The 72,089-nt window shown below is 37.9% G+C and overlaps 3 protein-coding genes across 4 annotated transcripts; 1 reads left to right on the top strand and 2 right to left on the bottom strand.

Annotated features, from left to right (window-relative positions):
- Positions 1–1,774: 1,774 nt before the first annotated feature.
- LOC113048469 (mucolipin-1-like) lies at positions 1,775–15,755 on the bottom strand. Its single transcript, XM_026210293.1, has 13 exons — positions 15,549–15,755; positions 14,482–14,732; positions 13,672–13,839; positions 13,287–13,443; positions 11,952–12,033; positions 11,592–11,688; positions 11,094–11,193; positions 10,899–11,005; positions 9,538–9,687; positions 9,321–9,422; positions 8,345–8,467; positions 5,461–5,667; positions 1,775–4,394 (listed from the first exon to the last, which is right to left on the bottom strand). The coding sequence occupies exons 1-13, from the start codon at positions 15,589–15,591 to the stop codon at positions 4,263–4,265; spliced, it is 1,719 nt and encodes a 572-aa protein (XP_026066078.1). The 5' UTR covers positions 15,592–15,755; the 3' UTR covers positions 1,775–4,262.
- A 12,875-nt stretch (positions 15,756–28,630) lies between these two features.
- LOC113048475 (ubinuclein-2-like) lies at positions 28,631–40,660 on the top strand. Of its 2 annotated transcripts, none has more exons than XM_026210317.1 (15): positions 28,631–29,208; positions 30,215–30,331; positions 30,451–30,552; positions 31,689–31,820; positions 32,251–32,345; positions 32,568–33,006; positions 33,436–33,506; positions 33,586–33,822; positions 34,786–34,896; positions 35,041–35,184; positions 35,259–35,309; positions 36,903–37,959; positions 38,874–39,069; positions 39,972–40,040; positions 40,141–40,660. In XM_026210317.1, exons 1-15 carry the CDS (start codon positions 28,939–28,941, stop codon positions 40,185–40,187), a joined length of 3,138 nt encoding a protein of 1,045 aa, XP_026066102.1. In that variant the 5' UTR covers positions 28,631–28,938; the 3' UTR covers positions 40,188–40,660. The 2 variants fall into 2 exon arrangements, with proteins under 2 accessions (XP_026066102.1, XP_026066092.1); XM_026210307.1 differs by having other exon boundaries at positions 28,632–29,208; positions 32,248–32,345.
- A 3,133-nt stretch (positions 40,661–43,793) lies between these two features.
- On the bottom strand, positions 43,794–47,470 carry LOC113048482 (telomerase RNA component interacting RNase-like). Its single transcript, XM_026210330.1, has 3 exons — positions 46,736–47,470; positions 46,509–46,586; positions 43,794–45,157 (listed from the first exon to the last, which is right to left on the bottom strand). Exons 1-3 carry the CDS (start codon positions 47,021–47,023, stop codon positions 45,050–45,052), a joined length of 474 nt encoding a protein of 157 aa, XP_026066115.1. The 5' UTR covers positions 47,024–47,470; the 3' UTR covers positions 43,794–45,049.
- Between the last annotated feature and the right edge of the window lie 24,619 nt (positions 47,471–72,089).

Genomic DNA, 72,089 nt, shown 5'->3' on the forward strand with positions numbered 1-72,089 from the left:
ACTTTCTCTCGTAATGCAGGCGCTTCTTGTGCTCTCAGGTCGGCAGATTCAACTCCTGGAAGTATAAAATAGACAAAAGTTATTAATGCATTCCCAGTCAAACCACTTTCACTCTTTTTAGGACCAAGCACAGTGTGAATACTGAGAAAACTGGATTGCTTGTTTTTTTCACTCTTCTCACTTTTTGGTCCATGTTTGTCATGATCCTTCACCTGCCTTTAAAAGCCTCCTCGATATCGCTCTTCATATCATGAGCACAGTAAAACGCCTGCGACACAACGGCGTACACATGAAATATTCAGGCCTCAGGTGGCAGACTGACAGGTGCGAGGTTCACCTTTAACACAAGCTCTCTTGTGTCCCTCGGGCTGAAGTCTTCAGTCTATCGGTCCATCTGATGGTCGATTGTGCTTCCTGTGGCTCCATCCTGCACTGAATAATACATGTGAGCGTTAAGAGAACCGGACGGACACATCTGATCACATCTCTAATGTCACTGAAGGTGAGCTCATCTGCTCAAATGTCAAATACTGTTGTTCTTGTGTTGATGTTGTGAAGGTTTCTTCCCAGTTGGGATTTGTCTTTAGTTTTTGTTTCTATTTGAAATGTAGATGTGTGTTCCTGGCACTTGTATTGTGACTGAAGAGTAGAGGCATTCGAATGGTCGCCAGCTTTCATTTATCAATGTCATTTTGATTGTGTCTGTTTTCTTCAGTAGTCTGGCTCTAGATTCACAACCCCTCCTCCAAATGTAGTCTCTTTTCTCTCTCCAGACATTAGTGAATCAAGCGCAGCGGAGACACATCTCATGATGTTCACTGAGCCATCTACAGGACAATCAGAGTCCGTGCACGCACTTTAACTAGAGATCAGTGAGTCTCAACCAGGTCCAGGGGTAAAACATCAAAAAATCTGACCTTTTCTCAGAATTGCATGTTTAAATCTTACAATTGCATTTATTTTCTCAAGAGATGCAAACTCATTGAGGTGTGTGGGGGGTCTCAGGATTGCAAGATGTAAACTCAGAATTGCTAGAAAAAAAGTCAAAATTGGGAGATGCAATTTTAAAAAATAAGAGGGAAAAACTCAGAGAAAAAAGTCATCAGAATTACGAGATGTAAATTTGTAAATGAGAAGGAAAAAGTAAGATTTGTGAGATCTGAACTCTGAAAAAAATAACTAAATCAGGACTGTGCATTTAAACTCAGGATTATAAAACATAAAGAGTCAGAAAAGCAAGATGTAAAAGAGATGCTATAGCTCTTGAAATTGCATTTATTTAAAAGAAATCAAAAGAATTTTTAAAATAAATTAAGCCGACTTGTCTTATTTTAATTTAAACACGTCAACAACTGTTTTCTGTCTTTGAAAAAACCTTTGGAATCTTTGGAACCCTGCATTAATGAGGAAGTCTTTAAATACAATTGGAAATACTTTTTTCTAGCTAAGTCAATCTCTGAAACATGCATTACACTGTTCCTCAAAATTGTGAAAATTTAATCAGAATGCTATTTTTTAGTTACCATCATGTCGTTTCATATATCCTTCATTCTTCAGAGGAATGCAAAAGGAGAAATTCTGAAGCATGCTCTGCATTTTCTTAATTATCACCAATATTGTATTACTATTTTTGTTTAGATAATTATTGTTTGATGTTAATATACCATTGCATTTCAAGAAATAAAACAATCCTAATAGATGAAGAATAAAGGGCTCAGAAAAATCTTCAGTGATTCAGTCGAGAAAACAGAGAGAGGATGTTTGATGATGACATTCATGGATTTTATTTGTGACTTTAAGAGCTGAGATTTGAGTTAAAATGTGAGAGCATATATATATATCAACCAGTTTAACGGAAAGCAACTCTGTCTTGTACACAAAACGACAGATACACATTCAGAATAATCACTGCAAATAATTTACAAACTTAAACAATGTGCAAAACGATGCCTTGTAAAAAAATAAAATAAAACAAATATTCCCTTTGGTAAAAATAAATAAAAATAATGCCACTTATGACACAAATGAACAAACCAAATGCATCTCAGCTTACAGTTAGACACAAATTAAAATATTAAGATAAAACAGTCAAGTACTTTAAATCCCACACCTCTTTAAAACATCCCCAAAATCCCCAGCAGTATGACACTACACCAGAAAGGCATTCTGGGAAGAAACAGTTACATCAGAGTAAAACCAGCACAAAACACCAAATCTAATCAGATTGTCTCTGTTCCTGAGCACTAGATGAAGTCACGCATGAACAGATCTGATATTAAACTGAAAGTCCACCACTAACATCATAAATATAGTACAGAGAAAGCTCAGAAATAACATCCAGTAATCAGCTGGTGTCTGGTCCCTCACGGTGAAGGTTTAGAAATAACTAGTAATGATTAATAGACAGATATCAGCTCGCTGTGGACCAAAAACACACAGAAGACACTCAAAGCATCTCTGAAACTCCCTGATGGACTGAGTCCTGTGTCAATATGCAGAGAAAATCTCTCAAGACACTCGAGGCTTCTCAAACATCACTGTGTGTGTGTGTGTGTGTGTGTGTGTGTGTGTGTGTGTGTGTGTGTGTGAGTGTGTGTGTGTGTGTGTATGTGTGAGACGGCTCTGAAAGGAGCAAATGCACCAGGGACAAGTACGATACACCGTCCACATTAATATTAATGTCCAAATAAACCTGCAAGCTATGCTTCATGTTAAAAACACCCCCCCCACACACACACACACACTCTCACACAAAAAAACACTCACACACTCACACACTCACACCCACACACACACACATCTGTGTGACGCTCCTCTGCCATCAAAGCACTAATATCCTAACATGGATTTGAAACCTAAGCGATATATAATATACTGTAGACACAGAATATTCTCTAAAAATGAGATAAAAGAATACAATTATAAAATACACAGTATGAATGCATATGAATGGAATAAAAATATTCAGGCGAATCTCATGAATTCAGTCAAGAAAATGTGCAGGTCTTATTTCAGAATTAATGAAAAACAAGAAATATTTTTGCATATGAGAAAACAAAACCTATTTTTGTTGCAGTATTTTTATAATAAATTAGAATTAATATTTGTTCAATTGTGACATTATTTTGAACACATTTTCTCTCAAATTATTTGTATGTCGGGGAATTATTTTACTTCAGTCTGAATCTTAAATCTAAGCAGATTAAAAATGAAAAATAACTTTAACTGTAATAAAGAAATATCAATTACAATTCAAATATTTAATTGTCATGAAAATAATCTCACAAAGCAAAACATTTTAAGGCTCCTCCTTACTTTTCTTCAAGCAAAATATTATTAATTTTTTTGCCTTCAATTTTAGGGTTAAATGTTGCATGAAAATGTGCAAATCATATATCAACCTAAAATAAATCAGATACAAATTATATTGTTTTGCATATAAGACCACAAAACCTGTTCTGTTTTATATTTATATTTCATGTATTTGCTGAATCAGCGTTTAAAATGTATGCAGATTTAAACTGAAAAAGTAGCTATTACTGTACTACAGTAACACAAACTAGATGATAACCACAAAAGAAAATCAAAAACCTTTTTAACTGTCATGAAAATAATCTCACAAAGCAAAACATCATAATGCTGCTAAAACAGGATTCATTTTCTTTTAAGCAATTATTTATTTATTTATTTGGGATGAAATGTGACCTGGACATTTTGTTGTGAGATTCACTAAAGCCCCTGAAATATAATGCTGGAAAAGTGTGTTTTCATCTGTGTTTGTGTGCTGTAACTCACTAAACTCACTAAAAGAACATGTGCAGGTCATATTTCATCCTAAAATAAGATGCTAAACATCATGATGTTAATAAAAAAGGCTTTGTTTTCTTTAAGCAAAATATAATTTCTCAATTTTGAGGTGAAATATCACCTGCACATTTGGTTTTGAGATTCACCTGAAACGTAATGTTTTTCTGTAATTTTGTGTGCTGTAACTCCTCCACGCCTCTAGAGGGAGCAGTTCCCTTTAGTTGGTCTAGTGTATCAAGTCCTGATCACTAAGCCAAGATGCTCATGAATATGCAAAACACATTCAGCTCAGTAATTATAAGGTGTTTAAAAGCTGCATGCTGAGATCGGCTCTATCAGTGCAGCTGCAACAGCTTTACCTGCAAACAAACACATAAAGAAGTGCAAGTCCCTTCCTCTCCCTTGTGCCTGAGATACAACGCTTTACCCAGAATCCCCTTCACAAACCCAGTCTCTCAGTTAAAGCAGCAGAAGAGCGAGCAGGTCGACGGCTCTGGGCTGTGGAAGTTTCCAGAGGTGGGTGTGTCAGTGCATTCGGCGATGAACCGGTGCAGTTCAGACACCTGCGGGACGTCCTGGGTTTGTTGCTAAATACAAAACACACACACACACATACATACAGAGAGAAAACCATGATGTTTACTAATCTGATGGGTTGTAAACGTTTAGTGTTTTTGCGAGACATGCTGTCTAAAATTCACACAGAAGCCTGTTTCCGCCATGAAAACAAAAACAAAAAAACAAGGTAATTGTGACTTTATTTCGCAATTCTGAGATATCTGAATTGTGAGATAAAGTAACAATTACCTTTTTAATTTTTTTTATTTTGCGGCGGAAACAGGTATTCAGTAGTATTCACAGGTACAAAGTATTCTGAGTTTACATTTCAGTTTCTCTCACAATATTGACTTTTTTGCTCAGAACTATTTCAGAGTTCTAAAAATCTGGAAATTTTACTATGGAATAAAAATGAAACAAAGTAACTACAAGAACTGTTTTCTTACAATTGCATGTTTATGTCTCACTATTCAGAGTCTTCTCAGAAAGTTTGTATCGCGCAATTGTGAGTTTATTTCTGGCAACAACAACAAAAAAGTCAGAATTGCTGAATATAAACAATCCTAACTTCACAACTCACAGTTTATATCTTGCTATTCTGATTTTTTTTAACATTTCAAAATCTGACTTCTTTCCTAGAATTCTGAGTTTAAATCTCGCAATTCTGACTTTTTTTTTTTTTTTTTTTGCAAAATTTGATTTAACATGTCATGATTCTTTTTCACTGAATTCAGTTTACATCTAAGTTATTAAAAAAAGGTAATTGCAACTTTTTATCTCACAGTTCAGACTTTTTTCTTGCAATTGTGAATTTATATCTCCCAATGTTTATATTTTCTCTCGCTCTCAGAGTTTGTATCTTGAATATACAGTTTTTCTCTCAAAAGTGCGATAAAAGTCAGAATCTATTAATAGTTTATCTATTATTTAAATGACTATTTAAGTTAAGTTTCATTTCAGGTTAAATAAAACTTTAATTTAACAAACAAAACAGAAATTTTCAATATTCACTATTGTTTTTATTTGATCTCAGCTCAAAATAAAGTATTTATTTTTATTTTTGAGTCAGCGATGACAGCACTGCTCTGGACTCACAGTGATGCTGTCGTAGGCTCCGGTGATGAGTGCGATGAAGAGCGACAGAACCATGTAGATGAAGAGCGAGATGAAGCTGTAGAGATAGAGCTGACTGAACACCCACACCAGCGTCCCGCTCTGCTCCACCTCCGAGAACGTGGCAAACATGTCGTCTCCATTAATAAGAGAAAACAGACACTCCGAAACCGTAGAGAGAGAGCGGAACTGAGAGAGAGACAGAGATCACAAGACATGGACATGTCAGCACATGGCTCGTAAAGAAACCCTTTGGACTGTAGCCTGGTAATTTGAGATCCATGCTGACAAAATGAGTGTGAATGCACACAGGCAAATTTTGAGCTACAGGCAAAAAAAGTGAAAAGAGCCCACCTCTCTTTATCTCCTCGTGGTACCATTGGTACTCAAAATCTAAATATACTCAAAATACACTAAAGTATATCATACTTTAGCGTGGTAATATACTGAGGTATATCATACTTTAGCGTGGTAATATACTGAAGTATTTCACACTTTAGTGTGGTCATATACTGAGGTATATCATACTTTAGCGTGGTAATATAGTGAAGTGAAGTGAAGTGACATTCAGCCAAGTATGGTGACCCATACTCAGAATTTGTCCTCTGCATTTAACCCATCCGAAATGCACACACACAGAGCAGTGAACACACACACACACACACACACACACACACACACACACACACACACAGCAGTGGGCAGCCATTTATGCTGCGGCGCCCGGGGAGCAGTTGGGGGTTCGATGCCTTGCTCAAGGGCACCTAAGTCGTGGTATTGAAGGTGGAGAGAGAACTGTACATGCACTCCCCCCACCCACAATTCCATCCGGCCCGAGACTAGAACCCACAACCCTTCGATTGGGAGTCCAACCCTCTAACCATTAGGCCACGACTTCCCCATAAATATACTGAAGTATATCAAACTTTAGCGTGGTAATGTACTGAAGTATTTCACACTTTAGCGTGGTCATATACTGAGGTATATCATACTTTAGCGTGGTAATATACTGAAGTAAATCATACTTTAGCGTGGTAATATACTGAGGTATATCATACTTTAGCGTGGTAATATACTGAAGTATATCACACTTTAGCGTGGTAATATACTGAAGTATTTCACACTTTAGCGTGGTCATATACTGAGGTATATCATACTTTAGCGTGGTAATATACTGAAGTATATCACACTTTAGCGTGGTAATATACTGAAGTATTTCACACTTTAGCGTGGTAATATACTGAAGTATATCACACTTTAGCGTGGTCATATACTGAAGTATTTCACACTTTAGCGTGGTCATATACTGAGGTATATCATACTTTAGCGTGGTAATATACTGAAGTAAATAATACTTTAGCGTGGTAATATACTGAAGTATATCACACTTTAGCGTGGTAATATACTGAAGTATTTCACACTTTAGCGTGGTCATATACTGAGGTATATCATACTTTAGCGTGGTAATATACTGAAGTATATCATACTCTAGCGTGGTAATATACTGAAGTATATCACACTTTAGCGTGGTAATATACTGAAGTATATCACACTTTAGCGTGGTAATATACTGAAGTATTTCACACTTTAGCGTGGTCATATACTGAGGTATATCATACTTTAGCGTGGTAATATACTGAAGTAAATAATACTTTAGCGTGGTAATGTACTGAAGTATATCATACTTTAGCGTGGTAATATACTGAAGTATATCACACTTTAGCGTGGTAATATACTGAAGTATTTCACACTTTAGCGTGGTCATATACTGAGGTATATCATACTTTAGCGTGGTAATATACTGAAGTAAATAATACTTTAGCGTGGTAATATACTGAAGTATATCACACTTTAGCGTGGTAATATACTGAAGTATTTCACACTTTAGCGTGGTAATATACTGAAGTATATCACACTTTAGCGTGGTAATATACTGAAGTATATCATACTCTAGCGTGGTAATATACTGAAGTATATCACACTTTAGCGTGGTAATATACTGAAGTATATCACACTTTAGCGTGGTAATATACTGAAGTATATCATACTCTAGCGTGGTAATATACTGAAGTAAATCATACTTTAGCGTGGTAATATACTGAGGTATATCATACTTTAGCGTGGTAATATACTGAAGTAAATCATACTTTAGCGTGAAGTATATCACACTTTAGCGTGGTAATATACTGAAGTATATCACACTTTAGCGTGGTAATATACTGAAGTATATCATACTTTAGCGTGGTAATATACTGAAGTATATCATACTTTAGCGTGGTAATATACTGAAGTATATCATACTTTAGCGTGGTAATATACTGAAGTATATCATACTTTAGCGTGGTAATATACTGAAGTATATCACACTTTAGCTTGGTAATATACTGAAGTATTTCACACTTTAGCGTGGTAATATACTGAAGTATATCACACTTTAGCGTGGTAATATACTGAAGTATATCACACTTTAGCGTGGTAATATACTGAAGTATTTCACACTTTAGCGTGGTAATATACTGAAGTATATCACACTTTAGCGTGGTAATATACTGAAGTATATTATACTTTAGCGTGGTAATATACTGAAGTATATCATACTCTAGCGTGGTAATATACTGAAGTAAATCATACTTTAGCGTGGTAATATACTGAAGTATATCATACTCTAGCGTGGTAATATACTGAAGTATATCACACTTTAGCGTGGTAATATACTGAAGTATATCATACTTTAGCGTGGTAATATACTGAAGTATATCATACTCTAGCGTGGTAATATATTGAAGTATATCATACTTTAGCTTGGTAATATATTGAAGTAAATCATACTTTAGCGTGGTAATATACTGACGTATATATATCATACTTTAGCGTGGTAGGGTCCCAGTACAATCCAGCCGCAGAAACAGTAGCCCATGTAAATGGCAGCAGCACAGCAGCAGAACCGGATCACGTTTGGAAACGCAGCTCGTAGAGTCACAATCAGAATCTGAGATCAAAACAGATGATTCACATCATAGTCTTTGTAATATTCACAGTCATATTTGTTAAAAAAAAAAACTAAAGAAAGAGGAAATATGAATCTCACAAAGTCTGTCTGTATTTCCAGACAAAATCAGAAGAAAAATGGAAGAATTGACTAATTCATTCATTCATTCAAAAAAAGTGTTTAGGGGGTTTTTACATTGCCAATTAAATTACATAAATTCCCCCATTTAAATAGTAAAGTTTTTTATTTAAATAACAAACATGATTAAATAAATAAATAGTTTTTAAAGTTTGTTGACTACAATAGCAGGTAACATCACAGTTATATTTGTGCTGAATTTGATTTATCCTATTTGAATATAAATAATAATAATACAGCAGAAAAATTACTATATTTCAGTAAAGTCATCAACAAGAACTACAAAAACAGATTACAGAAACTAGAATGCTTTGTTTTTACACTGTAAGGGTAAAATTGCTGATTTATTATAGTTAACTAAAACTAAAACATTTCTCATTTTTATTTAGTTCATTTAGTACTAAACTAACTGATTAACTAAATCGAAACTGAAATAAAAAGCAAATAAAAATGTCAAAACACACACAATATAATTACTAAAACTATAAAAGACAATATGATAACAAAAACTATAATATCTCAGTGATACTAAAATAACACTGATTTAAATTCACCTGTTACTACAATTTAAATCTTTACATGTGTATTTTCTTTATACAAAATGTGTAAAATATCTTCCTCTCAGTTTTGGGGTGAAATGTGACAGCTGAAATGGAATGAAATGTTCACACAAAATAAACAACCAATTTGAGAGGAATAACCAATTCTGGCTCACGTTGTATTTCTGAAAGAAGCTGAAGTATCGTATCACGCCGACCCACACCAGCAGAGTGGAGGTTCCCATCAAAATACTGCAGACGTCATACGACGACAGGTTCTGCAGCACCAACACAAGCACCAATCAGCTCACAGCATTTCTCAAGCACAGCAAGAGCTTCAGCACTCCAGGGTACGTGTGTGTGTGTGTGTTTGTGTGTGTGTGTGTGCGTCACCTTGGTCTCGATGGCGATCTTGATGAAGGAGGCGATGATGGTGAGAATGTCGCTGATGATGAGCAGCAGATACCAGCCGTTGATGAACTCCAGACGCTCGCCCAAGCTCAGCGACCGGCCCAAAGACCGACGGAAATAACACACAAACTCCTGCCAACACAGACGAAAATCACCTATGAAATCCCAATTTTCCCCAAATTCTGTTTTATTCTTTTCCAAATTCCATTTTAATTTCACTTGATTATATATTTTTCTGGTCTCCATTTTAACAGTAAAAATAACAGTCATCAAAAAGCAAATAATGAAATAATGAAACTTGTACACTAAAAAAATATTAATAGTTTATTTATAGGGCATTTTATTTTTCCCAAATTCCGTTATTTCTTTTTAATTTTCTGGACGTTTTAATGGTTAAATTCAATTTTAGTAATATAAAAATCATGTCTTATTATTTACCAAAATCATGAAACTTCTACAATTTAACAAGTCACTTAAATAAATAAATAAATAAAAACAGAAACAAAAAAATATTTACAGCTCTGTGAAATATGGATTATTCCATTTTATTTGTTGTCTTTTTTTTAATCAAATTTTATAATAAAAATTTCTAATCAATTTAAGTTATGTAAAGTTTTTTTTTTTTGTAAGTTTTTTTTTTACATTATTATTATTATTATTTTCTTTTATCTTTTACATTATCTTTTAAAGTAATAGAGCACTATGAAATGTACCCCCCCCCCCATTTAATTAATCTCTGTTAATTTGTTAAAATGAGAATAAAATGTGTAAATTAGAATTATTACATAAAAAATTAAGTTTTCAAAATAATTGTATTATTTTTTCTATTATAAGTATTATTGCATTACTAATGCTAAACACTTAGTATTAGTGTTACATTGAGATGTACATTCTACTGTATAGTAGGAGTAATACATTTCTGGCAGACACTGGTCGATATCTCTATTAAGTGTACAACCCTACTTTTGATTTATTCATTTAAAAATTCCCAAATTCTGTAACATTTCTTAAGATGATGCTAACCCTGAAACAACATACCGTACTAACAAATATTGCTACAAGTGTGACTGCATCATATAATAATTGCTGTTAATAATGTTCATCGTCAGGTTGACTACGTCTTGTATTAATTTTTCAGAAGATTTCTGCCATATGCACATTAACTGACAGTCACCACTGATAAGCTACTACTAAATATTGTAGAAACGTAATCTGTAAAGTTGCTTTGCAATGATTTGTATCATAAATTAAATTGAATTGATCATTCCAAGTTACACAGTAAACATATGTTACACATGTTTGGATTCCATCCGTGTTTTCTGCATTGTATTAATGACACTTACGTGCTGCAGGATGATTCCTCTGAGGATGGAGCGTCCACACAACACCAGAGACAGAGCGCAGACCACCGCCACCATCACATCGAACGCCACGCGCGCGTAACTGTCCGCTGGACACACACACACACACACACAGAGAGACGGGTTCAGCTTCAGCAGGACAGCAGACACACACATGAGTGTCCGGTGTCGTCTCACCGTGTCCTGAAACATTGGGGTCTCTGCACTCTTTAATAGACGCCTCGTTGAGCAAACTCAGCTTCACTTTACCACTGTGAGCCTTATTATCAAACAGGATCTGAAACACAGGTGCCACATTCCTGGAAATCTACATTTATTTGATTAAAACCAACACACAGAATAAAAAATTGAGTACAAAAAAAAAAACAACAACACACAACTGTTTTCAGCCTTGATAACAATCAGAAGTTATTCACTGACACTGAAAACTGGAGGAATGATCAAAGGAATAAATAACATTTTAATAAATATTTACACAGAAACATTTATTTTAGATTTGAATAATATCTCACAGTTGGACAAATAAATGCAGCCTTGTTGAGAAGAAGAGACTTCTTCCAAAATCATTCCAAATCGTAAAGATTCCAAACTTATGAATGACAATATAATATCATTTCCTGAAATGTTATTGGATTCTGTAAACTGAGTTTAGCGTGCAGTGAAATCTGTGCGTACAGTAATGGAGAAGGTGTAGCAGTCGGGAATCTCATTATTGATAATCGTCTGGATGTTTATCGCCTTCAGCTGGAACTGGATAGTCACATTAATCAACCTGAGGAGAGACAGAAAGACGAGAAAGAGAGGAACTCCAGCAACAGTCAGGCAAAAAGATCAGGGATTGAGAACAGTGTTACAGTGTGTTACTGAGAGAAAGTTACTAAAGGCAAAACATTAAGCGAAACCTTCTTTTTAGGGATGATTTCAAGTTAAAAACAACGGATTAAAAGTACTTATCATATTACATATGTAAGCAGTAGTGTTTAGTATGTCCTTGTTTACTGTAGATTGTTATATTAACATGTGTTTGTGTCTCACTTTTGGAAGTTGAGGGTGAAGTTCCTGTCGTGGTTCTGTGATGGACTCGTGGAGTCTGGTGGTGGATCTACTCCGATGCAGTCTAAACCAACACACACAAACAGAAACGACTCAAACGGACAGCAGCTTTGTGTTGCCAGGCAACAGTGGAATCAGAACAGAGGATCCATGGAGTTTAGAATCTTTGGAACATCAGTTTCAGTTTGTTGAACAGAAAAAAACAACAACTCCTGCTGCCTCTCCAGGTAACATCTGCTCTGAACCCTAGTGAGACGACTTCTTAGGGAGCATCTGTGGGAATCACTGCTAATCAACACTATTCCAGCATATTTATTCTGCTCTCTTAGATGGACTGGCTTGATTATAGTTATTACAGATGATTATGAGGCAGCATCACATGTATCCTTTGTGGAGAAGACTCCCGGGATCCAGTTTAATTGAATCGAGGAGGTGCACTAGTCTAGAGAAATGGTGATAAAAAGACATGCTAATGTTGGCATGAAATGGAAGTTGTGACCAACTTTACTATTGTATTGTTACGTATTTCAAAGCAAAACGACTGTCCTCCACCACTGCATACAGGAATGGAGCACTGCAGAAATGATTTTACTTAGCATTTTCGTAGTATTTTTGTTGTGTTTTCCATTATAGTTATCTAAAAAGTCTTGAAAGAAGATACATTTACTATAGCAGCAAAATGAAATTTTTCAGAAAACAAAAACTTATTATAAATAAGTTATAATAAAGAAATTCTAAATATTAATAACAATTTTCAAATAATACATATTTATTTCTTGTTTTAGGCATATGTATCAATTTTGATCAATTTTAAAGACTTAATATGTTATAAAAAATTAAGTGTTTATGCTTAAAAACAAAAAACATTGGTAAGAAAAATATTACTAATTATTATAATAAATAAAATATTACATAATAAAATAAAGGGGGGAAATGTTCCTTTTGAATTAAGGTTATTTTTCTTACTCCACTGTGACAGATTTTTTTTTTAAGATATATTTGTCAAGACAAAAATACTAAGCGAATCATTATTTGCAGTGAGCTAGATCTGAATGCAAATGTAATGCAATACGTTTTTGCCGACTTTAAAAAATAAACCTATATTCCATCCAATAATGAAATGCATCAACCAAAATGCTTCAGTATAATTTATAATGTGCTATTTTCCCAATATCTGTGTCTTGCATATTTATATGCTCAGAGTTTTGTGTTGTTATCCTGATAACATGCTAATGTCAAACTAAAGCTGTGTAAACCGAAGACAGCATGACAGAGCTATAGATTCTAGTGATATACAGAAAAGGATTTCCTGCCCACCAGTGACAACATGAGGGTCGATGTCAAACGTGTCATTAACCGGGTCGATAGTGCCCTTCCTGTAGTAGCGCTGGCACAGATAGAGGGCGCTGTCGTTCAGAGCCGAACCTCGAACATACGCATACCTGCCGACCGACGTCTGCGGCAGAGCCAGATACTGACAGATAGACAGAGAGAGAGAGAGAGAGAGAGAGACGGGTGAACTACTTCTGCAGTCTACACACCACTGGCTAGACTCCTTACAAATTATAGTCCATTACTGATTACAAAAAACATGTCAGTAATTGTATCTTGAAATGTAGTCTATTAGATAAAGCATATTAGGTAATGTATTCAGACTACTTTTTACCCAGCTCATAAGAAAATCTCTTCTGCGGGTCAGTACCTGCTCTATGGCGTACTGGATGTGATCATAGACGTCTCTCTGTGTGTGGATGCACAGCGGCTCCTCCGAATCATCCACATAGTCTCTGACGAACAGATGCTTGAAGGAGTCTGTGTTCTCCTCCTTAAACTCCACCACCATCTGATTACTGAGCCCGAACAACACCAGCTGACACAGACAGAGACACACAGAGCCATTAATTCATGCACAGGCCTGTGAGAAAACATTTATTGTGTGCATTTAAAGATGCAGGTGTTTATCTATTACACTGAGTGATACTGCAGTCGTCTTGGAGCAGCAAGTTCTCAGTTACCGATATCATTTTAGAAAAGCTGCAACAATAGTAATTTTTCTACATACAGTAAAACATAGTGTTAAAAATGTCAGTAAATGTTTCTGAAATAGGGGTCGACCGATAATCGGCCTGGCCGATATTATAGTTTTTACGGTTATCGGTATCTGTCAGTTTCAAAACCGATTAAATGATACAATTATTTAAAAGCATTTAAAGAACGTTTCTGTCAGAGCCGTTGTTATTTTTGAATATAACTTTCATTTTTACATATATCGGTTCTAAATATCAGTTATCGGTCTGCTTGATCTGTAGTAATCGGTATAGTCTCTGAAAAACACATATCGGTTGACATCTACACTGAAAGACTCTTTTACTGTTTGAAAGCAATCATATATTATCATATCAGGGTTTTACAGTAATAAAGCATGGCTTTAGAGGAGCATGTCACTTTGGATGTGTGCTAAATGAGGAATAATGTAATAAAAATCATGGCTGATCTCAGTGGTTTAATGCACCTGTACAGTGACTATGATGATCTTGAGCAGCTGAAGGGCCAGTTTGAAGGGTTTGCGGCCTTTAGCGTGGTATTTATCACACGGGCTCATGAAGAAGTACTTCAGCTTCCTCCTCAGGGCCTCCTCCTCTTCCTCGGCCCGCAGACGTGAGCCTGACACACTCATGTCCAGTTTGGGAGGGCCGGCGTGACCCCCGCCGTTCAGATCACCGGAGCCGTATCCCACCACAGGGGACAGCAGACGCTCCGTCTCTGAAGAGACACACACAGATGAACAAGGAGGGTCAATTAGTGGTTAAAAATCTGGGCTGGAGGTTTGAATACTATCATTTACAACCTGAAAAATCACAATGGTGACTCGTTTTTGCCCTATTAACAGTTAACACATGTACTCTTACTACGGTATTTTGATATAATTAAAAATGTATACTGTCAAACAATTAATCACAATTAATCATATCCAGAATAAAAGTTTTTTTTACATAATAGATGTGTGTGTACTGTTTATATTTATTGTGTAAATAATTCACATATTTAAATCCATATTTAAATTTATATATATTTATATTCATATATAATTTACATTGTATATAAATATTAATATTTGATATATAAACCAAAACATTTTTTTCTTAAATATATGCATGCATGTGTGTTTTTACAGTGTATATACACAATAAACACTTTACACACACATATATTATGTAAACAACATTTTTTGTTTTGGATGCGATTAATCGTTTGTCAGCACTACAAATATTTATAGGATGAGTGATGCATCTAGAATAATAAATTATATTTTTAATTAAAGGATTTACATGGATATTTACTTTCTATCAGCATTAACTATATTATTACGCATTATTATTATAATAAACATGTGATACTATTACTGAATAGGTTTATTTAATGTTAAATGTTCGGATTATGTTTGGACAATCATGATAGTTACATAGGATTAACCGGATAATTAAACCTCAAACATAAATATTTAAAAACACACATCAGTTTCAGTCATTTTATTGAGATGTAAAGAAAATAAGGCAGATTAATAATATAATATCAAACCTGTGTCCCCTTGAGGTGGAGCTCTGGTGAAAGAGCTCGCCATATTAATACCATCAATAAGCAAAAGCAGATATTGGTAGATATATCATAACAATATGATCGATGTGTTTATGAAATAATAACGGACGCGGATGAGGCGCATCGCTGCAGCACAAGCAGAACACAACACTGACGTCACGCGCTCTGAGCACAGGCGCTGTCAAAATAAAAGTCCCGCAGCGATAGGCGTGAGGTCTTCGCAAGCACACTGCGTGCATCACACTGTTTGCATAGCCTATGGAAAATATTTTAAACAGGGTTACATGTCATCTGCAACCTACTAGCCTACATTTCCAGATTAACTTTCCCAACACTGTTCATAAGGATCTTGTGTTGAGATTTCACTGGTTGATTTTTAGCACAGATTGTTGGCCACTTTTACTGTATACAATTACACAGATTTATACAGTCTATGGGAAAATCCAAACGTGATATTGCTAATTTTAGGATTTTAGGAGTCTAGGATTGAAAGTGAAGTGACTTTCAGCCAAATATGGTGACCCATACTCAGAATTCCTGCTCTGCATTTAACCCATTCAAAGTACACACACACAGAGCAGTGAACACACACACACACACACACACCAGGAGCAGTGGGCAGCCATTTATGCTTCAGCGCTGGGGAGCAGTTGGGGGTTCGATGCCTTGCACAAGGGCACCTCAGACGTGATATTGCCAGCCCGAGACTCAAACCCACAACCTAGGGGCTTATGAGTCAAACTCTCTAACCACTAGGCCACAACTTCCCCATAAATAAATTCATAAATAAATGAATAAAAAAATAAAAGTTTCTGAAAATGTTTAATATTTACTCATGTTTCCACTAGGTTATGTTTGAATGTTAGGGTAAGGGTTAGGGTTAGTTTTTTTTTTTTTTTTTAATAATACAAATCATAAGTCATTCTAGAATCTAAATAAAATATTTCAAAATTTTAGTGAAAACTTTAATCAGAAATGTAAATGATTTTAAGAATGTCTAATTATATAACTTGCTTCTCTGTTTTAAAGACAGCAGCACTGGAGGCTAGCTACACGAACGAAACATGAACATGATCACGCTCTCCAGCATGAACAGAGAAGATAATCTTGAGCTTCAATAGAAAATAATTCTGATAACCTGTGCAAAAAATAAATAAATAAATAAAAAAATCACATGATCAATGACAATGACACCCGTTCATATATATATATATATATATATGATTAGTCATTAAAAAAATGCACCCCAAACCCCACTGTATTTTCAGCTGTCATAACTAAACAAAACACACTAGAAATAAGAAGAAACAACTGTTTTGATGTTCATATTTGACCCTGCAGCACAAAGCCAGTCTTAAGTCTCTTGGGTATTTTTGTAGCAATAGTAAAATATGCATTGTATTGGTCAAAATGATAAATTTCTCTTTTATGCAAAAAATGATTAGGATATTAAGTAAAGGTTATGTTTAATGAAGATATTTAGTACATTTTCTAACACAAATATATTAAAACTTAATTTTTCATTCATAATATGCATTGCTAAGAACTCATTTGGACAAATTTAAAGGTGATTTTCTAAATTAATATATATATATATATATATATATATATATATATATATATATATATATATATATATATATATATATATATATATATATTCACTCTCAGATTACAGATTTTCAAATAATAATATCTTGGCCAAATATAGTTTGATCCTAACAAACTAAACTGTATTTATTCAGCTTGTACAAATCAGAATTTAGAAAAAATTGACATTTATAACTGGTTTTGTGGTCCAGGGTCACATACTGTATAGTCAGCTTACAGCCAAACACCCCAGAAAATTATAGGAACGAACAGAAGCAGGAAACATCTGATGTATAAACTGTAAACATTTTGATTATAAACACCATAAATACACATCATTTCGATTTCAGTATTAAGTGCTCTCAATACACACATCATTCACTAGCACTGACACATCATCACAGCTTACAGATGTATTTCTAAGACCGAGAATCAAGAATCCACCCAAAAACACCCAGCTTCTACCTCCATCCAGTTGTTTATCTCTGGCGCTGCCAGCTTCATCAGACAGAGAGCGTGGTTCTCCACGATTCCTGCCATGACCTCGCTGCAGTTCAGTTCCTTGTTCTCTTTGGACAGAAAGAAAGGCATTTATCACAGGCTCTTTCTCAGTGATGTAGGTTTTGTCGTCATCATTGGCCTGTTTTTCTGCTTCCTTCCCGAACAGAGTCTTCCAGACAGTCACCTGAAACAATCAATATATATATATATATATATATATATATATATATATATATATATATATATATATATATATATATATATATATATATATATATATATATATATATATATATATATATACTTTTTATAAATTGTGCATGTATGTATTGAAGTGAACATAAAGACAGACGATCGGACGGATGGACAGAGATTGATAGATAGATAGATCTATCAAGGAAACGCACTGTTGCCAAATAATTTCCAGGGTAAGTTGCAAAAGGCAGGTTGATTTGTTGCTAAAAGTTGCTCAATTACATTGAGATGTCATTTGCTTGATGACGTCACCTAACCGGGACACAAAACAGCATTTTTACGTAGAATACACAACAAGATTACTCAAATCTCAGTGAAAAATATATATTTTAAATGTTATTTGTTCCTAAAAATATTATCAAAACTATGTTAAATAAGACACAATGTACTGTTAATATGAAGGAACAATCCGTATTTATTTTATACAAATGTGTTTTACATGTGTTTTTAAATTCCACACTGCATTTTGTGTTTTGAGGTTACAGGGTTACAACTTAATGGATAACATCCTGGCAGAAAATGGCTAGTACCCTTTCAGTTTTTAACTGAATAACAATTATATATACTAGATATTAACATGCTGTATCATAAATGTGCATTGATTATTGACCAGTTCGAACTAGCAAATTAATGCACACTTGATGTTTGTACATATTTCCAGCTCTCTCCATGTTGATGTGCTCTTTGGCTGGCTAGCTGTACAATGGTTTCCTCTTTTCATGTAATTTAAAGTACAATAGGTTCCTTTTTATCATTTGAATGACTTTTTAAAAAATTAGCTAAAAGTTGCCAAAAAACTAAAAACAAAAAAAACATATGAATATTTTGAATAAAAAGTTGCTAGGGTAGTCTGAAAAGTAGCTAAATCTAGCAAAAAATTGCTAAATTGGCAACAGTGGAAACGCTCAGAGGACACAGCGACACTCAGTGTCCAGAAAAACGTATTCACAGTGGGTTAGCTCATTAATATGCATTAGTTCATTAGGTCTGTTTTTAATATTCATAAGCCTTCACCAGGCATGGCAGCAGGATCCATTACTGGCACTTCTTCTTTCTGGCACTTCTATTGACGATGCATTAAAAATATTATAGTCACCCTACTTCTTAGTCAGTTAAAGGCTTATCATTTTATGTGTGAGAATATGACTGTATTAATTCATAATGAAAGCCTGGAACTTTGAAAATTATTTTGTAGTTTGAAAATCTCAGTTTGACTTCCATTGAATGTTAATTGACATCATAATATTTTTTAATAGGCAACAGGTGATAAACTTATTTTAAGTGCATTGAGTGCACGCTCAATCACGTGTACAAATATAATCCCACAAGAGGTGGAAAAAAAAGTCCAATGTCTTAACAAGTAAAAATTATACTAAAATAATGCAATACAGTTATCATAAACTATAATAAGAAAAAGAGAGGAAACTAATAGCCCCGGGCCGGTAGCACCAAGGCCAGAATACAGCAGGGTTTCCAGAGTCAGGGCCTGAAGCTCCGCTGCGCGTCACTAAAACACGCTCTTTACACGCCTCTCAAGAAAAACGTCATGCAACCTCATCATTTCACCATCAAAGAGAAGTTATCAGAAAACTTATAAGAAATAAATCACTGGAACATGCGCGATCACACAGGAACATGATAAAAGCTGGCGTTTGTTTGCATGCTTGTTATATATTCAAATTCAAAAGCATCGATGTTTTAACTATAGAATAAGTGATACATTGATCATATTGATTTAATTTATCAGGACTCAAAATTCATCACACATAAATACACTTATTACTATTTTATTTATTTATTTTTAACGCTTTAACGCATCAAAATAGCCTCATTCAGTCGAGTCTGTTTCTGTTTATTTGTAGCCACAGTAGCCTATACATCACATATAGATAATATCTCTATTTTTATAAAAGCTCCCGAACATAAAACATTATTATATATTTTTTTATGATAGGCAACGTGGAGTTGATGGAAAGATGAATGATGGAATTTCCCCGTATTTTGGACGATTAACCCGGGAAATTTCCCTTATTTCCAATGTTCAGTGTTGAGAGGGAGTATGTCTAAACACTGCGCAGTAGTCCGAGTAGCAGTAAAGGAGGCCATCAACACGGTGCCATGCCAAGTAATGACGTCACGACGCCCAAGCCCTATAAGAAGGTGACGTCTGATTTCTTCAAGCAGTCATATTTACCATGTTTACTATGGTAGCATGTTTAGCGTGCATAGTCTTTTACATCGCTTACAATATTTCTGCCTTGTATGGTGATTATATTCCACAAATGTAAATGAAACACAAATACAACCATTCAAAATATTAAAGGCTGTACTTAGAAAACTACCAAATACATTAATATAAACATGTATGAGCAATGAACTAATGCACTGCCAATATAAACAGTTTGTACCACTGTACTGGATTCACACAGGCAGTGGCAATTACAGAGGAGCAAGCACACATTTATTTGACTAACTGTCACACAATGTAGTTTTTTAGTAGAGAATGTAGCTGTAAAAACTTCAAATATGCTCTGATTGAACTATAGATAGTACTGATCACCTACAGTTGAATCACAGCTATTTTTGATGTCATTGTTTATGCTTCCTTCACAGATTTGAACTCTCAAACCACTGGTCACAAATTTTTCATTTGTGACTGGGAGGCTGTTCACAGACAGTGAAATGTTTTGGAAGCGAGGGACCCTGCTTTACTGCATACAGTAAGAATTTAATAGAATTCTAAGCGTTATTAAAGTGTAAATAGGAGAAGTACAACAAAATTCCTGGTTAATCATTTAATTTCAAGTGTCTGAATCTTTTTTTTTTTTTTTTTTTTTTTAAAGGCAGGTCCGAGGGGCAGAGAAGGGGAGACTATACAAAATCCATAGCTAGAGCTTTTGATTCCATTGGTAAAATAAATAAAGAAAAACAAAACCTAATCTATGACATTCCTCAGTGACTTGTAAAGACTTGCAGCTTGTGCTTTGTTTCAGATCTGGGGACTCTACTTTGGGGGTTTGTCACATTTCTGCTGCAGTCTGTAGTGAGGCACTGCTTCTCACTTATGTTCCTGGCACCTTCTTCCCCAAAAACTTTGTTAGCTACATATCCATCTTGTGACCCATTTCTAAGACCTAGGTTTTCAAAAGAAAACTTGTGAAGGAATCTAGTTAAGTTCTGCTAGATTTACATTTTATATATACAACAGATGGCTCAGCAGTTAATTTAGATTATTAAGATTAAAAATATAAGTACAATGTAAAACATGTGTACTATATGTAATGATTAATTTAAATGTAAGAACATAGTTAAGGACACATAATATAAAGTGGGGATCACACTTTATTTTAAGGTCCAATTCTTGCTATTAACAAACCATTAACTATGACTTTTGCCTCAGTAGTCTCCTAATTATCTATATATTAATAGTTAGTAATGTAGTTAAGTTTAGGCACTGGGTAGGATTAGGGATGTATGGTCATGTGCATTACTAATAAACATCCAGTATGTTAATAAACAACTTAATAGTGAGAATTCCCATACGAAAGGAAAATATATTTACCAATATATTTCTTAAAATATATTGTCATATATTGTAATATATTATTTTCCCTTTTTATTTTCTAATATATTATATAATTGAATACATTTAATAATATATTAATGATACATATATTATATAATATATTGCAAAATATACAAATGATTGCCACTTTCAATATATTGCAATATATTGAAAAAAAATAAATATATATAAGAATATATTCCTAATATATTACATGATATTTTCCAATATACTGCAATATATTTTTTCATTCATAAGGGATTGGACCCTATACTAGAGTGTTAAGTCCATGTACGCTATGCTACAAACACGCAGTTCAAATGTAATGCTTGTTAAAATATTTTGGTTTCTAAAATCAGAAGAAATAAATGTAAAAATAAACATTAAAGAAATAATTTGTTGTAAAGAAGGTATACAAAGTTGTCAAAACTGTATTCAAAATGTCACAAAAACTCTTAATAAGCCTCTCAAAACAAGATATTTATGTCTTAACCGCTTCATACTTCATAATTATCATTATTATTATTATTTTTTTTATATATAATTCTCATTACTTTCTGGTCACACCTACTGTAGTATGCTTATGTATGTCTTTACATAAACTAATTTGAATTATTATATAACATTTACTGACTTTTCTATTATTCTAAAGTGTGTAAAGAAAATTATAATGAGTTTTTGTTTCTAAAAAATATTTGAATGGTGGTTTACTGAAGTGAACTAACAGCATTCAGTTCACAGCAGTCGATCTGTAACTGACTTGTGTTCATTTATAACCAAACAATCTTATGCATGGAAATAATATTTAATTCAAAATGTGTCGTACTGTCAGAGAGCCAAACGTGACCATTATATTTAAATTGTGACAAACTTTAAATTACTTGTATTTTCGTTGTGCTTGAATATCATATATTTTCACTGTCAGTCAGTTCATATTTTAATCCAGATCCAGATAAGGCAGCAAATACTTGAACAACACGAGACACAGACAGGAAAGATGACAAAGATGCGGAAGCTTTACGTTCTTTCAGCACTTTTCAGGAAGTTTTTGTTTTAGGGACTTTCTTCTCCTTGTCTCCACAAAGAGTCAGCGATCAGAGAGAAGCAGCAGAAACACTTTCAAGAAAGATCTTTGAGACGGTCGTTTCTGAACAGACCGCAGATCTGAGTCATTTTTGTGGTGATTTGTTTTTTAAACCCATCGTTCAGAAATCCAGAGTGAAGTTTAGATAGCTGGAGGACAAACAGCCGGTGTGTTTAGTGTGCAGAGATTCAGAGAAACACATCAATCACACATTCAGACCCATCGGGGAAGCTGTTCCAACATAACAGGTAAGACATGTTTCATATGCTCCATGTTATTTTGACAGCATTAAATAGGAAGTAAGAAAAACTAGCAAAATGGTCATAAGAATTCAATATCCTTAAATATTTCCATTACCACATACTATTTCCATATTAACAAAATAAAACTTTTTCAAACACAGAACAAGGAACAACGTAGCTTAGCCTCTCAAAACAAGTTATTCATGTTTCTCCCACACTCCACTAACGTCACATTCAGACCGCACGCTGTGAAAGTGTGTCTGCTCACTGTTGTAAAGTCACTCATACAGCACACATTTCAGCAGGACGTTATAAAATTACACATATAATTACTACAATTATTTCTCCCTTAATAGATTAAGAGTTATCAATAAATTCATAATAAAAAAGTTGGGCGGATTGTAGATACCAACTGACAACTGGCTTTTGTTTTTACTAACACAGTGTTCTAGAAAAATGTCAAATTATTTTGTGCTTAATAAGTTTAAGGAGTTTGTAGGAGTCAATTAGCAACTAGCTTTTGTGTTTAAAAAGTCTTAAAGCTGTTCTTTTAGTTATAATAATAATAATTACAATGATAAAATCTACAACAATTTATAAAATACATTATAAAATCAGTTTTTATGACAGATCTCACTCTGTTAATGTGAGCATACTTCTATTTCTATAATGACACAAATGTTTTCTTTCCTTTCCAGAAGTACACATTATATTAGACCTAAAGAGAAACCTCTTGGTGCTGAAGACATAATAACTCCCGACTGAGTCAAGACTGATTTATTCCTGAACTTTGTTCTTAAATCTCTATTGCATCAAGATGAATCTCAAGGAAAAGGAAAGAAACCCAACTGATGGCACTTTAGATAAAATAGCTAAGGATTTGTTATCATTTTTTAACGGGTTTGAGCACTTACATGAAGTTAAAAGAACGATTGAAAAGAAATGTGATATTAAAAAGGAGCAGAAACATAAATGCTGGCCAGAAGATGATATCAAACGAGCTTGGGAGGAACTAAAAAAGATGTATATAAAATCAAGCAGAAGAAAACACTGGGCTCGTATAATAATTTTGCAGGTGGTAAAAAGTTTTGTTTGTGATATTTGTAAACAAAATGCAGCACAGAAGAATCGTCGTGTTACAACTAATGAACGAGGTTGTGAAACTAGACCAAACCCAGAAGACCGATCATCTGAAAGCAAAGCTGAACCGGAGACAGTGGGAGCTGCTGGAGGACTTACGGAGACGCTTGGAGAAGGAGAAAACACATCTAAAGTATCTAAACGTACAGCTTCTGGCACAGATGTCGCTCCTTCAACTACTGAGGTAAATCCAGATAACAGTGAAACCAAGAATGATGCAATGGTGAATGAGCACAGGGATACTTTGGTTAACATTTCTCAGCAGCAAAAAAATGTTCAGTTGTATTTAGATGTGAGTGATAAAGAGAATATGCGAAGAGAAAATGGTCTTCGGTCAACTTGTGGCAAAGCACAAAGCATGAAAGGAGACTCAGAAGACATACCACGTCAAAGAAAGGCTGAACCTGAGACACAGGGAGCTGCTGGAGGAGCTCAGCAGATTTCTGGAGGACATCACCAAACATCTAGCTATCACCGGCAAACATTCAATGATATCTTGTCTCAGACACAGTTTCAGGCCACTGGGATTTATCCTGGTGCTCCCTACAGCCAGTCCTGGACTGGTGTAACATTAGGAAGTCAAGGAGAAAGTAGGCTGGATGAAACCATCTACATACGTATCCCACTCTCAGTCATAGCTGAAGATGAACCAACAGATAGTAACGAAGTCAGTTCTCGCTATAGATTAATAGATGGATTTCCTTCAAATATAGAAAATACTGATATAAGGAAAAGAAAATCTATAAGGAAAAGAATGTCTTTTGACAATAGCACCAATAATGCTGAATGGGTGTATGAGATACTGAACAAGAAAACTGTAGATAACAACTGCAAGCAAGAACCCTTTGGAAATGGCTATGACAGAGGACATCTGGCTGCAGCTGCCAATCACAGGTGGTGTTGGGAAGCATATAATGACACTTATTTGCACAGTAACATTATACCACAGGATCATTCGTTAAACATAGGGAATTGGAAGAGTCTGGAGAATAGATGTCGAAGTATGGCAAAGGATATTGTGATCCAGAATGTCCATGTATACACTGGACCTCTTTACCTACAACGTGATAGATGGACGTTGGGAGGAAAAGAAGTGCCAAGTCACCTCTTTCAGGTGATAATAGTGGAGAATGTGGATAGGACAATAAGAGAGCCAATGATTCCCAATGAGGAACCTACTGGAGACTTTGATGGTCACAGGGTAGACATTGAAGATATTGAACATATCTCTAGACTTGTGTTCTTAGAACACAGACCCATTTTGAGAGAGACAGACACAAAAATAAGCTTGAATGAAGAAGATCTGAATCAAACACAACAACATGCTGACATAGAAGTCTGCATAAGCGTTTAACTCATACTGATAATAAGCTCATTACTAATAATTATGGTATTGGTTGACAAAGGCCTGTTTTCGAGGACTTCTGGTGCCGCGAGCTGCAAAATGGTTGCACAAAACTAGTTTTAACCTCCTATTTCAAGATATTTATTTCATACCTAAGAAAATATTGTCTCTTTTTGACAACTTGACACTTCTAATATGAGAAGGGGGCCAGCAAAAAATCTAAGTCTTCCCGAAAGCAAAGGCCTCAAAATAATCTATGAAAATGTTGCCTCAACTGTTATCCACACAATCAAAGCACAGCAAGAGGCTATCAACAAATGGTTTCTTGTATGTTGACAGAAGCAATAAAGACGGCTCTTACTCCCTTCAATGACTATATTATTAATGAAAACAGCTCTGTTCTTCGATCACTGAAACAAGAAATGGACTCCCTGAATAAAAGTGTGGCATCAATTACAACGAAAGTTTACAATCTTCGAGGCAGTTTTTACGCAAATAAAAAAAAAGACACAAACTTCTGCTTGACTCAACTTGAGCAGATGCAATTAAAATGCAGACTCGACCTTGAAGACTGGTCACTTTGCTCCAATGTTCGTCTGGTCAATCTGCCAACAGGAATAGAAGAAGATGACCCTGATGGTTTTCTACAGAAAATGCTACCTAAATGGATCCCCGATCTTTCGGTGCACTCATGCCCGATTGAGATCCCATCGCATATACTCAAACTCCAACTCGCCTTGGCCATAATCATTGATATTTCGGCTTCTTTGCTACCCTGACAGGTAAGCCATCCTTCAAGGAGCATATAAATCTGGAGCTTTATTCTGATTACCGTCACAAGACGGCACAAAAAAGGAAGGCATTTTCAACCTTAAGATCCAAGCTTCACCAGGAAGGCACGGACACTTTCTGATCTACCCAGCATTGCTGAATGAATGTCACTTAAAAGGATCATAAAAACTAGTTTGAATCTCCAGAAGATGCTGAAAAGTATATTGAGGGTCTTGATGGAGCGGCTTCACCTATTGCTGGCAGATCTTTATACTTTCAGCCTGAGGAGACAATGGAGGATGATTTATAACGTTTTTGACCACACATTTAATCAATACAAGGACTAGTTCAGGTTCAGCCCATTTTTTTTTTACCTTTGCTTTTCAAATCTTAATACATATTGCTGATCACTGTTGTTGTGCTATGCTATTGTAATATTTACCATTATATAATTAGAGGGGTATAGAAAAGTTGATGAAAGTGTCACTCCACAATACAATAGCAACATATATGATTATGTACAGTATTATTATGTTACATTAATCAATATTTAGCCCACCTCCCTAAGCAACGGATATGGACCAGAAGACAGACTTAAAGTAGTTCCAGATCTATAATTGTGCTCTTATTATTTTAGTTATTTTGCCTTTACTGCTGTCCAGACTATAGCTTATTCTGGCACAGCAACATCATGACTAAACTCCCTGTGGTGTCCAGTAGAGTAGGAGTGTATGTGGATCACAGCGCAGGAACAGTGGTTTGTGAAGGCTTTGAAAATGTCTGTACTTCTGCATCAATTACTCTTAAACTGTGCACTTAGTGATTTTCTCCACCCAACATTAAAGCTTCTATCATCTGTCTGTATATTTGCAATGTAAGTCTAATTATTGTGTATTTTGAGCTGTAAATGATGAAAGCTTAAAAACATCATAATTTACACTTTAAATCTATAAATTCTTTTGGTTGTGACATTTTTATTTTTATTTTATCTTTGATATCATGTTTTTAAATGTATAGTATAAAATGATGTGTTTGGGTGATTGTTGATATAAGTAAAAATAAGTAAAGTAATAATAAATAAAATGGATGGAAAACATGCCTGTATGTCCGTCTTGTTCTTCATGTGTAGGACTATTTCATGTAAAAGCAACAAAATGTATATGACATTCAGTTTATTAGTAACAGCTCCTGAGCGTGACTGGGGGCATGGTGCTGTGGGTTGAAACGGCAGTTTATGGGCACTTAGATCAGCAGTCTAGCTCTGTTAGCCACTCTCGCGGGGGGCTGTGAAGACTCCCATTGAGGGGCCAAACAAGAAGTCAACACTCTTCAGTCCGGTGATGCCAAAATTAATAAGTGAGTAACTTCATCCTACTGTTTGAACGACTCGAATCGATATGGTATGGCTTCCCAAGCCTGCGCTCAGCAGTGATGGGTAGAGAGACAAGAAGCATAACTTCTGTTTTGGAACCATTCAAACACAATACATTTTCAGACATCCACAACTTAATCTTGTATAGACGGTGTGAGAGATGGGAATATTCACATTTTGGCCCGAATTAGAGTGGATGCAAATCTGCATATCGTCAAAATGGTAGTTCAGTTCGAGAGATCTTAACAACTGCCCAAGAGGAAACATATAAATGCTAAAAAGCAAGGGACCAAGTAGTGAGCCCTGAGGGACACCAGTACTAACAGGACCGACCTCAGATCTGTGACCATCCATAAAAACATAATGACTACGATCAGTTAAATAGGATCTGAACCACTTATAATCATTAACTTATTATCATTAATCCATAATGATTACTGAGATGGCACAATCACTGAGAAGCTCTGGTAATAATTACTGCGTCTATTTGCAGTCATGAGGGGGAAAAAAGGAAACCTTATTGAATTCCACAGTTTTTCACTTCAGGACAACATAAAAAAATCACCTGGTCCATGGCAGGTCTTAAATTTGAGAAATAAAATCTCAGATGGAAAAAGGGTTCATTGATGTAAAATACTAAATGTTAGCTATGTTTAATATAAATCCACCTGAGCAATTTAGACAAATAATAAATTATATACAGGCCTAAATTTTTTACTGATTGATATAAGAATAGCAATAAAAACCTATAGATGAAAAAAATTACATGTTAGAAATGCACTTTTAATTGTTTAATAGCTGCATAGTGAAGATAGACTCGCTCAGTCACTGGTCGCCACTTACTGTTGTTAACATAAAGAAAGACTACGTATTTTACATACTGCATACTTGTTGACATAGAATATTGTTAAACCTCCAATAAACACAATAAAAAGCAGTGACGTGAAAAGAGAAAATAAGTTGTTAGAAATCATAATAAAATAACGATAACGATAAGCAAACAATGAACTGCGTCTCCGAACGAGTCTTTTGGTGAACTGAATCAAAAGACTCGACTCACTGGGATGAATCACACTGCTGTGCGGTTCTGAATCTCCCGCGGTCAGCGCGCACGGAAGCAGCCCCGCCCTCTTCCGCTGGAGTATTAAGAGTGGGCGGGTCTTAGCGCGCTGCGAGACTTCTGATTGGTCGCGTGTCAGTCGAGCTCGAATCGCGCATGCGCTGTGACCCCACCGCCTCATCCTGTATATTTACTGCCAGTGAAAATGGCCGAAATTCAACAGAGACAAACAAAAACTACTTTCACACTCGACTAAATGAGACGGATGCAACGCCCACACTGTGAGAGAATATTGTATGACGCAAAACGGAGTTCATTTCGTTCCGTGCCGCCAGTGGAGTGTTGTTTAACAGTGTAAGCTTTAAATTTTAGCTGAAGCTAAGAGTCGGCAGCGCGCACGCGCCTGTGTGTGTTCGGGCTCGCGCAGAACCGGAGAGAGTCGGTCCAATGGCTGACCCGAGAAAAGTCCCGTTCGTCACGCTCGCCTCATTCAGCACCACACCGACGGCACCCGAGTCAAAGAAGCGGCGACGGGAGGACGAGGAGAATCAACCAAGTGCCGGTGTCACCGGAGGGGGGGTGTTCGGTACCGGGAAACCGGCATCGGATCTCATCGAACCCAAACCCACCGTCCGCCTGAACCTGAACCTGTCAGAACCGAGCGAGCAGCGATCAGCCGAGTTCAACTACAGCGAGCTGGCCCAGTCCAGCCTGCAGGTGGGTTAGCGGTAACTCGAACCCAGAGAGCCGAACATGACCTACATGAACTGTGACATACTTTAGATAAAACTTATTTATTTATTTAGTACCAGTGTTTGGGGTAACGCATTACAAGAAACACGAGTTACGTTATCAGATTACTTTTTTTCAAGTAACTAGTAAAGTAACGCATTATTTTAACCTTTACCAGAAAATATCTGCGTTACTTTTTCAAGTAACACCGGTTACTTTGTTTTGTCGTGTGTTGACTGACAGCCTTCCTGTTCTCATGTTGAGAGAAATCCGGACTGAATGCGGAGGTGTGTGTAAACATGATCTTACTGTAGATCTGGACTAAATGTGAACATACATTTGTTCATCACACTTGCAGTCTTGCACAACGACAAATTTAGTATTTCTTACAGTAGTTGCTTGGTCTGTTCCTGGAGTGATGTTTAATTACCCACCATTTACCCATGTCTAAAATTAACATCTACACTGGACAAAATAACTAGCACCTTTTATGCTTTATTAAAAACAAAACAAAATTATTTGTCCAATAATATTAAATAAATGTCATAGAAAGCGTTCAATTGTACTACCTCGAACCGCACTAATTTTATGTTTTAAAAATTATACAGTAAACTATTATACAGTTACAAATTATAAGTAAACTGTTTGTATTTTCTTGAAAATGTATGCTTCAGTTAATGTTTTGCAAGATGGAACTTTATAATTCCAAGCGGAACGTTTTTAGAACTTGAAGGTTCTGTCTGCATTTGACCTGTTCCACAAATCTCCATTAACAAATCTGAGAGGATTTTGATATTGTACATTTATAATTCGTGTATGAAAGAGACTTGCTCCCCATTTCTTTTTTGCTATATGCAATGCAAAAAACTTGAAGCTCAATATCTCAAAAGCGTTTAGAATGCAGATAGATCCTTATAGTTATACAAATATCCATAAAAGTATCTGTTGGTATTTGGAACTATACATGGGTTCCTTTGGTTTGCTCTTAAAGGTGAGGAAGGTTCCTCAGGGTCTCACTCCAGCTCTGGACCCCAGCGACCCGTTTGCAGATGAAGACAAAGAGCGGCAAGAAGTCGAGGCACTGGCCAGGAAATTTGAGAACAAATATGTATGTAATCTTTCATATGACGGCCAATCCCAATCCTAGTCATGACATGTTAAAGAAATATTATAATGTGTGAGATGTGTTACTGACTTCACGATGAGGCACGTGTGTTATCGTCTCAGGGAAGCACTGTTAAGAAGAAGAGACGAGACCGGATGCAGGATCTCATCGATATCGGTTACGGCTACGATGACACGGATCCGTTTATCGACAACTCTGAGGCGGTGAGTATGAGTGGGAGATTCGTTGATCCTCACGGACAGATTCACTAATGACTGTCTCCTGAAATGCTCTCAATCACAGCGTTGTGCTGATAGTATCATGCCTGAGTTTAAAAACCCAAATTGGGCAATAAAAATATTTTGGCCTCCAATGATTATGAAAATGCAATAATCGCGATAAAACGATTATTGCGCACCAATCTGTCCATTTTTGCAACGCTGAAAACGCTTTTGCTTTAATGGTAAAATACATGCAAAAATATGTCAAAATGCTGCGCTTGGTGATTATTCATGTATATCTTCGTCGGTCATGTAATAAACGAACGTCAAGTGTTGAGAATGAAAATACCCTTAACAGTAATTTGGATCCGTGTGGCACTTAAAGTGAAAGTGGGCTAAGTTTTATTTTACATTTGATTATTCATAAGCCTGTCACGATTACAACGTTTTGTTGTGCGATATATTGCCCAAGAAATAATTGCGATAAGCGATATTATTGTCATTTTAATGACCGTTTAATGCCACTGAATATATAATCATAATTAAACATATCAGCATAGTAATGAAACTTTTTTTATCTTTTATATTAAGATCATGGAAATTAAGTATCAAAATATTAAGATACCTTAAAAAACCTGAATAAATAGTAAATAAACATAAAGTCACAAAAAAAAAAAAAAATATGCACAAAGGACTTGTATGGAGATTTTTCCATCTACAGGTTTTTCCCTGACCTTATTTTCTCAGGCTCTTTTCCTTTTTAAGTGAATTTAATGGGGGATATGTTGTGGTACCAAAAACTATTGAGGTTACGTACATAAATTGCGATATATTGATTATTGCGACAGGCCTAATTATTCATTTCTGTAGTAGTCTGTACTACGCTACACAAAACTTTTCATATAAACTGTAATAAATGCAAAACTAGACCCAAACTAAAACTGAAATGAGACATTAATAATAAATAATTAATAATTAAAGTGTTTTTCTGATAGATTTATGAATGTATGGATTATATATTTCACTCTGCACACTGATGCAGGTTCACTTTCAAATGTGCAATTGTGCACCATGGTTTGTTTCTCATAGGAACAATAATTTGGACTACAAATAATTTAGCATTTGTCATGTCTGTACAGTACGACGAGCTGGTTCCTGCGTCTCTGACCACTAAACTGGGCGGTTTCTACATCAACACCGGCACGCTGCAGTTCAGAGCCGCGTCTGAGTCCGAGGGAGAGGACGGACGGAGAGACGCCAGCCACTTCAAGGTGATCCTCTTCATCACGTGCTGCTCATCCTCAGACACATCATATAGAGAGACACAACTATGGTCCATCAGTGCTAATTTATGATAGGGTTGAACCTGTGATCAAAACATTGAACTGCAACATGACCTGGTATGATTATTAAAGCATCAAATAATGAAATACACATCTGTGACTAGGGCGGCACGATAAATGGCATGCTATATTTAATGCACATCTTGCTGCATGTGAAAGCAGGCACATTACGGCTGATTACAGAACCGCTTTACTGACAAGATGTGCATTAAATATCACAGTTCAGACTGCGGTGTTAGTTGTGTCTCTGTCTGATCGAGTCATGCAGTTCTTCTCAGTGTCTGTCTCTGGTGATTCTTGTGTGATCTGAGACGCTCGGCTTGACTGAGATGATGTTCTGGGCTCTGATCGACAGAAGGATGGAGAGGAGCGCATGATAAAGAGACGGAAAAAGAAGCAGGACGGCGGGCTGGAGGAGAAGAAACCCAGGAAATTCAAAGTATCCAAACCTGGGTGAGTTCGGATGAGTCGTGTGCTTTTAAAACCTTTTCATTTTCTGCATTTGTTCATGAAGGTCTTGAGAAATATGTTTTCAGTCTGTATTACAATAATGCATTGACTTGTTTGTTTACGATGCAGATTTGTCATTTGTACGATTGAAATCTTCAGTAACATTATACATGTCTTTTTTTATGAATGTATGAAATAAAAGCCTTTTGTGTCTCTTCCTGACAGTGTTTCGGCTCTGAACCGTCCGGAGAAGAAGAAGAGGAAGAAGCTGATGAAGGAGACTCTGTCTCTGGCCGACATGATCCGCGGCTTCACGCGTGAGAAAGATGAGATCCGAAGGAAGACACCTGCGGCCCCCGTGAAGCTCATCCATGCTCCACCGAGCACCGCCTCCAGCTCTGACCTGACCATGGCCGATCTGACCTCTGACCCGGTGGTGATGTCACTGCTGGGCGGAGCCACAGAGAGCGACGTGCTGCAGGAGCTGATGGGTGACCTGGACTTCAGCCTGCTGGACTCTCCCGGACCGTCCAGTCCTGGAGCGAGTGAGAGCGGTCAGAGAGCAGGAGGAGCGGGCCGAGGGCAGAGGACGGGTCTGATGCCTCCTCCGCTTCCCCTCAGCCTTCCTGCTCCCCTCCTCAAACGCATCGAGGACCTGCGCACGGTGAGGGAGCGCTGAGCTTCACACACACGGATCAGTCTCTGTGTGCAGATCATGAGCCGTGACGCTTTCAGAAACAGTGTAGTCTGCATGTGCACAGAGCCACCAAAGCAGCAGTGAGTGTGTGTGTGTGTGTGTGTGTGTGAGTGGTGTTTTCTTTCCAGCAGACTGTGAAGCAGAGAGAGGAGGTCTGGAGGTAGATAGAGGTGTAGGAGGAGCAGAGCTCATCCTGATAGAGAGAACAGCGAGAGGGAAAGGTTAGATGAAGGACAGCAGTAGATCAGATCATGCTGCAGTATCTGTGCCATCTGTTCACACAGTGGAGGATCATAGCTGACAGACCAACTGTTCATTTCCTTGTCTTTTCCTTCCATATTTTGATGCATTTTAACCTGTTTGTCACCCTGAAAACCCTGCTTGTTTTTGTCCCAGGCGTCTCGTCAGTTTGATATGGAGGGCAGGAAGAAGTTTTTCACACTGGACATGAACAACATCCTGCTGGAGTGAGTTCATTCAGCTGCTGATGTAGTTTCTCTCTGGTGTTTATCTGGCGTCTCACTGTGTGTGTGTGTGTGTGTGTAGCATCGAGCTGCAGGTGCAGGAGCAGCCCGTGTCGGTGCGAGCCTCCGTCTACACTCATCTGGAGGCCTTCGTGCCGTGTAATAAAGAGGCTCTGCTGAAGCGGCTGAAGAAGCTGAGTCTGAACATCCAGGACGACCGTCTGCGGACGCCGCTGCACAAGCTGAAGCTGGCTGTGTGCAGCGTCATGCCCGAGCAGATCGCCCGATACAACATGCACTGCATGGCCAGAGTCACCAAGTGAGAGCCTGGACACACCTGACCACGATTCACATTCACATTTCAGGAGCGCAGACGCTCTGCTCAATCTACATTTGATTTATATTCATGTGTTTAGCAGATGCTTTTATCCGAAGTGACTTACAAAAGAGGAACAGAAGCGATTGATCAAAGATAAAATAATATTGGAAACACTTTACCATGAGGCTCCATTAGTTAATGTAGGGACTAACTTGAATAATATTCATTTTTACGTCATGTTAATTCACTAATGTTAACAAATACAGCTTTTGATTTTAATAAAGCATTAATTAACATTAAATTAATAAATGCTGTAAAAGTATTGTTCATGTTAACTAATTTTTTTTTCTTTCATTTTTTTAATATTTATTGACTTTTTTTTCCTTTAAATTTTAAAGGAACGTCTTAATACTTAATTTAGATATTTATTTTATATTTTATATATTGAATGTATTTGTTATTAATTTCTACCAGTAAAATATTGTAGACTTTGGTGTAACTAGAAAAATGGTTTATAAAAAAAAAAATGAAAAGGGTAAATTAATTATAAAAATGCACTTGTTTTTAAGGACTTTCTAAGTCTAGAAATCATATTTTTGAATGACTTTCACAGTTTGTGATTTACATGATTTATGTATTTAGCAGACGCTACAAAAGAGAAAAAGCATTGTCAAAGAACAAACAATATGCAAAGGTTTATTAAACCACTAGATTAGGAAGCCAAATAGAAAAGAAGAGAAATGAAGAGAAGAATTAGTATTCATTTATTTGTTATTTGTTTGTTTACTATATATATATATATATATATATATATATATATATATATATATATATATATATATATATATATATATATATATATCCAAGGCTCTGGAAATCCTGGCAATTCAATAACAAAAAAATGAATTAAATGAAGAAATCTTAATGTTTTTGGCTTCTTTTATTGCTCTTATTGTTTGTCAGGCAGCAGACGGAGGACGGCGACAGAAACGGCTCCGAGGACGACGATGATGAGAAGCCCGGTAAAAGAGTGATGGGACCCAGGAAGAAGTTTGTGTGGGACGACACACTCAGGTGAAGCTCACACAGATCAGGAAACAGTCAATACAGAGAGCCTCCAGGAACAACTCCAGACAAAACACAGCTTCAAGCTCGTGTGACGCCGTGGATCAGGTGAAGACGCTTACTTCACAACTGTGTGTGTGTGTGTGTGCGCAGGTCTCTGCTGTGTAGTCTGGTGCGGGTGAAGCTGGGCTGTTACCAGCTGGAGGGTCAGAGGTCACTCTCACCTGAAGATTACCTGAAGGTCTTCATGGAGACCGAGGTCAAACCGCTCTGGCCCAAAGGATGGATGCAGGCCAGGTGGGTTTCAGTGCAAAGCCCCTCAAACACAGATACTGTAGAGAATGTGGCTCATGATGGTCTCTGTGTCTCAGGATGCTGATTAAAGAGAGCCGGATGGCTCACAGTCATCTCACTGGAAACACGTGAGTCATTTGTCCTGCTCTTTTGACGAACTGCTTACTTTATACACAGACGAGCTGTTTCGACCGACTTTGTGCAGATATATTGTGAGCGGCTTGGTAAAGGGATAGTTCACACAATGCAAGAAACCAAACATTATTTACAGCATTATAACCTGTAATCCAGAGCCTCGGGCAAACAGGGAAATAGGATTACTGTCAGATTCATTAGTTCAGTAGTTTATGTATCCAAATAAACAATCACATCTCGTATACGTGATTGTATGTCTACTAACATGTCTAAAGCATATCAAGTGAATAAACTAGTTTTCATCAGCTCACCGTTTTACATAAACGGTGAGTTCATTCATCATAGGATCATGTGTGCTGATGTGTTGACTGGTTTGCAGTCGCAGTGACTGTCAGGCGTCTCAAAGTGAGTTTTGATTGAGTAACTTGTGTATCAGTGTTACTCAAGACACAGACTGTTTCAGACGGTTCTGTCTGATTTGATGAACTGGTTTAACTAGTTCACCTGAAAGACTGATTCGTTTGTGAAGCGGACATCACTTTAAGGCTGGTTCACACGGCAGGATAATTGTGCCGATTTTAGCCCCGATTCACCCCTTCCGACAATCTTAGGATACTCCGATTATCGTAAAATAATCTGATCAAATATTCCTGCCGTGTGTGGTGTGTTAAGACTGCTCTCCTCTGCTCGGAAGAATGTCGGGACCGCTCCGATCTCAAGTTGGGGATATCCAACATGTTGGATTTATTTGGCCCGATTTCTTCTCGTGTGTGGTGTCCCCCGAGGACAAACAATCACACAGTCTGTGGACTGTGGCGTGTAGCCAATCAGAAAGTGAGGAGACGAGGCGGTGATCAAAAATCAAAACAGCCGGCGTATATAATATAACAAATATAACAAATACAAATAAAGTGGATGGGCATAACTACATCCACAACTGCAGTCCACCAGAGTACATGGAAACGAATATATGAACGTTTATTTCAACGGTTATTAATCTGTGTAGTACGTAACAACATTTCTATGAGAGAAAACAACAACTTATCTCCATATCATGATGTAGCAATGTCCATGCTCGCGTTGTCTCCACCTCTTTGACCATCGCCTTTTCTTGTTTTTCTTATGTTTTTTTTCCGTTAAAAACAAAGCACAAACTATGGCCACTGCATCCTCTTCGTCCGCCATGATTGTTTACTCTGAAGTCACGTTTGATCTCGAGGGATTTTGCGAGATTTCCCGTCTGACCTGGGAATGCTCGGGAGTCAAATTGGTTCGTGTGTGATGTGTTGATATTGCCGTGTGGCTGCACACCACACACTGAACGACCAAAACTGTTAGACCCGTGATTTTTTATTGCTGTGTGTGGGGTCTCTCAGGTTTGGAAAATCGGCCGACAATTTAAAAAAAAGGCCTTTACAGGTAATAATGTTGTAAGAAATTCTCCAAATTGAAGAATGACACACATATCTTTCCTTTAAAAAAAAAATAATAATAGTGTTTCATGTAGAATATAGTCCCAGTACAAAAGTAAGCTGGGTGATGGTGTATCACGGTGGTCTTGATTGAATTGCACCGCTCTGTTTCAGAGTAAAGAGGAGGATGTTAGCGGCTCCGAAGGTGAAGCCCAAGCCTCAGGTCAGCGGTGTACTCCAGCACCCACCCGTCTCTGTGGACCCCGCTCCTCCTGCGTGGTCCCCGGCGGAGCCCCGCCTGCCCTGTCTGTCGGACTCGGATGAGGACCTGACGGCTCCGTCGCTGGACTCCATCTCTCACGCTCTGGCCATGCTGAGCAGCGCTGCTAAAAACCTGGTCCAGTCCAACAGCTCTCCGTCCTCCGAGGTGCCCAAACCGTCCCAGCACCTGTGCAGCACCCCGCCTCCGCCCCTGCCTCTGCCCGGTGTGCTCTCCTCGCCCGCACCTCCAGCTGTTAAAGGCGTCCCGCCGCCGGTTCAGAGACATTCGGTGATTCCCGCTCAGCGACCAGCCGTGACCCCGCCCACCAAGATGGGTGTGTCTCCAGCGAAGCCCCGCCCCCCTCCAACGGCATCACCTCTTCACGCCCCTCAGAAGATTCCGGCGGGAAAAACTCTGGTCACATTACCGACAGGCTTCATCAAAACCAGCAATACCAGCTCATCCCCAGCACAATCACGTGCGGCTCCCGCCACTTCTTCAGCGTCGCTTTTAAACGTCAAACCCATGCAGACTTTCCACATGACACCGCAAGCCAAAAACCATGAGTCGCCCAAACCTGGCTTCATCACGCCCATGCGAGCCACCCTCACCAAATCACCCCACAACCCCAGCTCAAACATCCTTAAACTCACACCCACCTCCTCGCCCGTCGTCTCCAGACTGCCCACATTACCCAGCATGCACCAGCACTCCTCCAAGGGCTTCCACGCGGGGTTCGTCTCCAGCGGTTACAGCGCCCCCGCGGGGCAGAAGACTTCCTCTCAGGGCAACACTGTCTCTGGACTCGCCAAAACAGCCGCAGCGGTCACCAAGCAGCCGGCCACCAGTGTGTCAGTCGTGGCAGGGACAGCCAATCACAGTCAGCGACACAGACAAGTGGGAGGAGCTAATCAGGGGGTGAAGACAATCACGTCTGTGTCTTCAGCCACAGCATCTCCACTCTCACAGGTCTGTCTCCTAATGATCAAAGACAAAGCCTTTTGGCTTTTAAGTGTTAAATTTTAAATGATATATATAATTTATTTATTTCATTATTTACTTCTGTCAAACTCAAAGTCTGTTTCATCACCAAATCTCTTTCTCAGGAAAGTTTATTAGCATAATTATAATTGTACTCATAGGAACCTCTTAATCCTTGGTAACAAATAACTAAAATATAATCTGATTTACATCAAATTATTTTAATTTACCAATGCAATTATTTATATTAATTATTAATATTATATATTAATTATAACAACTGTAATATTTTCTAATTATTGTAAAAAGAATAAATAGTACATTAAAATGAAATAAGTAATTTTAATGTTTAATAAACATGTAAAACAATTATTTAATATTTTTTTCATGCTTAATTTTTTATTTAAACATTTACATTTTTCAATTTTCATTCAATCAAATTAATTTTGATTATTTAATGGAAATTGTATTAATTACACGAATAATTAAAACGACTAATTAAAATAAAGATAAATAAAGTGTAACCAAAAAATAAAGTTTTTGGTTACATTTTAGTAGAATAAGTAGTTTTGTAATTGTGTTTAATTGCTGTTTTTTATTTTAATTAACATTGAAGATATTTTTAATTAGTAATTTATTTAATTTACATTTTATTTCATTTTTATTTTTTTTAATAGAAGAGTCCTAGAATTATTTTCTTCAGTTAGTAATGATTTACTTGATTTCTTTAATACGAGCCATTGCTAAAATGTAGTTTTGTCACTTAAACCCATCAGACTCCATAGGCATGGTGTGTTTTAAGTTAGTTTTTTAGTGTTATGTTTGAGGGGGTCTTGAGGAAGGTCTGCTGTGTGTTCTGATGATGATGCTGATGCTCTCCTCCTCCTCCTCCTCGTCTGCAGGTGTCGTCCTCCAGCGCTCTGCTCGGGTCGGCCGGTCCGTCTCTGCCGATGGGCTTCGGGATGCTGGGAGGTCTGGTTCCCGTCTCGCTCCCGTTCCAGTTTCCAAACCTGCTGAATCTGTCTTCCTCTCTGGTTTCCACGGCAACCATCGGAGCCTCGACCAATCCCAGCAGCTCAGGGTTCACCCTTCCCCAGAGTGAGTCCAACCCATCAGTAAACATGGGATCGCTTATTAATCTTTAGTCATATTTGAGTCTCAGAAAAGGTGAATTCTACATAATCTTAGGCTGTTTACATCCTTTATTTCTCTGAGATCAGTGTCAGTGCTGTAATGTTCCTGAGACTCGTTTGTGTCATGACTTCATACAGTGTTAAACCCTGAATAACCAGTGTCATATTATATCATAAATCATACTAAATTATATTAGGCATTACATCTATTCAGAAATGTAATGAACAGATCTATTTAAAAAAAATATATAATATTTGATATACTTTATACTTATTTTATTATTTAAAGGAAATATTGTTGAATTATTGTATATCCATTCTTTATTTATTTATTGAAGTTGTATTATTATTATTATTTCTACTGTTTTGAGTTTGCCATGAAAATAACCTTTGCTGCTATGACTTTTAGTAATCTATATTGAAAATAATTATAGTATAAAAATATATTTTTGTAATAATTTACTTTATATTAATTTATATATTATTATATTATTTATAAAAATTGTTTATTATTAAATCAATGAATGGTGCATTAGTAGTCTTTAAGTGACAAATGTGTATCAGGAATAATATGCTTCCACTAACAGAAAGTTGGCAGTTATCAACAGTTTATTCACTCTCTCAGTACGTTAATGAAATAAAGACTCAGTAAATGTAACATTCCTTCAGTCTTGCACAGATGTCCATAATTCAGACTACTTTTGATTATTTACTTTTGATGTGCTAGCCAGGCTCGAGTGAGTCCTCATTAGCTGCTGTTGTGTGTGTGTTGTGCTCTTCATCACGTGGCTCATCATGCATCGGTTTCCTCTCATTGTATCTGTGTCTCATGCGTGGGGTGTTTGTCTGTGTCCCGTCTCTCCTCAGATGTGTTAACGGGTCTCATGTCAGGGGCTCAGGCCGCTCTGCCTCCACACTTACAGCTGGCTTTCTCAGGTAACCGCTGAGCGGGCGTCTGCTGCTGCTTCGTCTTCAGTCGGGACGAGTCGCTGTGCTTCATCACTCTCTCTCTCTCTCTCTCTGTATCTGTGTGCAGATGTCAATCAAACTCAGGGCGGAGACTTGAAGAGGAAGACCTTATGACATCACAGAACCTTAACCCAGGACTGACTCCACCCACTTTTTATGCATGATCTGCTGGCCAGCCAATGAGACTGAACCGTTTTTATACGCATTTGAATATTGATGCTGATAAATTATGTTTGTCTGAAATGATGATCCGTGGGTTGTACATATGAATCAATGTTTACACAGACAGACCTGATCACTGTGACGGAGAGGGGGAGACGTGTGTGTGTGTGTGTTGACTTCTGTAAGTGAGGGTGTGTTTGTTTTGTAGGGTGTGTATTAATATTGCTGAGCGGGTGAGTGACGGTGTTCCTCCCTCTCTGGTGTAGGTCCGTGTCTCTGGTACTGTTCACCAACAAAACACCCTTTAAAACCTTCAAACAAACTGAAAACCAAATGCTGAAGGGCATTGTCATATACTTGAATTTTCAGGATTTGTTTACTTGCAGGACAAAAGCAAAATAAAAATGCAGAAGCCTTAGTCCGAACTTTGTGTGTCTGTAAGGTTTCTGACATGATCACAGACCTACATAAAGTTTTTTTTATTATTATTTTGGTGATGAGTAAAAAAAAAAAGATTTCTTATTTTGTTTTACTTTTTATACGGGTTTGATATTGCTTTAAAATATCTAAATAAATGACCTCTCATGAAGACTTGCTGACTAATAACCTTATTATGAGTTTGGCGTTTTGACCTCTGAAATGTCTCCTAAATGTAACTATTAGTTTGGATTAAAGTTTAAAAACACCACTTCACTAACCTGCTCGACTGGTAGCATAACTGCTACCATGTGCTACATTAAATGTATAACATACTAACAATACAAATAAAATATACTATATTTGATTAATGTCTATAGTTGCCGATAAGCTTTTAATATAAGTTATTGTCGTTTCGGGAATCATTTGATCGGGGCTTCGGAGTTTGCAACACATTTGATTCAGTTCGGGACTCCGAAGCGCGTTTAGCGAATCATTTGACCGGGGCTTCGGAGCGAGTCCGCAAAACATTTGATTCAGATCGGGACTCCGAAGCGCGTTTCCCGAATCATTTGATCGGGGCTTCGGAGTTTGCAAAACATTTGATTCAGATCGGGACTCCGAAGCGCGTTTAGCGAATCATTTGACCGGGGCTTCGGAGCGAGTCCGCAAAACATTTGATTCAGGTCGGGACTCCGAAGCGCGTTTAGCGAATCATTTGACCGGGGCTTTGGAGTTTGCAAAACATTTGATTCAGGTCGGGACTCCGAAGCGCGTTTAGCGAATCATTTGACCGGGGCTTCGGAGCGAGTCCGCTAAACATTTGATTCAGATCGGGACTCCGAAGCGCGTTTAGTGAATCATTTGATCGGGGCTTTGGAGTTTGCAAAACATTTGATTCAGATCGGGACTCCGAAGCGCGTTTCGGGAATCATTTGATCGGGGCTTCGGAGTTTGCAAAACATTTGATTCAGATCGGGACTCCGAAGCGCGTTTCCTGAATCATTTGATCGGGGCTTCGGAGTTTGCAAAACATTTGATTCAGATCGGGACTCCGAAGCGCGTTTCCTGAATCATTTGATCGGGGCTTCGGAGTTTGCAAAACATTTGATTCAGATCGGGACTCCGAAGCGCGTTTCGGGAATCATTTGATCGGGGCTTCGGAGTTTGCAAAACATTTGATTCAGATCGGGACTCCGAAGGGCGTTTCGGGAATCATTTGATCGGGGCTTCGGAGTTTGCAAAACATTTGATTCAGATCGGGACTCCGAAGCGCGTTTAGCGAATCATTTGATCGGGGCTTCGGAGCGAGTCCGCAAAACATTTGATTCAGATCGGGACTCCGAAGCGCGTTTAGCGAATCATTTGATCGGGGCTTCGGAGCGAGTCCGCAAAACATTTGATTCAGATCGGGACTCCGAAGCGCGTTTAGCGAATCATTTGATCGGGGCTTCGGAGCGAGTCCGCAAAACATTTGATTCAGATCGGGACTCCGAAGCGCGTTTAGCGAATCATTTGATCGGGGCTTCGGAGCGAGTCCGCAAAACATTTGATTCAGATCGGGACTCCGAAGCGCGTTTAGCGAATCATTTGAGATCAGGTGTTTCCAGCGGATTTGCAAAGCATTTGATTCTACCATGTTCTTGTCTACATCAACTTTTAATAAAGAGAAAAGAGGTTTAGAGACAGATTTTTGTTAATAGCCTGTTAGTAATCCCACAGTCAGTAACTGTATAATTTAGTAAGGGAAAATTAAAACAAAATAAGAGTTTCAATTTTTATTTTATTTTTGTAGCAATGGTCATCTTAACCGCTGTGCAGTGTTCAGGGTATTTCAGGACCCCAAATTAAATTCTAATTCTAATATACTGCATCATACAAGTGTTTATTTGAGTTGAATATTTCGATATTCATGTAAGGAAACAAAGCCATAATTTGATAAATTTACATTAACATTTAGCAGACGCTTTTATCCAAAGCGACTTACAAATGAGGATAAAAAACAACACAACAAAAAGAGCCAACAAAAAGTTTATAAACGAAAATAAACAAGATGCATGCAAAATGAAGGCAGATATTGTCTGATATGTTACGAAATAATATACAATAAAAATGCTAAAAATTTTTGCCAAAATATTTGACTCAGAAAGTCCAGATGATTCAAGCTGTTCGTGACTGTGAGTGTAACAGCAGCAGCAGAGATTATTAACCGTAAATGAAAACATTTAAAACTCTGATTCCTCGATTTAAAAAAAATACATAAAAATGTAGCAAAACATTACATTCAGATGATATGTAAAACTCTGTGATTATCAGTGTTAGACTGTGTGTGTTTTGTCCGGGGCTCGTGGGACAGGCGTACTACCCCTGCTGTGACATCATCATCCTGGGGAGGGACTTTGAGAGGATTCAGATCATCCCAGGAGCCAAACACGGGAACATCCAGGTGGACACACACACACACACACACACACGGTTCTGGCGTCCAAACATCAAGGTCTTTATAAACTGTTACAGCACTTACTATATTATTTTATATTATATTATTACACATTGTGTAGCTGTTCATTCTAAAGGTCCAGTCTGTCTTCTAATTTTTATGTAATTGTTACTCTTTGACATATTGAGTAAATCCTATGGACCAAGGCCTGTTGTGATATCTTGATTAATCTAAGTCCTATGGTAGAGTTCCCTCTTGAATGTAGCTCACTCACTTGCCCAAACACACATGCACACTCACATACACAGAACCTCTCCTGACTTTCTCTATCTCTCCCCCCCCAGCATTGAAATTAAGTTATAATTGCCTCATTACATTGTGATTAAATATGTTATTAATTCATTTTGGAAAGATATTTCATGTCTTTACTTGTCACTTTACTTAACACTTAACACAGCTACAGTTGAAGTTTGAAGCCGTGTTTGTTGTAAAAATACTGTGATGGTAGTAAAATAGGTGGTAAAAAGGTAATAAATTCAATTTAAGAATCTCTGTATAAACCCTGTTAATGTAATGTGTGCTTGACCCTGAACTTTTTACCATGTTTAAATCCAGATTTTCCTGTTTAAAGAAAGCAAATGCTGTCTAAAGTGCAGATTGAAATGTAAAAAAATAATATTTTTTAAATAAGAATAACTAGAAATAGAAATGTCTCTTGTTTAATTTTAAGTTCTGAAACATTTCTCATGCTTTTGTATTAAGTTAATTAAGAAAAACGTTTGGAGCATGTTATGTTCTTTAAATATAAGTTGTAGGTTTTTATAAGTAACGACCAAGAGGCCAGTGGCAGACAGTGAGCCTTTGTTTGATCAGTTTAGCCTTCTCAAATCATCACGACTTGTAGAAAATCTTCAGATATAAAACAGTAGAAGCATATAACAATAACAATGTTTAAACGTTAGACCCAGATAAATGTGCGCTATATCCAATACATGGAGACGCCAGCACGATCACTTGCATTTCTTTCAGTGGATACCTTGTAATTTTTTGTTAAGTCAAAGTTGAGACTCGAGTAACACATTATTCGTAGCTGTGAAAGGTCTACTTTTTGGCTTGCACTCACAATAATCAACAAAACTTTGTGCTTTTATAAAATAAAGAAAACAAACATGATGTGCTTTTTGCCGTCGCATCTTGAGCAAGAGCAGTTCACAAAAATGAACCGACACTCAGTGAAAACATGCTTCATAGACATGGTAAATATATCTGTAGAAAGCTTTAGATTATTACTTAATGAAATAAAACAAATCAAAAACTCTTCCATGATAATCATAATCCGTGACGATGCACTTCTCTCTAAAGGAACGAACAGACGAACACGGTCTCATGTTGTTTCCACCAGCACGGCAATTTTTTTTCCATCACCAATTTATGGATGTCTATAATATAAAAATAAGGAGATGCCTACGTCTAAACTATGTGGTAAAAATTTGCCCGAGGGCTGTAAAAAAAAAAAAAAAAAAAAATCGGGGGCCAATTGGTCCCGGGCTGAAATTCGGGGCTCTATTGAGAAGCATGAAGGGTTAAAGCAACTTAATTATTAAACTAGTTGATGGAATTTGAAAAACATGCAACATTTTTAAGAAAGACAAAGCATGGCATCCTATCTTTGGTGAAGTGTGTAAAATGGAAACCACCTGAACATCACAGTCACGACAGATACTGTGGAACGGTGAGTTTAATTCATCATCGTCAATCTTCATCAGGTGACATTCAAGAACCAGACATGTTGAGTACAAAATATCAGCAAGGTGAACGAGATCGCTCTGATGCCACGGACTAAATTATAATGTCTCAAAAAGAACCAGAACCCATCAAACACTGTACACAGGAAAAAAAACTCGACCTGGAAATGAAGAGCTGAAGGAGAGGAACAGACAGTGTGAAGCAGTTCAGTCTATTTGACCAGCGGTCTGGTTTTATCATCGTCTCCACACTGATGCGCTTTATACTTTTTCACTTCTGCCATGTATTTAGTCCAGGCGTCTCCTTTCCCAGCCTCCACCTGCATCAACAAACACACAGATGTATCACAGCTTCCACAAAAATATTAACTGTTTTCAGCACTGATAATAATCAGAAATGTTTCTTATAGTGGACTTCAATTGGAATCAATGGGCTGAAAGTCCAAATTGATCCCCATTGAAGCCCATCATATGGAGAAATGTCCTGGAATGTTTTCCTTAAAAACTACATTTCTTTTCAATTATCAGGAAAGTTTTATTTTTGATGTGAACGTATCCTTTAAAGGTAACGTAGCAAAAGCCTACTAATTTAAAATGAAAAATATCAAAGAGAGTCAAAAACTATCATAAAAACAAGTTTGTTTGGAAATGACTCTTTTAACACTTTGCTTTAATACTGATATACTGTTAGAAAACCATGTAAGAATTAAATATGCTAATACGCTTTGCTTTGCAAAATATCTGAAATCACAAATTGATATTTAACTAACAATTACACATTTGCACAATATTATAAAGTATATGAATATTTTGAAAATGTCTAAGGGAATATCGTTATGGGAAAAAATTGGACATTCAATATATCAATGCTTTGTTCGCTAGCAAACAAAACATTTTTGTGTAGTTGGTTTATATTTTTATTGTTAATGCTAATATAAATCACCCATTTTGTGTGTACAACAACCTTTTATTGAAAATGAACCATGTTTTACTGTAGTTGAACTACAGTTTTTGTAGATTTCCATGGTTACCATTACAGTAATTGTATTTTAAACATGTACAAACAAAAGTTCAACCAAAGTTGCATTAAAGCTACACTAAAGTGATTATTACAATTTGAATATAGATATTTTTCTTATAAAAACGCATGGATTCGCTATAGGTCTTGTTAACCGCCCGGAGCTGTGTGAGGCACTTTTTATTATGGATGGGTGCTTTTTATTTCACTTCTTTTGGACTGAAGCACTGCAAACAGCCGCAGAGTGACTTTAACATTATATTTTTTAATATAACTCCGATTGGTTTTGTGAGAAAGAAGAAAGTCATACACCTAGTTTGACTTTACAGGGAACAATTTAAGGGATCATGTTCATATTTGGGTGAACTAACCCTTTAAGTATACCAGTATAGTATTTAAAAGGTATTGGTATTAACGTTAACAGAAACTGTCTTCCGTAAAAAGCGCCGCGGACCGTTGGTCTGTTGCATAGCAACGGCCTTTTTAATCCAGAAACCGTTGAAATATTTAAATTCTGTGAGCGGTACTGTATGGATTTGCGCCATGAAATAACGTCATAATGAAATTATGCTGGCGTTTTTTTTCCATTCTTATACAAATAAAAAGATAATTTTAGCCGTTATTAAATCATGACCGGAGATCACATCTCTCACCTCGGAGTCGAGCTTCTGTTTTTTAGCCACCATCCCGGTCTTGAGCGCCAGTCTCGCGCCTCCTCTCCGCTTGCCCACCTGAGTCAAACAGGGACAGACTGACAGCGTTACACGGGCTTCAGGAAGCGGCAGGGACCCGAACAGAGCCCGAATCACTCTCTGTCTCTATGTGAGTGTGTGTGCATGTGTGCTACGCTAAACTAAAGCGCGTCCACTGCCGTTCTTACAAAGCTGCTTCCTCCAAGCGGCTTCTTTTCCTGAGGCGCTTGACCTGCAGCAGCAGAGCTCTTCTTCGTCTTGTCCTCCTCCTCCTCGGTCTGCCTCTTCCTCCTCTCCTCCTCTTCCTCCATCTTCTTCTTGAACAGCTCCATGAAGCTGCCGTCGTTGGCGAAGGCGTTGGCCGCTGTGGGCGCCCCGTGGGCCGGGCTGCTGCCCCCGGACTCCCCGCTGCTGCTGCTGGAGGAGGACTGCTGATGGTGAGAACGTCTGTCTGATTTATATTGCTTTTTCTCCATAGTTTAACTACTTGGTAAAATAATAAATAAAGCCTTTACATTCACGTCTGTTTTATTATCGTGCGTTTAAACGTAACACAGGTGAAAACGAAATAATGATACGTTGGTTTGTCTTGTTATTTGATCATAAAGTGTCGCGACGAAACGGAAACACCGTCAGCGGCGAGTGCGATTATCGAGCCGCAGGTGGTTATAATCGCTGATCTACCGGATCACGGGAGGAATCGGCAGGTTTCGGGGTTTTATCCCGGTGTTTTTCGCACACATTCGTTGTTTTTAGCGTCGCTCCGCCATACTGCATTTCATCTGCGGCCAGCGGTCAAGAGCTCTGAGCGGCGCACCGCCGCCTGCAGGCCGGAGGAAGAACTGCAGCAACTGAATATAACGCGTCATTGTGCTACTTGCCCTTTCTTTGTAATTATTTGCGATTAGCAGTTTCTGAATGAACATTATTTATACCACCATTTTTAAAGTGAAGTTATGTTACTTATTTAATAGTTTTATTATCCATGAAACATATAAAGCAGCACGTGTAATAATTACAGCAGCAAGAGTAGTAGTTAAAAAAAGAAGAAGCAGAAACAAAAGTGGTTTATGGATTATGATTTAATTAATTTAGAAAGATTGTTTCGACCAAGATTTCACTTGCATCTCAGGTAAAAATGTTTGTAGTCCTCACATTTACAAGATCAATAGATTTGTTAAGAGAAACAAAAATATATAAATGACAAAATAGGATTAACTAATGTGACTTAATTTGATTAAAATATTGTAAACAAAATATTTGATTTGATTTAAATAAAATGTTTTAATACATATAACAGCACAATATATACAAATTATTGAATAAGGGTTAAACTAACTCATCTAGCTAAATTTGATCAAAATAAATAAAACATCTAACAGTACAGTCGTGAGAATAAAGAAAAATGTTAATGATGTAAGTATTTTAACAGTAAAACTACTTCCATTGTCAAAGCTCGGATTCATTTGACTGATTTCAAGTACTGATTTGTGGAATATGTTTAATAATAAAAGCACATTTCTCATTTCTCATACTCAACTACATACTGACGCTTGGATCGACTAAAAATAACAGACAAACTGCATCCTGTCTCTGTTCTCAGCAGGACGATCACAGAGCGAAAGAGACGTGAAGCGACGTGAAGGGTTTATCGTGAAGGCCTCTGTGGGCTTGTGTCCACTGTCTCTGGGCCAGGAAGCACTGAGCCGGACCTGAACCTGATCCAGATCTCTCTCCGGTGACCTTCTGATGAAGAGTGAGGTACAGACATGTGTTTTATACTCAACGCCAGCATCTGCTGCTGATCTCACAGACAATCATCTCAGCTCGGCCCTCGCTTTCTAGAAATGAATGGAAATTTGATAGAAAATAAGTTTTAAAACTAAAAAAGATATATATATAAAAAAATGTCAGAATTGCGAGATAAAGTCAGAACTAAAAAAAAAAAAAAAAAAAAAATCTATAAAACTTATAAAAAATCTGATTTCTGGGAAAATCATTAGAATTGCAAATGAATGTCAGAATTTTGTGACAAAAAAGTCAAAATTGCAAAAGAAAGTCAGAATTACGAGAAAACTCAGCATTGCTAAATAAAAAAGTCATAACTCCAAAAAAGTCAAAATTGTAAGAAAAAGTTAAGAATTGTAAAAGAAAGTCAAAATTGTGAGAGTCAGAATTGCGAGAAAAAATCTGAACTTCAAAAAAAAAAAAAAAAAAAAAAGATTTGCTAATGAAAGTCAGGATTTAAATAGAAAAAAGTCAGATTTGCGGTACAAAAGAATCCACAACTACCTTTTATATATTATATTTTATATTTTATGGTGAAATGGGATTCCATTAATTGACATCTATCTATCTATCTATCTATCTATCTATTTATCTATCTATCTATCTATCTATCTATCTATCTATCTATCTATCTATCTATCTATCTATCTATCTATCTATCTATCTATCATCACATTTTGCAGTAATTTATTTAACAAGGTCTATATCCACCTTTTCTTAAATGTAGAGAATTTATTAAAATGTCAAAATTGTAAAAATGTACACTTAATGAGTTTTCTGACATGTTTTTTAAAATAGAAAAAACAACACTGTGATGCAGATCTGTTGTGTGACCACTAGAAGGCACCAGACAATAACATAAAGTGAACAGATCTTTTTTTTATTTTTTATATATAAATAATTAATAATTATTATAATATAAATAATTAGGTTGCAAACACAACAAAAACAAAACATCTTTAAAATAAAGTTTAAAGTGATTATGAATGACGTTTACACTGAACTGGCAAACTGGTTTTCTTGTATGAACACGATGCTCAAAATATGCCAAACTGGTTCTGGTTGAGAGTCACAGAAAGTGCAGTTCACATCTATACTTCATTTGAGTTCGGACACAATAAAGCATTTAACAGGAACATACTGTGCCACGAAGAAAAAAGAAAAAAAAGATCACGACACTGAAGTCGTACTATTTTGAGAAAAAAATTGAAATTACAAAAAATAAAATTGAAATATTTTGAGAATTAAGTTGAAATTTATAGTACATGTAAGTTATAATATTTTGATATTAGTATAGCAACTTATTTGCATATATGTGGGATTATTAGCGCAAATAACACCATGAGTCAGAGACAGCGTGCTTGGAAATAAGATTTAATAATAATAATAATATGTCTTAGAATCTATTTCGACTTTATTCTCAAAATATTTCAACTTTATTCTCATATTGCTACGACTTTATCCTCGTAACTTTGACTTTTTCTCAAAACAGTGTGCGTTTAATCTCGCAGTTTTACGATTTTTTTAATGATTATTATTTTAAGACGTGGCACTGAAACGCATCACAAAACGACTGGAACGCTAACTCCGTTGTTAATCGTGGATAGTCTTTACATGACACTTGACACGTAGACCTGTGTTTACATCACTGGACCGCTCTAGCACACTTTCTGTTTCTGACACATGTACACGCACACGTGCTTACATCACTTCCTGCTCTTCCTGTCCGGCCTGTCAATCACCCATGAATACTGTGATTGTGTAACACCTCTTATTGCAGTTACTATGTGTTCAATGTGAAACTTATCTACAGGTAAATATTACATACATTTCTTTAAATGAACAGTTATTTTGAGGCGCTGGTCTGTGAGTCAGAGCGCGTGTTGATCTGATCTGACCCTCGGAGACTCACTGGTTTACATGCTGCCGCTGCTCTCTGGTTAGGGTTAGTCATCCTCTGGGAGTTTGTGACTAACAAACTGGCAAAAATCAGGAAGGGGATTTCCACAAGACGGCTATTTTCATCCGGAAAACTTCCTCTTCTCTGCGCAAGACCCGTCTGTCCATCCAGATGTGCTTCCTAAAACTACTTCCGTTAAATAACTGTGACACATTAGTTTTTTCTCTCCCTTGCTCTGTTCTCAGTGTACTTTTAATACTATGTTGTCAAAGCATCAACGCACAAACAAACACAGCAACAGAGGACACTGTTTTCTGTCGCCAATGGAAATCCAAATAAAAATAGCTTCATTTAATTTAAAAAAAGTTTATAAACAATAAAATTAAATACTCTAAACTTTCAAAATACATTAATAAACACTCTCTTTAAATAAGTTGAATAATATTCCTTTTAAAGACTTTTGGCCCCGTCTGCCTTCCGTACTTCTGAGGCATGTTGAATGCATGGGGTTTTGTGGGTGTCCTGTGTCTTTAAGGCAGGAATGTGTGTTATGTGCGACTGCTGCCAGCGAGAGTGTTGGCACATCGCAGCAGTGTGCCAGGTGCAGGAAACACAGGAAAAACAAGACGAAATGTGCTTAATGTGAGGAACAGTGTGGGCTGGGCAGGTGGATTCACAAACCCACGGCTCCAGACGTGAGCTCATGAGGGCAGGACGACACTACAGGTGTGTTTTCACCCCAGATTCACTCTGCACATGAAGATTTACAACCCTGTCGAGGGCGGGTCTGATAGAAGACAGCAATAACCCTGCAGATGTGGCCTAAACACAGACGAAGACTGTTAAACCAGGCTTTTACGAGGTACTGTGTTGACTCACTGCGTGCAGGTGCTGCTGGAAGACCTGACATGAACACAAACATCCTAAATATTCCCCGCATCCTTCATCTGAGGAAACTCCAGCAACAACATTAAAGTCCAGCAGCTTTTAGACGACTGAGCTTGAATTATGTCTTTTTGAACAAACCCCTGACCTTCAGTATTAGACATCTGCACACAACTTATACATTTCAGAAATTTCAACCAGTAGATGATAAAATAAGCAGAACAAACCAGAGTGAAATCAACCCTAGCACCTTCATGCCTTATCAACCTCATAGTAACACATTATATACTTAGGAACTGCATTAACACTTAAAATACATTGAACTGGTACAACTTCAGCCTGTCAACCACCCCAAATACTCTAGCAACCACATAGTAATGTTAAAAACCATGTTAAATACCTTGCTAGTGCACAATGTCACCCTGTGGCAAACACACAAAGCAACCACTTCGTAACACTAAAAGCCATGCTTAAAACCATGCTAGAGTCCTTGCAATTGTACAACACCCTAGCAGCAGAATATCTTAACAACTGCAGAACAATACCCTGAAACTACCCTAACTCGCTAGCAACACTAAAAACATGTTAAATACATTCCAGTTGTATCTACTTTGGCTAAGTTCACACTGTCAACCACATTTCTTTACAGACATGAGTCTCGAAATATCTTGTTCACACAGCAGCTTACAGTGCTAACAGTCCCAAGACTAGAAGGGAAGTCGTGGCCTAATGGTTAGAGGGTTGGACTCCCAATCGAAGGATTGTGAGTTCTAGTCTCGGGCCGGACGGAATTGTGGGTGGGGGGAGTGCATGTACAGTTCTCTCTCCACCTTCAATACCACGACTTAGGTGCCCTTGAGCAAGGCATCGAACCCCCAACTGCTCCCTGGGCGCCGCAGCATAAATGGCTGCCCACTGCTCTGTGTGTGTATGTGTTCACTGCTCTGTGTGTGTGCATTTCGGATGGGTTAAATGCAGAGCACAAATTCTGAGTATGGGTCACCATACTTGGCTGAATGTCACTTCACTATTCACTATCACTTCACTAGAACCCACAACTTTATCGTTAGCCGTCAAACCGCCATTAAGCCATTAAACCGCTGTCAGTCGAGATGAAGTGATTTATGTGTCTGTACTTTCTTAACATCTCCAGAACATTTTAATAATACTGATAACACTGATAATCTTGGTCACTATATTCATGATAAGAAATTTTCATACTGTTACATCCCTACCCCCCAACAACCACAGAGTAACATTAAAAACCATGTTAAATACCTTGCAATTGTACAACAATATCCTTGCAACCCCAGTGTCACCTTTCTGTACTGTTCTGCAGTGCTGTGCATTGCTGTGCTTTTGAGACTGTTTATGGACTTGTGGATATTCTCCAGGATTTATGATCTAACACTCCTTTTGACCTTTACTCCTTCACCGTGCGCTTGATTACTCAGCCAGCACACCTAGCAAAGTAGTGTTACAAAACTTTTAAAATAGTTTGCAATCGTACAAAGCCGCAGCTACTCAAAAGACGTCAAGAGTTTTGTATGGAAACATTAATATCTTAAAAATAATGCATTTTCATTTGTAGCTTTAAAATAAATATTAAGAATCAGAAATGAGTGACAAAAGCTGTCTCGTAATAACACTGTTAAGATTGTGGCTCTGGTTGTTTGGTTTGGATCTTATCAGTCACAGAAGAGCCCTGATGTGTAATAAAATCAGAAATATGATTCATCAGTGCAATAGATGGCGAGCTCGTGTGGCACGAGGAGATGAGACAGGTTTGTCAGACGGACCAGGTGAGCTTCATTCCTCACACATCATTTACTGTGGTGGCATCTGTGTCGAGCTCACATCTAAACACACGCTCACACAAGGCCTGTAGTGAGTCACTCTCACCGGCCATGTGCTGTCACTGCAGGGGTGGATGAGTGCGTGCATGCTTTCTGGGAGACTCCCAACACATTTCTGTCATTTTGGCCAAATCCTGCGATGCTCAGATGGGAGTGTAGGCTGTGGGGACATAACATTACTGCTATTGTTCACATATGAAAACACACACACATAATAAACAGGATTCAAGCATCTGGTGACCCACTTCACATATGTAGCATGTGCACAGGACAGCCGTTTTGTGGGTGCACGTTTCTTGAAGTTTACAAATCTGATTCAGTCCCTGATTTTAGTTGTTTAAGCACACAAAGGCTGCATTCATGTGATTAAAAATGCAGTTAAAACAATCAAATATTATTACGTTTTACAGGGACTGTTTTCTATGTGAATATATAATATTAGAATTAATATAGAGTATGTGTTAAATTTACTGCATTTTGCATATGATGATTTGCTGCCCAAGAAACATTTCTGATTATTATCAATGTTCAAAACAGTTGGCAAACAAATGGTGATACATTTTATTTTTTCAGAATGCTTTGATGAATAGCATTTATTTCAATTATGAAATATATCGTTACATTATAAATGTCTTTGCAGTCACTTTTGATCAATTTAATGCATATTAGTTGAATAAATGCATTACCTTCTCTTTTTTAAAATAGAAGTCTACAGTACAACCTGCTGCACTGAAATGAAGCAAAACATAAAACATGCGCATATATAAATCGTTTTTTAATAAATAAATGAGTCAGGATCATGCCAGTACCTGAAAAACTCGCCTCCCCAAATCACTGCATGAACTCTTGACCCTTTAAAGCGATGTTTCACAGTAATTGATTTCAATTTGTGTTTCGAAGAGGATTACGGCATTGGAATGACATGAGTGTGAGTAAGTAATGACATCATTTTCATTTTTGGCTGAACTATCACTTTAAGGGCAGTTAGATATGATCTAAGCTTGCTTTCTGTGCTTCTGCTGCTCAGACATGAACAAATGTGACTCAGCAAGTCAACCAGATAATGTCTTATGAAATTCCCTGATGATATGCTCCTGAAATCCAAGTAAATCAGACCAGATCTTGATTTCAAGGGAAAATCTGCAGGATTCATTATGCATGCAGTACTCTCATATAAAGGCACTCACAGCTGTACTGTCACGGAGGCTGTTGTCCTCCAGCTGTGTTTGTGAGTTTGGACACAGAAGTGCTTGGTCAGGAAACCCGCAGTGAAACTCTGACCTACTTGGACACAGAAGCATCAGGAAAGCTGCTGAGAGCCGCACATGTGCAGGTCAGCCGGGAGCTCATTAATCACAACAGAGCTGCTGGAGGTCTGCAGATGTTAGTCCGGTGACTGCAGCCGTGTGAACGAGGCTGGAAGAAGACACAAACTTCTCAACATCTGATTCTTTCAAGGGAATCGGTTCATTGGGGGAAAAATGATTCACTAGTTCAGTTGAATCCCACATCGTGTTTAATCTCATTTTCTGGACAGGACTTCTGAACAAGAGCAAACTCACCCTAGCAACAATCACTGTGGTAGAAACAGTACAGTGTTGTGTGTCTGTGGGGCGTCACACACCTGTGTGTGTAATTACAGACTGCAGTCCAGACCAGGTGACACACACACACACACACACACACACACACACACTGATGACTGATCAATACCGCTGTGACCTCTGACCTCTGAGTAAAGGTTCAAACAGAGGTTAATATGTCTATTACTTGCTCACTTTTTTTCTTTCTTTCTTTTTATCTAACCATTTCCCTATCTATCTATCTATCTATCTATCTATCTATCTATCTATCTATCTATCTATCTATCTATCTATCTATCTATCTATCTATCTATCTACCTAGCTAGCTATCTATCTATCTATCTATCTATCTATCTATCTATCTATCTATCTATCTATCTATCTATCTATCTACCTATCTATCCGTCCGTCCATCCATCCTTCTATCAATCCATCTATCCATCATCCATCCACCCATCATATATCCATCCATCCATCATATATCCATCCATCATCTATCTATCCATCCATCCATCCATCCATCATATATCCATCCATCCATCATTTTTCCATCATATATCCATCCATCATCCATCCATCCATCATATGCCCATCAATCCATCTATCCATTCATCCATCCATCATATGCCCATCCATCCATCCATCATATATCCATCCATCCATCATTTTTCCATCATATATCCATCCATCATATATCCATCCATCCATCCATCATCCATCCATCCATCATTTATCCATCATCAATCCATCCATCTATCCATCCATCATATGTCCATCAATCCATCTATCCATCCATTCATCATTCATCTATTTTGGTTAAGTTAACTATAACTTTGATTTGTAAATTTTAATTAAATTCAGCATCTTGTATATTGTGTATTATATGTCATATTGTGTATTGTATTTGATACGGTGTATTGTATTGTGTTCTAACAGATTTCCCCACAAGTCCTCATTCTCAGTGTCTGGTGTCTCTATCTCAGTGTGACATGAAGACACATATAACACACAGCAGTCTGTCATCCTCAGCTGCGTTCAGACGTCTGCTCAAACAGACTCAGACGAGTAAACCGTGTGTTGACCTGCTGACCTGATGACTAACCCCAGACACAGACTCTGCAGGTGAGCTTCACCGCTCTGCTGTCCTGTAAACATCATGTTTGGTTCAGTGTTTCAGTACATGATCTGAGTTCAGACTAGCAGCTGTGTGTCAGTCGTCTCTGTGTTTATATGAGCCATCAGATCTCATCTCAGAAACTCTGAGTGAAGTTCCCTAAGTTTCCCTGTTATACAACACACTGTCTCCTGCAGGACAAGCACTTTTAGGAGTCGAACGGGTCCAATTAAACCCAGTTAAACAACAGGCTGCCAAACAAACTGACTTCAAACGGATAGTCAGAGTGTCAGAGTGGGTTATTTATGACACTGTCCTGCCTCTAAAGAGCAATGCTAATTAGAGCTGCTAGCATACTAGTGACCCGAGTCACTAAACAGGCTTCATTCAGCAAGCAGCTGTGTTCACTGGAAATATGAACACACAAATGACATGGACACGCTCTTTAGCATCTCAACTCTATCAACTAGACAGCTGTGAGATTAAATGAAGACATTTCTTTAGATCTACTGATGTTTTTCTTCAACATTGCAACATGATTTTTAAACGTGTTATATGATTTATATTTGTTTTTCACATGAATTTGAGGAGAAACATCTGAAACAAGTATTTTGATTCATTACAATTTAAATGTATAGATTTAATACATTTTAATTGCAAAGTAAATAATAATAAAAAAAATACATTTTATAAAATAAACAAGCATATTAAAAAGTAAATAAAACTAATTGAAATTAGATTAAAGATTAAACTATATATTAAAATAGTTACATCTGATTAAAATAAATACATTACATTTGTATTTTTAGAAAATTACATTTGATTACAAAGTAAATAAATATAATTGAATTAAAATAAGTTAAGGTCTTTACATATGAAATCATGGCTGCCTTGCAGGGGCGGATCTAGAAAAATATTGATGGGGTGGCGAGAAGGGGGCAGGAATTTTTGAGGGGTGGCAACATATGGCAGACGTATATATACTGAATTTAGTCACAGTTATCACAGTTTGATGATAAATATATGTGCACACTACAAAAGGACACAGGCTGCCATTTACAAACTTAATCTCATGCAATCAATGTCTTGCATTTGAAACAGTTCATATAAGGAATAAGTGACATACCCCATAAGCACCACCATTTGAGTCAGTTCGCGAGTTTGGAGCGGGATCGCGAATCATTTGAGTCAGTTCGGGAGTTCAAATCGAATTCGCGAATCATCTGAGTCAGTTTGGGGATCGCGAATCATTTGAATCAGTTCGGGAGTTCTTAGCGGGATCGCGAATCATTTGAGTCAGTTATTGGGATCGCGAATCATTTGAGTCAGTTTGGGAGTTCGGAGCGGGATCGCGAATCATTTGAGTCAGTTCGGGAGTTCGTTGCGGGTTCGCGAATCATTTGAGTCAGTTATTGGAATCGCGAATCATTTGAGTCAGTTTGGGACAGGGCCGCAGGAAGTAATTTTGAACAGGGGGTGCTGTGAATTATTTTATTTTATTTTTTTTTTGACAAAAAACCTATGAGCCTATAGGCCTATTTAAAATACATTTAAAAAATAAATACATTGAGATTTACTACTTTATTGTCATATACACTTCAGTGCACAGCCAGCCAGGGTCTGAAACACACAGACATCAGTTCTCAGATATGTGCGATGCGCTATTAATCTGAAGCAGAATCAGAAATAATAGTTTAATAATCGAAAGAAAACGAAATAATTACTTTCATTACAATTTCAGATAGCCTATACATACATGCAACTTATTTAGATACAAGAAATAATATTACAACAAAATATAAGATTAATCAAACTTCACAATAACGCTAAAACAATGCAATCGATTTGGTCAGCTGGCTTGAATCACTGCACGTTTATGTCACACGCAACTCTATTAACTCCAAAATCTTTTTACGCACACCACAAGGAAATAATCTCTGACTATTTAAGCAATTTGTTTATTGAACAGTTCTCCACATCCATTACGCAAAAAACACACGCACAGTATAAAGCTTTCTGTCTCCATCTCCAACCTTTTTACACAAACCACGAGGAAATAATCTCTGACTATTTAAACGTTATTTAACAGTTCTCCACAACCATTACGCAAAGAACACACGAACGAAATAATACTCTCCATCTCTATCCCCACCACCTTACAAAAATACTATAGTGTACTACTTACAATTGCTTGGCTAGTCAAAGCTGATCCCACACTTGTTGCCAAAAAAATAAATGTTACAAGCACGGCAGCACAATGCTCTTACCTGAGCTACATGCAGGCAGGGTGCCCTGTTTACAGGTGTCCAAATGTCGAGGTGCGCTGTATTATATAAAGATGAATGTATTCTGCATGGAACGAGCGGGAAACCTCGTTACTCGGCGACCAAACCTGCCTGCCTGACGTTGACAACGTAACTTCCGAACCTGTGTTGATTAGGCCTCAAACTATGAAATTAAAATCCAAAATATACGTAATAGACTGCGTGTGTCAAAATCATTTTCTAAAATATTCATAAGGAATTTATAAATTGTGCAAAATATTTTAATAGGCCTACATTTTTTTTTATCTCCCTCTCGTCACTGGGGGTGCTGCAGCACCCCCAGCACCCCCACTTCCCGCGGCCATGGTTTGGGAGTTCAGAGCGGGATCGCGAATCATTTGAGTCAGTACGGGAGTTCAGAGCGGGTTCGCGAATCATTTGAGTCAGTTATTGGGATCGCGAATCATTTGAGTCAGTTTGGGAGTTCGGAGCGGGATCGCAAATCATTTGAATCAGTTCGGGAGTTCGTTGCGGGTTCGCGAATCATTTGAATCAGTTCGGGAGTTCGTAGCGGGTTCGCGAATCATTTGAGTCAGTTCGGGAGCTCAGAGTGGGTTCGCAAATCATTTGAGTCAGTTATTGGGATCGCGAATCATTTGAGTCAGTTTGGGAGTTCGGAGCGGGATCGCAAATCATTTGAATCAGTTCGGGAGTTCGTTGCGGGTTTGCGAATCATTTGAATCAGTTCGGGAGTTCGTAGCGGGTTCGCGAATCATTTGAGTCAGTTCGGGAGTTCAGAGCGGGTTCGCGAATCATTTGAGTCAGTTATTGGGATCGCAAATCATTTGAGTCAGTTTGGGAGTTCGGAGCGGGATCGCAAATCATTTGAATCAGTTCGGGAGTTCGTTGCGGGTTCGCAAATCATTTGAATCAGTTCGGGAGTTCGTAGCGGGTTCGCGAATCATTTGAGTCAGTTTGGGAGTTCACAGCGGCTTCAGGAATCATTTGAGTCAGTTTGGGGATCGCAAATCATTTGAATCAGTTTGGGAATTCGGAGCGGGATCACGAATCACGAAAAATTTGTGCTCATAAATTTTCATATTGGCCATAACCTTTAATTTGTTGCTGCCAACTGGGGTGGCAGCAGGGGTGGCAAGGCTTTCTTTAAGGGTGACATTTGCCATCCCGCCCCTGCTGCCTTGTAAATTTTAGGAGGAGGATGATCATATTTGTGGGTCTGTGGCATCTAAAGATTGAAACCCCCCGAAGTGAGCAATGCACACACACACACACACATACACACCCGCAGCAGCAGACAGATGACGGTCCCACACACAAACACTCGGCCAGCCTGTGACCCCAACGCCTGTCAAACGAGCTTTTATCCCTGTGAAGGAGCGAGAGGGAAAAAAGGAAAACATTCCGTTTCCCGTAAGGCGGGAAGGGAGGAGGGGGTTTTGGGAAACGTGGTGAGTCATCAGTTTCTCTGTTTTAAAGCCCGTCTCTCTCTCTCGCTCTGCCCTGTCAGAGGCAATGACTTTCTCACCGCTCCAGTGATTTTCAAACACACGCTTTGTTTTTAATGTGTGTGTTTGTGTGTAACTGTAGGTCTGCACCTGATCTGATCTAGTTACTGTAGTATAGCACTCCGCGAAACACACACACACACACACACACACACACATTTGTTAGTGCTATGAGTGCTGCTATATTTAGACGTTTCATGATCTCGGCTGTATCTGATGGAATATGAACATGTCAGGACAGAAAGAGACAAAACAAGTACAGTACATTAACACGGATATGAGTGCCTGACCAGATCGCAAACAGGACAAACGTTTACATACACCTTCAATGTTGTGTTAATAATCAAAAATTAACATGCTACATAGCTTATTGTGGGCATAAAAATGAATAAAATATTTAAATAAAATAAGAGCAATTCACACATTATGTTCAGAAGTTTTTATATTTTTATAATTAAACTAGGTAATTAAATTTGGTAAAAAAGTAAATTAAATTCTATTGAAAGATGTATAAATAAAATATTAAATGAAAAATACAAGCTAACTAAATTTGTTTAAAATAAATTAATAAATGTTTAAATTGTTAAAAAAGTAAATTAAAAAAATGCATTACAATAATAAATAATACAAAATTAGATTAAACTACCTAACTAAATGTGAATAAAATATATGAATTTGAATTGAATAAACTTAATTAAAAAGTAAAGAAAAGGAATTAAAATGCATAAATACATGTATTGAAATAATATAAATAAATTGATTGAAAATCGAATTAAAATACAAATTTAGTAATAAAAAAAAATATTAACGTGCCCGTGATATGTCATTAAAATACATCACATTTAATTTTAATAAATAAATAATTTTTATTTAAAAACTAAAGAAAAAATAAATAAAATGTACATTGTAAGTAAGTAAGTAAGTAATTTTAATTTATAAAGCACATTTACACACAGCGCAAAACTGACCAAAGTGCTGTACAATAAATAGCTAAAAAGACAATCAAAATATAAACACATAGATTGAATAATCATAATTATATAAAACATTAATAAAAAATAAGCCTTCAATATCACGTCACACAACACAGAAGTACAGAAAACAAACAGAGGTACCAGGTTAGGGAACAAGGTTAGGGTTAGGGAACAACAATTGTGCAACATGTGTTTTATATTCTTGCATTTGACAGGCTTTTTATCCAAAATAACTTGCACTGAGTTCAGGGTATATTTGTGCTACATGAGCACTTAATTTGTTTCTAAAAATAAAACTGTTTAACTTAACACACCATCAAAAAATGCTAATAACACATGTTTTTACAAACCAACAACTAAAGCTAGAATTTAGAAATTTAGGCAGATTTATCAGTTTCAGTGAGGATGTTGAAAGGTTGATAAAAATGCTAATTTGAGCTGCTCTGCACTCTGGTATGCATCTTTTGCCCAATGACAATTACAAACAGACAGGTGTAGAATATGTTGTATTTCTATTTGATTTAATTCTGACATGCTTCTTTCCACACGCTCACACTGAACGTTATGTATTCCTGTCCTTCAAGCGCTCCGTCAGCGATTTTCTTCAAGCGTAGGAGCTCTACTTGTCTTATCTTTCTTGGCTGTCCTTTTATTCTCCACTTCCTCGCAGATGGCTGTGGGAACCGACCCTCTTAAAAATGCATTTAACGAAAACTAAAAGCCACATGGCCAAGAACAGGATCTGCTTTCTCTCTGAAGCCGGTCTTATTTCTGGAGTCCACATCTGCTGAAATCATCAAAGCCTCATTATTTCTCTCTTTTATGGCATATTTGTGGCTGGTGTTGTTGTTGTGTAACAAATTCGGTCAGCGTGCAAACCGCACAACGCACAAGCACCAATTAGAGAGCCGCTTATCACATGCACTCTCTGAGGTCAGAGCCCACACGCGACCCTCGCAACACTCAGACTGAAACCGCGTTGTGCTCGGGACACACTGGACACACATGAACATGAACAGTGTGATTCATCAAGATCATGTGCTAAACGCTGGTGCTCAAAGAGTTGAGCTGAGTGATTTGTGAACCATCAGCGCAAACTGCACGAAACTGAACTGGATTTGAATCGAAGGATCAAACAGGGTGCAGAACTGCCATTCAAAATCAAATGTAAAAAGGAGAGTTAAAAGAAATTCAAATTAAACAAATTAAAGCAGCTCATTGGACTATACATTTTCAAAAGTCTAAAAATGGACGGATGGATGTATGGACAGACAGATGGATTGATGAAAGAACGGACGGATGGGGGGATGGATGGATGGACGGACGGTTGGCTGGATGGACAGATGGATGGACGGATGGATGGATGGATGGATGGAAGGATGGACGGACGGACGGACGGATGGGTGGGTGAGTTTTTGGATGGATGAATGGATAATAAATAGATGGAGGGACAGACGGACGGATGGATGGATGGATGGAAAGATGGAATATAGATGGATGGATGGAAAGATGGATGGATGGGTGGGTGGTTAAGTGGGTATGGTTTGTGGATTGTAGATTGTGGATTGATAGATGGATGGATAGGTGGATGGATTGATAATGGATATATGTAAGGACAGACGGTAGGATGGATGGATTATAGATGGCAGATGGATGGAGATGGTTAGATGGACAGATGGATGAAAGGAAGGATGATGGATAGATGGAAGGATGGATAATGGATAGATGCAAGTATGGACAGATGGATGGATGAAAAGATGGATGGATGGGTGGGTGGATGGATGAATTTATGGATAATAGGTAGATGGACGGATGGACGGATGGATGTTAGATGGCAGATGGATGGACGTTAGACAGAAAGAAAGACAGACAGGCTGATAGGTAGATAGACAAATAGACAGATAGATAGATAGACAGACTGATTCACACTAACAATGTGTTTCAATAGTAAGCAGCATTCAAAAGGAACTGAAGATCCCAAATGTAGACCTCATGCTCTGGTGATCAGCTCATCGATCAGCCATTGGCTGTCAGACAGACGAGAGCACTTATTCCTCTGTTGTGCCCGTAATCATCTGAACACCATCTCCCAATTCAAACCACAACACACCCTGTGCTAATGACGGAAACCAGGCTGCTTTACAGCCTTTCCAGTAAAATAAATTCAAAAGAGGCCAAAAGTGCAGCACCCATTACAGTAATCTGTACCGTTAACTGCAGGAGGAACTCTGCCACAGTTATTTATTTAAAAAAAAAAACTAAACATGCAGCTGCAAACGACACTTAAACACACAAAAATACACACACACACAACATCCTCTGGTGTGGTGAAGTTTTCCTACAGTGCACTTGAGTGAGTCAGGGACGAGTGAGCCTTACAGTTCCACTCCCTGAGCGAGATGTTCTTCATTACAGACGCGCTGCAGCTGCTCTATACAATCAGAGATCTGCTCAAATGGAATATCAGTGTGTGTAATTCAATTCAGATTTCTATTGATCCACATGGGGGAGAAGAAAACACACACGTCCGTTTCCCAGAATGCTCATCTTTCTGAGAACCGCTGTTCATCCATCTGGTTTCACTTTTCCATTTAGACTCTTTCCTCTACTTTTTCTTGTTTTTACTTCAAATGATTTTTGAGGGACACAAAATAGTTTACCTGAGAAAGACACAGTTCTAAACATTACCTCTGAAAGCTGATTGGTTGATGGGGCTGTAGATTTAGGAGCATGTGCCAATTTGGGTAAATCCCAGCCAACAAAAATATGTTCTTAAACATTTTGATTATGTTCCCATTAAATGAGTTGTTCAGTTTTTTTTTTTTCTAGGCTTCATTTTGATTATGTATTGTCAACAATGGCATCGTTAATATTGCTAAGCAATTTGAGTCAGATTGAGAAACAGAGGATATTATTGAGAGAGAGAGAGAGAGGGATAGAGAGATGCAGAGGAGGGGAACATGTGGAACAGTATTAAAACCACTTCTTTAGAACATTGATTCTAAAGCTTGTGAATTCATTACTTGCACCTCTAGTTTCCTCTTCCTCTTCTCTAAAGCAGTGCAGCATGTCCTCGCCCCCTTTGCTGCGTGTTCCTGTGGGCAGGTTTTTCTGGGTTTTTGAAGTCTCGAATCAGGGAAGTAACTTCTTGTAGTCCCATACCAGGCATTTTTGTAGGCATTAAAAAGATGTTATATCTGTTTGCATTGAACTTTCAGCTTCGTAACTTTGCAATTATTGTTTATGCTTAAACAGCAACATTACCCACTAACGTTAAAAAAGTGAAATCACAATGAACCACCCCTTTAAAGGGGTCATATAATGCGATTTCGTGGTTTAATGTTTACACAGCGCAATGCAATGCTTAAGAACACTGTATGAGTCATTATAATCAGTAATTATGTCCCCACTTGATGCAACAAATGCCTTGTTTTAATGGGTTTTATTGGTTTTGTCTCATCTACTGATGTCTGGATCATGAACGAATCTTTCTATTTAACTGGATCTTTTTAGTGAACCGGTCGAACCAGTTCATCAAATCAAACTGAATCGTTTGAAATGGTTCATCCAGTCTCCAGTATGCACTAATCCACAAATTACTCTGTTTATAAATGTGCCTGACACTCCCTCTGACATGAAATAAACCAATATCCCGAGTTATTTAGTTAATCCTAATAGTAAAAAGAGGCTAAAAGAGAACTGATGATGGGATGTGCACACAGCAGCTTGAGTCTCATGATGCTGGGAGATGGCTTCACAGTATGTTAAGTGTGTAACATTTCTGTAACACACTTGAGGCATTTGGCCAATCACAATGCACTGGACAGCTGACCAATCAGAGCACACCTCACTTTTCAGAATGAGCTTTGTGTAGCTTTGTAAAAATCGCCCCTTTCAGAAAGAAAGGGCATAGAGTAGAAACAACAATTTACATTATGTGGAAAATAATGTGTTTTTTAACCTTAAACCGCATAAACACATTGCATTATCCATTATCCATATCCTTTTTAGCAATGTCATATGACCCCTTTAAGTAAAAAAAAAAAAGCTTTTCATGATTGTCCTTTTATTATGACACATAATACAAGACAATATATAATATATTGATAAAAACTAGCTACATTATTTAGACGGTGTTTAATAGAAAGATCTGCAAACATGTAGAATTAAATAAACTTGCAAAAAATACAAAAATGACATCATATTTTACTATACAGTAAATGCTCTGATTGGCCACCGCTTTCAACAGAGATGAGTGTGATTGGCTACAATACTCTGCTGAAAAAACACGTAAATTTATGTAATTTGAAACCAGAGCGCGCGCACAAAAACACAGAGGAGAGTTTGAAAGCCGTCGACTTTGAGCGGGTACCTTTTAAAACCTAGATGAATCACACAAATGAGCCATTTTGACGCTGACAGGTGACAAATTTGAATCCCTGATAATAATTTTATCTCATGAATCTAATAAGACGCTGTTTATAACAGGAGAGTTTTTTGTAGATTGACTCAACGTTGACTGATCTGAATCTGTAATAAGAGAAAACTGAGTTAGCAGTACCCCCCTCCGCCCATCTCAAACCCCCAAACACACCGTCTGTGGCTGTTTGTGGAGCAAAACTCTCGCTTTTCTTTCCCCGGAGGACAGATTGCTGAAGTAACCGCAGTAGCGATGCTCTTACATGACTCACGGATCTGAATCACACATGCTGCGGTCGACTCACAAAGACACAGAAGCCTTGGATAAACGCCGCGTTTGGCAGATGAAGACACATGCCGAAACAAACACTCACACGCTCCCCTTGAAACATAACGGCATCAATCCGGCACAGAGACAGGAGCGCCATTTATCTCCGCTTTGATTGATGGGAGCGTTTGCGCGGGAAAGAGGTTCAGGCGCGTGTAAGAGGAAAGGAATTTAGTTCACAGCCCACGAAAATTATTAACACTTAAAAACTCCTGTGTCTGTCGATCACGAAAGGAAGAATCCTAATGTGATCCTTATCCACATTCCTGATTTATTACCACATGATCAAACACGTTAAATAATAGTTAAAGCATTAAAAAACACAATAATCGATCCCACAAGTTCTCCTCCATCACAAATGACAGCTTTACTTTCCATTCTTTTGTGCAAAAGGAAATTTTATATTGGAAAACAGTGTCTAATATCATCGTTCATCTTATATAAAACAATAGAAATCTCCTGTAATTCTCCCCCCCCCCCTCTCTGTGTGTGTGTGTTTTACACAAAGAGATTATATGTGCTCTCTCCATCAAAGAGCTCTGTTCATGGTGGTCCAGTAGGACAATGTGTGTGTTTTACATCTTTTAACCATAGTGGTGAGTAAGAAGCAAAGGAAAACCCCCACAAACACATATACACAAATAGGCCTACACATAGTTTGTTCCAGAATCTTTTACTCTATCATTAGTTCTGTGAAATTTCCTATGCAGAAATTCCAAATACATATGAATAAACCCATAATAGATTCTGTTCTATTTTATTCAATAAATTAACAAATCCGTATATTAGGATTACACTGAAGACTGGAGCAATGGAGTTTCATCACAGGAATAAATGAGATTACAAAATATTCATGTAGAAAATAGTTGTTTTAAAATTGTAGTAATATTTCTGTAAAGTTGATTTGTAATGATTTGTATTGTAAAAAGCTCTATACAAATAAACTTGAATTGAATTGAATATTTCACAATTATTACTGTTTATACTGTATTTTTCATCAAATAAATACAACCTCAGTGAGCAGAAGAGACATCTTTTTTCAAAACATGAAACAATCTAACCAACACCAAACATTTGAATCCTCTAGACCCCATCCCCTCACACCTCCTCCAAGCAATCTCTCTTACACTTTTACCAGCACTCACACACATGAACAACACATCTCTCCTCACAGGTACAATCCCCACTGCATTCACACAGGGGTAACCCCACTGCTCAAAAAACCTACATTAAACACTTTTATTACATATAGCTACAGACCTGTCTCTCTCCTTCCAGGAAACACAGCAAAAGAGTTGTTTTCAACCAGATATCATTGTTTCTTTCACAGAACAACAAACTGGATGCTAACCAGTCAGGTTTCAGGAGTGCACATTCATTTGAGACTGCGCTACTGTCAGCGGATTGCAAAAGCTGATTCCAAATCATCAGTTCTTATTCTGCTGGATCTATCTGCTACTTTGAGACTGTCAATCATCATACCCTCCTGTCTGCCTTCTCATCACTGGGCATCACAGGGATTCCACTTTGGTGGTTTGAATCCTTTCTTACTGATAGATGGGAGGTATCCAAAGGACATTAACTTGGCACTGGGGTTCCTCAGGGATCAGTTCTTGGACCCCTCCTCTTTTCATATACACGGCATCACTGGGTCCAATCATACAGGCCCATGGATTCTCCTACCATTGCTATGCTGATGACACAGCTCAATCTTTCATTTCAACCACATGATCCAACAGTAGCCTTACAGATTTCAGGCTGCCTGGCCAACACCTCGGCATGGATGAAAGAATATTACCTACAGCTCAACCTGGCAAAGACTGAGCTTCTTGTCTTCCCTGCCACTCCAACTCTACAGTATGATTTCTCCATCCAGCTAAACTCTTCTACAATTTCCCCATCAACTTCTGTCAGAAATCTTGGTGTCATCTTTGATGACCATGACCCGCTAGTGAGCCACGCCTCGTTGTACCATCACAGAGAGGCTCAAAATCACTTTCCAGAACGTTGTCCTTCACCATTCCTGGCTGGTGGAATGATCTTCCCAACCTTGTCTGGAATGCTGAATCCCTGACAATTTTCAGGCGACAGTTGAAAACTCATCTCTTTCAAATCTACTTGGCTTCATCGTAAAAAAAAGAGAAAATAATAAAAAAAATTAAAGCTTGTACTTATCTAAACAATGTCTTAAACTTGGTATTATGAGAACTTCCTTTGTCTGTTTGCCTCTTTCAGAAGAATCGCTTTATGTATCTCCCTATTGTAAGTCAATTTGGATAAAAGCATCTGCAAAATGACTAAATGTAAATGTAGTGTAATTCTATGGTGGTTTATTGTGTGATAGTGTGTTTGTGTCTACACATGCTAAACAAAGTCTTGTTTGTGTGTGTGATATTGCTATGTTTTGGAGTCTCTAAATTTTTTACAGTAACTACAAAGTAATAAATAAGAGAAAAATGCTAGATTACGTTAGTAAAAAAAATGACTTGTCTAGATAAAACACACTTAATAGAAATACTAAATATATAATTTGGCTAAAATGTATTCATTTATAGCCATTCCATTCATCAGACATGGAAAGATGGTGCTGTCAAATCCTCTGGCCAGCTCAACATGAGTAAACACACAATACAACAACTACTTCCCTTAACTGCCTCCTGTGTGGAAACTTAAGTGTGTGTATGTGGTATTTTTTTCCATCTTCTCCCCAATATGAATCTTTAAGATGTTTCTTCTGATGATAATTGGCCAATTGGGAGGCCAAGAGGAGTGATGATGTAATTTCCTGTGGTTTGGGAGGTGGATTGAGCAACATTGCGCTTCATTGACGTATGATATGTACTGTGTGACTGCCGTTTCTCAAAAACTCGAGTGCATGTACGTGTCTGGTTGGGTGTGTGTGTGTGTGTGTGTGTTATAATGCGAATGTGTGTGTAGTTGTATGTGTGTTTGGGAGGGGTGTATTTCCTAATACCTACTGAAATGTTTCATGTTGTCTGTCGGAAGTGTTACATTTACCACAGTCCACTATGAATAACTCAATGTTTCTGCAAATGTCATGAATGAACCTATAACAGACAGACAGACAGATAGATAGATAGAAACAGAAAGACAGACAGACAGAACATCTATAAATGTCTAGTTGCAGGGTTTGGATTTTGTTGTCATACTTTGCGTCATTCTGTCTATTCCCAGTTACAGGTAGCCTACACACACACACACAGTTTCCCCTCGCTGTCAGAATTTAATAAGATCTCTCCAGCTCGGCTTTATTCCCTCAATCTATTTTTTCCTTCATTTGTTCTCCTTTCTTACCTCACAATCTCTCCCACGCTCTGCAGCCTGTTTCCCTGGCAACAGCTGCTTCCTGTTTGTCCGTCTGGTCTGTCTTTCCAGGAGACCAAGCTGCTAATATAGACACACTGATGGGGAGAGAGAGAGAGAGAGAGAGAGAGAGAGAGAGGGACGTAGCAGTGAAAAATCACAAAGAGAAAAAAAAAATTGAAATCAAACATTTCTCATCAAATGGTCAGGGCTGCTTTCCACATTAATTTCAAAATTAATGCACATCAAAAAACTCTTACTGGATGATTACATGTGTCAATCATAAGGGAGGTGGGGCTACTAACCTCAGGTGTCAATCATAAGGGAGGTGTGGCCACTAACCTCAGGTGTCAATCATAAGGGAGGTGGGGCTACTAACCTCAGGTGTCAATCATAAGGGAGGTGTGGCCACTAACCTCATGTGTCAATCATAAGGGAGGTGTGGCCACTAACATCATGTCAATCATAAGGGAGGTGTGGCCACTAACCTCTAGTCGATCATAAGGGAGGTGTGGCCACTAACCTCATGTGTCAATCATAAGGGAGGTGTGGCCACTAACCTCAAGTGTCAATCATAAGGGAGGTGTGGCCGCTAACATCATGTCAATCATAAGGGAGGTGTGGCCACTAACCTCTAGTCCAGGGGTTCCCAAACTTTTTAGCCCGCGACCCCATGATAAATGCGCTGCTGCCCCCCCCCACCCCCCCACCCAAAAAAAAACACCTCTCGTCGCGTGAAATGTACAGCAAATCGATTTTATGCCCAGTCTCAAAGCACACGAAGTTATATTTTATTGTTCTGCGTGCAAAATCAGTGTTACAATTCTGCATGAGCTGCTCGATATCCACCTGTTCTCTCTCGGAAAGTAACTGTGCAGCCATGTTGGGTTGAACTCGTTCATTATTCTGCCATCAGGAACCAGTCGAGTAAGTCTGAGCTGCTCACACGCGTGCACACACACACACACACACACACACACACACACACACACACACACACTCATGTTAATCCGCTAGATGTGTCACTTTATGCTTTCCATGGTGACGCGTCATTGCTTGTCACGTGACATACCGCAGCAACAACAGAGCTGAATGAATGATCTGCTTTTGTCATTTTTCCTTTTTTATTCAAAATATAAACAAATTTGTTAGATATGGCATGAAATAGCTGATATTCCGATTGTCAAATATATGCAAGTGGAAGTGTTTTGTTGTTTAAACACCTTTATAACGATCGCGTTAGTTGAGCTGTATGCGCGATGGGCGCCGCCATCTTAGTTTGTGCCGCAGACGCAGTTCAGAGAATCAGATCTGTTGGATTTACAACACGTGAATTCATCCACTTCTCCCGAAATACATAAAAGTAAGTGGCTGGTGAACTGGGAGAATAATGGAGTAAACTTTAAAGTTACTTACACAATGTGTATCTGATATGAATAAAATGTGTCTAATTATAATGAAAAAGATTATTATTGCCTCTTCCTTTGACATCAGTGTGTATTTTACAAACTCTAAATGTATTGTTTTTTCTAGTACTTATATGTCTGAAACCTAAAATAAACATTATGTGGTTGAAAACACTGAAAAGTTGTGATGACAGCTCTGAGCGCACTTGTCTCTGGCTCAGCGCCAGCCAACTCGCAAGAGCACATTTGAATTTCACGTCATGCACTGACCTGTGTGGTCGTACACTCCAGGGACTAGCCTAGACTGATCACACCGCTGTGATCGTACGTGCGATGCGAAAGAGTTAAATTAATTGAAACAAAAATATATAAAGCCTATATCGAAATCATCTCGCGACCCCTGCGCCGGGGTCCCGCGACCCACCGTGGGGTCGCGACCCCTACTTTGGGAACCACTGCTCTAGTCGATCATAAGGGAGGTGTGGCCACTAACCTCATGTGTCAATCATAAGGGAGGTGTGGCCACTAACCTCATGTGTCAATCATAAGGGAGGTGTGGCCACTAACCTCATGTGTCAATCATAAGGGAGGTGTGGCCACTAACCTCAGGTGTCAATCATAAGGGAGGTGTGGCCACTAACCTCGTGTCAATCATAAGGGAGGTGTGGCCACTAACCTCATGTGTCAATCATAAGGGAGGTTTGGCCACTAACCTCAGGTGTCGATCATAAGGGAGGTGTGGCCACTAACCTCATGTCAATCATAAGGGAGGTGGGGCTACTAACCTCAGGTGTCAATCATAAGGGAGGTGTGGCCACTAACCTCATGTGTCAATCATAAGGGAGGTGTGGCCACTAACCTCTAGTCGATCATAAGGGAGGTGTGGCCACTAACCTCATGTGTCAATCATAAGGGAGGTGTGGCCACTAACCTCATGTGTCAATCATAAGGGAGGTGTGGCCACTAACCTCTAGTCGATCATAAGGGAGGTGTGGCCACTAACCTCATGTGTCAATCATAAGGGAGGTGTGGCCACTAACCTCATGTGTCAATCATAAGGGAGGTGTGGCCACTAACCTCTAGTCAATCATAAGGAAAGTGTGGCCACTAACCTCATGTGTCAATCATAAGGGAGGTGTGGCCACTAACCTCTAGTCGATCATAAGGGAGGTGTGGCCACTAACCTCATGTGTCAATCATAAGGGAGGTGTGGCCACTAACCTCATGTGTCAATCATAAGGGAGGTGTGGCCACTAACCTCTAGTCGATCATAAGGGAGGTGTGGCCACTAACCTCATGTGTCAATCATAAGGGAGGTTTGGCCACTAACCTCATGTGTCAATCATAAGGGAGGTTTGGCCAGAAAAGAGCAATGAAGTGGGAGAGAAAGTGGAGTGTGTTTGTATGGTTGGGAGTATGTAAGCTGATTCTTGTGAAACGACACCAAATGACATGAGTGAGCATGAATCATGCCCAACAGTTACCTGCAGGTGGACAGAGGCGACTTGTACCGACTCACCGGGTCCAGGTGGACCATTAAAACAAGAACACACACACAGCTTGAGTTAGTGATGTTACACACGCACACGGAGGAGTGGAGTGATGTGGGCCTGCTGACATTTCCTCCGGCTGTTTCCGAAAGACATCAGACACATGAATGTTGTGTTTCTGGCTCACAGGATGCAAGAGAAACAGGAGAGTGAGTAAGAAAGGTAGACATGAATTTGAATGAAATAAAATAAACATGCAAGCAGAGTCCAAATGTGATTCAGTCTATGGTCCAACCATAATTTAATACTTTTCGTGCGCAAAGAAAACTTTGAAAGTCTTAACATGGAAGAGCAAAAAATGTTGAATCAAGTAGTTATTTTTTTTTTATTTGGGCATAAAAAGTATTCTTGTAGCTTCTTAAAATTACGGTTGAACCACTGATTTCACGTGGACTATTTTAACCACATCCTTACTATCTTTCTGGGCCTTGAATGTGGTCGTTCCCTTGCTGTCAATGTAGGGCCAGAAAGCTCTTGGATTTCATCAAAAATATCTTAATTAATTGTGTTTTAAAGATGAACGAAGGCCTTATGGGTTTTGAACAACATGAGGGTGAGTAATCATTGACAGAATTTAACACGCACAGCTTACATCTAATAATGAGAACAATCTGGCCTTTACTGA

The sequence above is a fragment of the Carassius auratus genome, chromosome 3 (assembly GCF_003368295.1).
Source record: "Carassius auratus strain Wakin chromosome 3, ASM336829v1, whole genome shotgun sequence".
In the NCBI taxonomy this organism is placed as follows: Eukaryota; Metazoa; Chordata; class Actinopteri; order Cypriniformes; family Cyprinidae; genus Carassius; species Carassius auratus.

Bases quoted from the DNA above. Each gene is read 5' to 3' on its own strand.
- LOC113048469 (XM_026210293.1), bottom strand. From the start codon at position 15,591: ATGGCGAGCTCTTTCACCAGAGCTCCACCTCAAGGGGACACAG. The intron at 9,423-9,537 runs GTGACGCACACA...TTGGTGCTGCAG, and splicing joins AGATCGCCATCGAGACCAAG to AACCTGTCGTCGTATGACGT. The intron at 4,395-5,460 runs GTGAGTCCAGAG...TTTTGTATTTAG, and splicing joins GAGCCTACGACAGCATCACT to CAACAAACCCAGGACGTCCC.
- LOC113048475 (XM_026210307.1), top strand. From the start codon at position 28,939: ATGGCTGACCCGAGAAAAGTCCCGTTCGTCACGCTCGCCTCATTCAGC. The intron at 29,209-30,214 runs GTGGGTTAGCGG...TTGCTCTTAAAG, and splicing joins TGGCCCAGTCCAGCCTGCAG to GTGAGGAAGGTTCCTCAGGG. The intron at 40,041-40,140 runs GTAACCGCTGAG...ATCTGTGTGCAG, and splicing joins CTTACAGCTGGCTTTCTCAG to ATGTCAATCAAACTCAGGGC.
- LOC113048482 (XM_026210330.1), bottom strand. From the start codon at position 47,023: ATGGAGAAAAAGCAATATAAATCAGACAGACGTTCTCACCATCAGCAG. The intron at 46,587-46,735 runs GTAAGAACGGCA...TGTTTGACTCAG, and splicing joins CGCTTGGAGGAAGCAGCTTT to GTGGGCAAGCGGAGAGGAGG. The intron at 45,158-46,508 runs GTGAGAGATGTG...TTGTTGATGCAG, and splicing joins AACAGAAGCTCGACTCCGAG to GTGGAGGCTGGGAAAGGAGA.